The following is a 72,089-nucleotide window of genomic DNA, read 5'->3' on the forward strand; positions in this document are numbered from 1 at the left end:
GACTTTTTTTTTTTTTCCTCTTCTGTTTTGATTCCCCCTATTTCCTTCCCTGGAATTTATTAACTCAATTGTGTAGTTATGCACTGTAGGTGAGCTTTCCTGTCACAGAGGTCTTAACAATAATTCTCATCTGGTTATGAGCTTTGATGTCATAAGAAATGTGATCATTTTTTTTTTTTTTTTAGAAAACAAATGCAGCATTCACTAACCACCTAATTTGCTTTGCCATGAATTTTGGGCAGCACTAAACTTTTTACAAAAGTCACACTTGTTGAGCCTATTTAAAACATGACTAGGAGCAGCGAGATAGTTTCTGAAGATACCTGCCCATTATTTTTCAGGAAACACCCGCTACTTATTTTTTTTCAGTATGTTTAAGTGTTGGTAATTTTCCTACATGGCAGCTGGAAGAGCTACCATCTGCATTTCTGATGGTTGCCATTGGGTGGCGCCAGGCAATCGGTATATATAGCATGAAACAATGATCTGGTTTTGCACGTACCAGAAATCAGGAGAGCTTTAAAATCTGATCTCAAATAATTTGCAGTGCAAATAAATGAAGCAGCCAGTGCAAATAGTCACTTTGATGCCTTTTTTTTATACTTAACATAAAGGAAGGGTCTATGTGATACGTGCTGCTTTATGTGTGCCTGCTTGTGTGTGCGTATATATGTATACGCATACATATGCGTGTGTGTAAAGGTTGACCTAAAATATGGTTTTGCCCTAAGGATACTGATGCCTTGGTTTTGATCACGTTGTACTAATGTGGCTTAATTAATTGCCTTCTTAACGTCTCTGCTAATCTCTGGGCTTCTGTTACTTGCATATGTATATATTACAAACCTGATAAGTGTTAAAGCTGATTGGACACAAATGCTAGATTTTGAGCTTTAGAGAAACAATATCTACTTAATGCATGTTTAAGAAGACTAATTTACTGCCTTAGCTCACAATTGAGTGCCCAATGAGAGGAATGAAATATTAATATTTTAAAGTCATGTTTTAAATATCTCCTGTCTACCTGGATCAAAATCTATATTATATTAACTCTACAGATGTACCAATTATTCTTTGAGTTATCTAAATCAGTTTCTGAAGTATTTGGTTTCTAATAACCAAGACAAAAAAAAAAAAAAACCACAAAAGGAAATGTGGTTAATGAGAGGGAGACATAAATGTTTATTGAATGTCACAGTTAAATAGGTTACTGTCTGTGTAAGATAAAATCATAATAGTTGGGATTAAGAAAACCAGTAATTCTTCTGACAGAGTTTAGATGATGCTGTTTTCTCTCAGACAGTCATAATGTTAAAATAAAACCCAAACCTGAAAAAAAAAACCAATAAAAAAAACCCCAAACTGAGAATAACATCCCCCTTCCCCAATCCTTCTTTCTTTCTAATTTAAAAATAAAATTAACCTAAACATAGCCTAATAAATGAGTTAAGTAATTCCAAATTCACAAGGATAACTTAAATTCACAAGGATAACTTTGGGGGATTGGCATAAACAACCCACAACAACCAAACATGAACCTTCTTTGTAAGAATTAGACTTCTTACATACTAATTTTCACCTGCATGAATGGGAGTAAGACCCACGTATATCCAAGATGATGTCCTGCGTAACTTTTTGTGGCTAAAAGCCTCTAAAATATTTGTAATAATTTAGATAGTGATTATCCTGTCTAGACCTTTTACTCTGTGCTAGACTTTCATTTAAAGGTTGGACTTTTTTTCAGAACATAAATCAGTGGCAACTGTGCACATTTGGACTCTCCAAAGTTTTACTGAGAGTGTTTTCTTAAAGCATTCCAAAACACTGAAATCCTGGAATGGCAGGGGGGGGAAAAAAATCAAGCCAAAGGTAAAAGCAAAAACTATTTATGGACCATTTTGTCTCTAATCTTAAAACTGAGAGTGCTAATAGCACCAGCAATGAGCTTAGCTGATTCTTGTACTTAATGCTTTTCATGAAGTCAAATTTGATTGACATTTCATCATAAATTTCTATTCCTCATAACAAACATTTCTTTTCCTGTATTTGTAAGTGCCTTTTAAAGATGCTTCCTTTAAAACAATGTAACAGTCATTTGCAGCTTTTATGGCATCTAAATGTATGCCGTTCTGCTGGCTTGGTTCTACTGACATTTTAACATTGTTAATAATCACTGGCCATTTGTGTATGCTGTGTAAATGCATAATGTGCTTTTATATAAAACACTGTTATGAGGGCTCATTATCTTGTGAGGCAGCAGTTATAATGAAAATTAAACAACTGCAAACTTGCTTTGCAAGTGTTTTTTAAATAAATTTAACCAGGCTGATTCACAGCTCCTACCTGATTCTGAGGGGTTATATATCAAAGCTGTTGGAGAGTTGCATGCATAAATTCCTTCATGCAATCGTGAGAGCTATGTGTGGTATGCTTTCAGTGCTCTGCTAAAACTGATTAGGAAATGCTTGTTACACAGGCAAGATCCTAGCAGGGCATGAAATAACTGTAAATCTTTGAAACTAGTCTCCATGGTATCTACAGTTAAACAGACTTTACAAATGACCTTTTACCTACAGGTAGCCACAGAAATACTAGATCTGCAATCTATAAGCTACTCCCACTGTTTTATTAAACACACAAAACACTGTCTGTCTACAATTGCATAATTAGAAATTGCCAAAGTAGTTGCACTTCTCAAGCAAAGGTTGAGAAAGTAAATATGGGCTATTCAGGTTTTTGTTTATAGACTGCAAGGATTTACCAAGCACTTTATATAAGGATCATAATTTTTTGGAACTTCTTCATGAAATTATTTCAACAATAACTACTTTATTATTAAAGTAAATGATTTATGAGAAATCTGGGTAGAATTCTCCATGGTATGTGCATCTTAGCAGAGTTACTCTAGCAGAGTATCTGGCCACTTGAAACACACTTTTAAAATTACTGTTGCCAAGCACCCTTTCACAGCTGAGCTAGCCTGTGCAGTTTGTGTAATTCCTGACATGCTTCCTTCCTGCTAGGATGCCGGATTACCAGATTCGTGCCTGTAGGAGTGTATTTGACTGGTCCTCTGTCTTTTATTTTAACGCAGCATGTAGACACAGATTGTGCCAGTACTGCAGTAGTTAGGGAAACCAGATTTCCCTTTTCCTTTTTTTTTTCCTTTGCACATGTTTAATTTTGAAAGCTACCAAGGCATGAAACGATAATTCAGAGAGGCTCCATTTCAAATTGCCTTTCTTCGATAAAAAATTAAATAAAATAACCAGGAGGTCTAGCACACTATGTCACTAAGTCACACAGTAAAAGGGACCATCAAAGAATGGTGGAATTATCACAGCAGCTTGCTCCTTGTTAGAAGCATTTACCTCATGACCCTTTCATTTGCCTACTGCCACTTTAGTTTAAGAGTGACAACACTGTATAGCAATCTGCACTTTCTGCTGTGCCCCCCTCTTCCCTTTCCCTTAGCGCCAGATGCCTTTGTAGAGCAGGCTGGTGAAGAAGTGAACAAAACCTTGTGGGATAAGTCTGACACTGGAAGTTAATGATTATCAGTTGAAACAAAACACTTGTTTACATGTTGTAGTCATTAGAGGTTCCAGTCAGTTATACCTCGGCTGGGATTCCTGCCAAATGTTTTGAGGGTTCTTTCACAAGCTGTGCAGTTTTGTAAATACAAAAGCACTCTTATTAAGCCTTTTTAGTATTAGACTGTGCAATTAAGATTACGGGTAATTAGATTCCTTTATTTGGCATAGAATGGTCCAAGATACACACGCAACTTTCCTAGCTACAGGATACCATCGGATCTCTATATGGGTGTTCCATTACAGATCAATGACTAAGAGAAGCTCTTTTGTATTGTGCACATTTTTTCTTTATTAAAAATCGCACTCAAAACTTGGGGTGTTATGGATATTTCCTCACCATACTGTCAGCACTTCTGTTGCAGCCATAAAACTTTCTTTTTTGATTAGCATGTCTCAATTTGCTGGAAACACGTTGCTTACATCTCTTTTAGTATTGCCGGCTTCTCGTTTCAGCTTTATTACAACTAGGATTAAGGAGGTGATTTGACTATGAAGGAATTTAGGAAAATTTCCAGTAAGCTAAGGATGATTTTAAGTTAACTGCAGGATAACAGAGTTGTAGAAATGAATGTTTCTTTTAACACCTGTGAATTAGTCCATACCTGAATAAATGATTCTTTTGGTATTTGAAGCTGTTATAAATCAGCTCAGATCCCACCATTTTCTTGTAAATACTTTAATCATGCAAAGATGCATCTAATACAAATAATCGTGTGAGCTGGTGAACCTGTTTCACATACTCTTCTGCTTTGGCAGAATTCTCTGCTTTGAACATGATGGTAAATTATTTAAGGTTTGGGAGGCCATTTTTGTTACTGTGAATTGTAAGACAACTGAATCTTCCATACATATTTTATCTCTATTTTTTTTCTTTGCCAAAGAAGATATCCGTTTTAGTTGCTCCAATGCAGGACTGCTCGCTTTGACATTTCCCGGTTGTCTGTAGTGCTAGGCAATAATTAAATATCAGGTGCATAAGCTGCTCTTTAATTTGACATGTGTGCTCCAGGCAATAAACACATGCAGTGCAACGTGGGAGTGTAATTGCTAAGGAATAAAATCTTGTACCAAGTGAGATCATTGTATCAGGTACTGTGTGACAGCTCATTTGATCATTATGCCCAGGCTAAAGAGGTTGCCTAATTAGTTTCCATTAAAACTCACCCTTTAATCAGGAATTATTCTTGCATAAAGAATGTCACTTGGTCCAGATGAATGAACAATGGTTCTCCCTTGAGATTCAACTATCTGTTACACTTGGGATGCCATATGTCTTTTCAAACAATTCAGCTACAGCAGTACTCTGTGAATTTGGATCTTGTAGCATTACACAGTGTTCTATAGGAAAAAATCACAATGATATTTTGCGTATACTTCATCAAACCAGAGAATCTATGTTCCAGCAGCAGGAAGTGTGTTGTAAACGCACAAATGACTAATGTGTCTCTCTTAACTAATGTGTTTTAGTTGTATGTATTTTGTAAGTGACATACATGGCATGTATGCTATTACCTGGAGCTAGACTTTGGTCTTTCACCTAGACATGTCAAGGGTCATCTAAATTTAATATTTTGAAGTGAATCAACTTTCTAGTTTTTTTGTTTGTTTGTTTGTTTGCTTTTTTTGTCTTGTGGCAGTAGCTTTGTCAGCTGAAGCTGATCACAGAAGTAGCTGTGATACCTCCCTCCCCTACCATCTTGCAGCTTAAGTGTCTTCTCCATGCTCCCACAAGACACTTGAGGCTGAGCAGGTTACTGGGTTCATGCATATCACAGATGTGCAGCTCAGTTGTCGGGTATGTTTCAATCTGAGCCACGGCTACACTTCTGCAAGTTCCCAATTATCCACCTGAGTTGGCTCATCTGCCACATAGCAACTGCAGTTACTCATCTGAACTGACCAGAAGCTGTTCTCCAGGAGAGGCTTCTCTCTGGCACCACAGGCTACTGTACACCAGGTGGGGAGGAAGTCCCCCAGCACTTGTACTCAGTGGCCTCAGTTAATTCCCTTAATATATCTGTTCCTACAGATGCAAACTGGTTTTGCAATATTTGCAAAGTGCCATGGGCTGAACTGACAGTTTGAAATGCAGTGTGTAGGCAGAGCTGCTTCCCCCAGAGACATCCTGGCAGTTAGCTATAAACTAAATTTCCCTTCTGTTGTGGAGGGATGATCCCACAACGTGTCGATGTCTGCACTGACTGTATCTGCCAGTGCAGTGTCCATCCTTCTTTTACTTAAATGGTTTATGAGACACCCAGCAAAACAAGTCTAAAAAATGTTTCCTCAATCTAGGGCTGTTGCAGACCTCTATTGCATTTGGAGGAATAAATAAATGTTCTGTGGGCTTTGCATACCTGGAAATAATGCCTGTTACAGAAACAACTGCAATATAAGGTTGTGTGAAATATTGCCACAGACATTAAACCATTTGGCATGGAACAAATAGCCTGCTCAAAGTTCATTCTTGGTAAGTCTGAATGCTTTAACCTTCATAGTTAAACCATATGAGCTCTTGCACTGCAAGAGTATCCAAGGCAATGGAAGGACACGCATGCAAGGTGACATCCAAATCCTTAATATTTCTGATTGCTATTGCTCCAAATGCCCCCATTCTTCATACCAAATAGATGATATGTTATACCCAGAGTGAACGAAGTAGATGGAAAAAGTGGCTAAAGCATATAATTAACATGTAAAATCTGAGGAGAAGAGAAATGGTTTGATGATCTAACATTACTCCCTCCATAGCAGAGGCTTTTAACTTACCTGTTCTCACACCTTGATCTACGTGTTTAGGAAAATAGGTATTCTGCATTGTCTGAGAGCTGTCCACCTTTACCTAATACTTTCTTTGTAGTCATGGTCAATCTCTGATACATCAGAGGAAGATGGAGAAGAAGAATAAATGTTTTTGTGAGCACAGAAACTGAATTTCGATTTCGTCTGGCTTCCTGCACTTGATCCATACTATTTTGGCATTCTCAGATGTATTTTACACACCCTTCTAATATCTCCATCAAGCATGTCCTTAGTTCTCTTTCATGTTCTCAGTGCCACTCCTAGTTTCTTTCCATGTCCCCTACTTGTATTTGGCCAGGCTTCTGGAGAAATACGCTGTGGCTGCTTCAGAGTTGCAGACTGACAGTTGTCAGTTGCTGTCTCTTGAATATTAGTCAAAAAGGATTTGTTGCATCTTAGTTACTCCAGACCCAACAGATGTCTGGAGGGGCTCCATGATGATGATGATTTACGCAAATATTTTAGTGAAGCTCCTATAGATTTTATCCAGACTGCTCTGCTGTTATGCAGTGATAAAGATCAATTATTGCCAGAATGATGTAAATTATCTGGCTACTATCTTTATTTTTAAGGAGGTTATTGATAGCTCAAAACCAAGGAGATATGTTTAGTAATCATGAAGTGCCTTCCATTCCCTCTCTTAAAAGCCTGTGCACTGAAGAACACACAAAATCTTTGTCAATGGTCTCAGAGAAATTCTTTGGCAAAGAGACTAACAAAACTCTAAAAGAAAATTTTGAAATTCAATAGCATTTATGGGGGAAACAGTAATGCTGGTTTAATAATGGGTAAATTTAATAGCATTAATAATAGTAACGTTTGGTATGAAGGGCAACATGCCCAAAAGAGGAGATCCAATGTGTCTTGAATCAGGTCAATGTCTTTAACCAGCTGTTTTTTGTGCTAAACATTGTGTTTTGTATTCTTGCTTTTTTGGATGCAATCACTGCATTTTCCCTACCCAACTAATCTTTTTGATTATAACAACGAATTCTACAGGTTTTGATTGTTTGTTTAAAGAGAAACTTTAGTATTTTAAAAAGAGTGGGTTTGCAATCTAACTGAAAATTCCCTTTCTCTCACATAGTGGCAGAGGACGTGGGAACATCTAAACTTCTTCATACCATGCCTTCAACGCAGTAGCTCTAGCATGTTCCCTCCCTCTTTCCCCTGTGTTTCCTCTGCAATAAAAAATACCAAGTGTTTCAAGCTTTCCTTCTGTGGATGTATTTCTGTGACTGCAATTATGACTGTTGCCTGGTTTTGGATCCTGTCAGCTTCCCACTTCTTTCTTTGCGTTCTTTTCAACATAGGATAGACAGAACATACAAAATTATTCCATAGAAGAGTATACCATTGATTTATAATAATGAGGCTGTTTAATTTTTGAACTTTGTGAAGATAATAAAATACTTCTACTTCAAATGCAATGCCATAAATCAATCTGTGTTCATTCTAGACTTGACCCAGCTTTACTGAAATGTTCATGAACTTCTCAAACTTGGCTCAAATTCTGATGAAAATCTGCTCTGAGATGCATCACATTTGGATTGAAATCTTGCCTTATCCCTACAATTATTTAACATATATAATTATCTTCAGCATAAAGCATAAACCAAAAATGACTTAAGAAAATTACTTCTACTCTAAACAAATATAGGGGCTAAAAACAGTTCTGGGTGAGCATTCAGGGCTACTTTTACATTCTTCAAGCCCAATTGCCAGGATCTAAATTTTGTATCTTTTCCACAAAACACATTTTTTCGTTACAAATACATATGTTTATCTTTGTATTATAAAGTGGGAACTATTTTTATTACTCTTGCTGTTAATCCAAGTAATCTTTTGTGTTTCTGTAAGAAATTCACTAGAGTGGAATCAAAACATTGTTCAGTATAGAATTAACCTTTTCCACATGCAAAAAGCAAACTAAACTGCATTCAATGTAAACAGAGTAAGAGCCATCAGCATTACTCCATGTAATATCCTGATACTTTACAGTCCTTTTGGACCTGAACATATCAACTATACTTCAGAAGCCTTCATAAACTTATATAAATGTTTTCTTTTGCAATGATTTTTCAAAGTTTCCAGTAACAATCATTTATTGGCCTCTTGTGAGTTGTACTTCATAGATTGAATATTATCAAGGAAAATAAACTCGTTTTGTTTTATTTCTCTGAAGTGCTTTCTAAAAGAATTCTATTCAAAATTTACACATTGGATCATATTCTGCCCCTAGCTACAGTATCTGATAAAATGCCATTGACTTTATTAGAGTCCACTTTGACTCTGGCGTATTTCCATGTACTCCAGACTGCCAGTATAACTGAGGGAAAACTTGACCTGGGGTATGTTTTGCTTCAGAAAGAACTGCATTATTTATCCTCCGTGAGGAAAGTACAGCAATTCACACTTTACGCACACTAAGAACTAGTCCTAGAGTGCTGTTGTAAAGGTCCCCCCTTGCAGAGCTCTCCAATAACGTGCTTCCTGGAATAGTTAGCTGCAAGCACTTGCACATGAAGAACTGTGCTCAGCTTCAGCTCCTGGCCTCACTGGGAGTGTGAAACAAAAATTGAATTTAGACATTATGCAGGTCAGGGGCTAAGGGTGAGTTCTGAGAAAGAGGGACTGGGAAAGACAGCAAGGGCGCTGCAACATTGAACTTGCTGCTGCTATGATGGGAAGTTTGAGGGCAGGAAATGCTCTCGCTGCAGTGAGGAGGACTGTGTGCTGTAACCCACCCCAGTATCCCTGCTGTCACCAGCCTGATCTGCTGGGGCTCCTGTAGAAATGAAATAGGTTTGGGGACAATCAGTATTTTGAAACTGATTGCCAACCTAGGAAATGGCCAAAATTCCTTATACCTAGATCTGGCCATAACTGCCTTCCACCCCATAAACAGTCTTGGTGGGGCTGAATTGCGGATCCTAGATAGGCTTCTCCATAATTCCCAGGTGTAGCCTGGAAAGTCTAGGCCTGATCTACGTGACAAGAAGGAACTGAAGATGTTTTGCAAAAAACTGTGAAATGGCATGTCATATGCTAAAGACTATCCTTCTGTTACAAAACAAAAGCTGTTTTGCTTTGGAATAACTACTGTGAAAAAGAGAATTTATTTACACTGAAATATATTCTGGAAATTTATCTGTGTATTGAGTTGATGTTTGCCAGCTTTTATCTCCAGCCACGAAGCTAGCAATTTTGTCTTTTTATTACTTTTGAAGTTAATGTTACTTTCAAAACATCTCATTCTGGAAGACATACCAAATACACAAAATTCAAAATAACAGTGTTAGAATTAGGATCAATCAACACTTGGGATTTTGGTTTCTTAAATATACAATATTTACAGCAGGAAGGATCTACACATCATCCTTAAATATTAGATTAGTATAACCAAAAGGATAATGAAAAATATGATTTTAACAAGATTATGATGTATTCATCTTTGAATTTGCTCAAACGGTACAGAAATTTTGTGCTTTGCTTTCCTTTTTTCAAATGTTGTTATCCAACTTTTTAAAAGTCCAGCTTTCATGGGAGCTTGCATCTTAAGTTCAAAAGTAGTATGCATTTACAGCTGACTTCATTTTGAAAGCTTTTACTGTTCATTCTTTCACATAGAACATTGAGCAAGTAATATTCACAGCCCTCATGATAATAGGTTTGTTGGGACAGGGAAGGCATCTTTCCTTCTTGCTCCATTTGAGTTAATACATCTGGTTTAGCCCCTTGAGAAATAAAGTTGGCATCTACAACCTCTTGTTTAAAAGATGTCTAGAGCCCATCCTCTGTGGTCTGTCGAGAGTGGTTATGAAAGGGTCTCTTTTGAGCTTTGTAGAAAAAAGGATTTTTATTCATGTCTTAAACTTAGTTTAAAACTATGATTCTTATTTCTTTTGTGTTTGGTAAAGCTACCAACTGCTAAAACAGGACAGATGTACATGTTAAGTTGGATTGAGAACTGAAGCAGAAGCATGCAGATGTCACAAAGGGGGCATGGAAGATGTCTAATGCTTTTCCTTACAGAAAAAAAAGGCACTAGTGTGGGTCTTCAAAAGTGGAGTATAAGCTTTCAGTGGAAATGACTGGAAGCATATATTTGAGTTGGCTCAAAACACTGCAATAACTAATATCTGCAGGGAATAAAGGAAGGATCAATATGTGCAAGTGCTGTGGTTATTTAAGCATTTGCTAAAATGGTATAATTGTCAAGTCAGAAGAAGGCACTGCTGTTATTTTCGCTGGAAAATAACATAAATGAGAATTCGTATATCTTTATCCATGTTTAAAGAAAACCACAAAAACTTATGCACATCACAATTTTAATGTTTACTAATGCTGGCAAATTTTAAGAGCTTGTTTGACATGCATACAATTTGCACATTATAGCTGCAGACTGCTTGGCCGGAAAGTTGAACCAAGAATAGTATCAACACTGACTACAGTCACAGTACAACAAGCAGTTGTGTGGGCAGCAAAATGGATGTTCTGTTGCTCGTACATGGTCCTAGAAGACTTGGGCTGGCTGATGTTACTGGAGAGGTTAAGAACATGATGTGCTCTGTGGTTATTGCTGGCAGACGGCAGCTGCATCCGCTGCAGCAGATCTGGGACAAGTACAGGCTCTCCTGTGGGATCTTCCAGTCTTCCAATCTCTTGTCCCTGCTCCCTCTCCTCCTTGTCAGGAGTAGCTTGGTCCCTTCTCCTCAGCATGGCAAATCTGTTTCTGTCTATATGGTTTATAACCATTTAGTTAGGTTTATATGGGTTTATATTTAGTTCGGTTTTATATGGTTTATAAGCATTTCAAGGTTTTAACTGTTTTAACTGTTTATTATGTTTTATTGAGATACGGACTGACTGTGTGAGCTCTCAGGTGGGTGGAAAACTGGCTGCACCAACAAGCTAAAAGGATTATCAGTTCAGGGTCCAACTGGAGATTGGTTACTAGTGGCATTCCTCAATACTAGGGCCAATTTCCTTTAATGTCTTTGTTACGGAGCAGGACATGGGATGAAGTGTACCCTCAAGTGAGTTCACAAGTGACACTATGCCTGGGAGCAAGTCCAGGAATCCAGACCAACCTTGGCATGCTGGAGCAATGGGGCAACAGGAATCTTATGAATTTCAACATTGCCAAATGCAAAATCCTGCACCTGAGGTGGCAGACTGGCAAGGACGCACTTATGTGGAAAAGCACTTTGGGCTTGGCCAGTACCAAGTCAAACCTGAGTCAGCTGTGTGTACTTATGTCAAGAAAGGTCAGCAACCTACTGCTGTATCAGCAAGAGAGCAGCCAGCAGGCTGAGGGAGGTGATTGTTTCCCCTGTTTCTGGTGAAAGGGAGATGACATCTGAAATGCTGTCTCCAATTCAGGGCTTGCCAGTAGACATTGATAAAGAGAGGCATGTCCAGCAGACTCAAGCAAATGAGGTACAAAAAGCATCATGCAAGTTTATTCAGTCTGAGGAAGAGTAGGTAAATCATACTGCTGCCTTCAACTGCTTAATGAGTTATAAAGAAGACAAAGTCAGGCTCTTCCTTAAAAGAAGCCGCAGCTTCCTTAAAAGCCTAGGAAAAAAAACAAACCAAACCAAACCAATACCCCAAAAAACACATCCATCCCCCCCCCCAAAAAAAAACAACGAACAAACAAACAAACAAAAAAAACAGAAAACCCCAAGGCAATAGACACAGGTTAAAACATACAAAATCCCATTTTGATATTAGGGAAATTTCACACTGATGGTGCTCGAACAGGAGTCCAGAAAGGCTGTGAAATCTCCATCTGTGGAGATAATTAAAGCACAACTGAACGAGGCCCTGAGAAATCCAACGTATCTTTTGAAATTGTCTCTAACCTTGTCTTTGACCTTGCATTTAGTGGGGTATTTGGACCAAAATGACCTCCAGAGGCCTCTTCCAAGTTAAATTATTGTGTGCTTCTATTCTATATCCATTTTCATATGAGGGTATGACTACCTCCTGAGAGCAGTCTCTACAAATGGAGAATGCTACAGTAAGTTTTCAGTTTTAAAATGCAGATCTGATCTGAAAATTAATGCATTATTTTACATATTAATACAAGGCATACAGTATAAAAGGCTCCTGATGGATTATTTTTTGTTATAGATTTTTTTCGGTTTTTAGAAATTTGAACTATTTTGTCACTATCCTGTTGCATGAAAATCCTTTTCTCATAACATTTTTTTTTTGTGATGCAATTAACCATTTACTAGATGATAGGTCACAAACATCTAGGTAATCCTAGCTGCCTGTCAGTGAATCCTAGTTCTTAACTTGGATTCTGATCATTGCCTGAATTCTCTGGTCTTGATTAGTCTTGTCTGATGATCAGATCCTTTTCTGAAAAAGTATGCTGAATAATTTCTTTTTCTTCCTTTCCTGTGTGAAATTGCTCATTTCCTTCTATTTTTATCATGTGAAACTTTTAAAAATCCCTTTTTCTCATCTCTCTGCTTACCTTGTAGCTGGCTGTTTTTCATATTCCTCCAGAGTTGTTTTGCTCTTGTAGGCAAAACTGGGTGAATGGATGTACTGAGTCTTAGCTTCCAATTGCTCTTGTCTCAACAGCTACCTACTTCTGTTTACTGATTGACCTTTGTCTCTCTCCTAATGCATATGCAAAAGTGAATGCTATGAAGACATTTTTGACAAAGCATAATACCAACATAATAACATTAACCAAAGCATTAACGGGTCGGAAAGAGGAGAAGCACCCCAAACTCTGTTGTATTGAAGGCGGACCACTATCTTTGACAATGGTGCAGGGCAGTGTGTCTTTTCCTGATGTTGGAGCTAACAGAGAGGAAAACTAGGCAATTGTGTCCTTTGTTTTCCTTATGTTGTCTGGATGCTAGTAGCAGTGAGCAAGTTGAACTTTTCAAAACCTCCTCCCAGGAAAACGTTTTTCTCAGTCTCCACCCCTTATCCCACGTATTCTGTCTTTCCTTTTTTCATCTTGTGTCTCTTCATCCAGAGGCCTTTGTTTAGAGAAATAGAAGTGAAAAGAAGTGATATAGGGAAGGATAGATATTTTTCCCTATGGTCGTCTTTGAATCCTCAGATCTGCTGTCAGGACAGCTTGCACTTGCAGCTGTAAATTGCTATGCTAAGGTATGAGCTTGAGCCTGGCCTGGTGAAGGTCAGCAGCCTAATCCTTTCCATGTTGTTCTCACCCCATTTGGTGGTAAGGCAGTGAGGAACAAGTGAGAGAATGAAGGATCAGAGAAGCTACTGCATCTCAGTGGCCCTTTGCTGTGGAAAGGCAGTATTAAAACAAGTAATTACAGCTTTATGCAGAGACCATGTTGCTCCCCAAGGCTACAAAAGTCAAAAAATCAGAGTACCTGGAAAGTAAGGTTATCAGAGGAGCTGATTGCAGAGCTCCTAACAGGCCTCAGGATCTAAATTTATTTCTGTTTTTCTTTGCTAAGAAATTTTCTAAGGAAGCTCATTAGAATTAAAAAACCTTCAAATCTCCTCAATGACAAGAGCTGGCAGCTATTTAAGAGAAAGTTAAATTTTAGTATTTCAGGAATCATGCAAATAGCTGTTTCAGTGATAGGAGAGGGAATTAGTTTAGGTTTCTCCAAAGCACCTCCTGAAGTGAAGATCACTAATGAGTAATTTGGAATTGTTGTCAGATCACTGGCCAGATATGAACTTACAGTCAAGCATAGATATTGCTGCCTGTTAACAACTAATACTAATCACTATCAGTAGTTCTAAGCCTTATGTATGTCATTCCTCTATGAGAAGAAGTTTTCTTGAATTATCAGGTGCATAATCATTATTGCCAAACACTTCACGTATCTTTGAACCTGAAGTATTTTCTAAGTCTTTCCAAAAAATGACTTAAAAGAAAATTTGCTTCCCATCTGTACCTCTGTTAAAATTGACCAAGAAATGTGTGGCACCCTTTTTCATTGAGTTATGAAGCTACATTCTAGCTAATAACATGTAAGCGAGGGAACTAAAGTGCAAAGGAACGTGCATACTGAAATTATAATAGACACATACTCATGGAATTACAGCTTTCAATGGCTCTTTTACAAAAAACTCTAAACAAACCTACCAAAACAAAACAAATGCCCCTCCCCCCAAAAAAAAACAAAAAACCCACCAAGTTACGACCTGACCTATCTGTTTCTCACTGCTGTTAATAAAATAAGCGAACGCATGAGAGCCAGCTGAACACTCTGTAGTGAAATAGCTGTTTATAAACAGTATGAAATGCTTTTCATTTGACTTCCAGAGGGAGTAAAATGCACAGTTTGCAGGCTTTTATAAAAGAGCCTGGAGAATTGTTGAACAGCAGTTAAAATATTCAGCTAATACACATAGCTTTAATCTTCAGCAAGTTAATTTTTCTTGACTGAATAACAATGGACTTCTGGGCCAGGACCAGTACTGACTTTCATGTGTAGCATGCACATGCGTTTATGGAAGAAACCTGGCCTGAGAAACCCTAGGTGGTGAACTTGCCCTTTAGAAAGATAAACAGTCTATTCAATTTAGAATAAAATAATAGTAATTTAACATACCTGAGCCAAAGTAATTACCTTTCACTGCATGAAATTGCAGTCTACAATAATTTTGAAATATTGATTCTTTCAAGCATCTGATATTAGAAGTGCTTCTTGAACACATTGTGCATACTGGAAGAAAGTGAAGTTTTTACATGCTGATGTTGAGTAATTTGAATTCTTTTTAAATACAGTATCTACTGTGTAGTTTGAGTCACAAGACTACTGTGTAGTTTGAGACTGTCTAGCAGCTACAGAAGAGTTGCCACAGAAATTCCTCATACATGCACCTCAGGTGCCATCTGATTTTGTTTATATTTTACAAATTGCTAATATGCAAAAAATGCATGCCCCTGAGATGGGCTTTCTTCCTGTTTTTCCTTTGCATTTTCTCTTGGTTTTGTATCTTATTGAAAGAAAACAGTTTTGCATGGAGAACACCATTAATAATGAAATGCAGTCTGTGTGCTTCTTAAAAGTCTATTTCTTCCCTATAAATAAATGGTAATTTGTTTTAAAGCATCATTGCACACAGTGTTCAGCTGGTTCTCATGCATTCGATTATTTTAAATAAATGTACCATAAATGGAACAAGTTCTTTCTAATTTGCAAATGATGTGCAATATTTTTCAAAAAAAAAGAGAGAAAAAAGAAAAACTGTAAAATTTGTTCTTAACTACATCTCATTAATGTGAAGCTGTTCAATGACCTGTAAAGATTAAAGAATTAGTGAATTGGTAAAATTATCAGAATGAAAAATCTGTATAATTTTGATTTCAATTTAAAAATCTGCTAAACAGTCTAGCAGCTTTAGAAAAGTATATTACTTTTTAATATCAGTTCCGCGAATGTCCTAGTATCAGTGTTACAAATGAGCTGAAATAAAGGCAACAAATAGTATGTTTAAATGTATAGTGTTACAACACTCTGTTAAAGCTGTTTCTTTTTTTTTTTTTCATTAAAACAACTGAAGACATTTAATTAAGTGACCACTCTGCTAAGTGGAGCAAAAATTAATATACATAAATGAATTTATGTGTGGGCAATGATGCATAATTGAAAATATCCTTCAAATAAGGAGCCAAGGAGAAAGAAAACAGTCTAACAGAATCATAGAATAGTTAGGGTTGGAGAGGACCTTAAGATCATCTAGTTCCAACCCCCCTGCCATGGGCAGAGACACCTCACATGTGTTGCCACCAAAACCATGCCACCCAAGGCTCTGTCCAACCTGGCCTTGAACACTGCCAGGGATGGAGCACTCACAACTTCCTTGGGCAACCCATTCCAGTGCCTCACCACCCTTACAGTAAAGAACTTCTTCCTTATATCCAATCTAAACTTCCCCTGTGTAATTTCTAACCCGTTACCCCTTGTCCTATCACTACAGTCCCTAAGGAAGAGTCCCTCCCCAGCATCCCTCTAGGCCCCCTTCAGATACTGGAAGGCTGCTATGAGGTCTCCACACAGCCTTCTCTTCTCCAGGCTGAACAGCCCCAACTTTCTCAGCCTGTCTTCATATGGGAGGTACTCCAGTCCCCTGATCATCCTCGTGGCCCTCCTCTGGACTTATTCTAACAGTTCCATGTCCTTTTTATGTTGAGGACACCAGAACTGCACACAATACTCCAGGTGAGGTCTCACGAGAGCAGAGTAGAGCGGCAGGATCACCTCCTTCGACCTGCTGGTCACGAATCTTCACGACTGTTGCCTCCTGAGTTTTCAAAGTCAGACACACATAGGATTTACTTATTAGCATCATTTGAATTATGACAGAATTCTTTAAAATACTGGAGCTGTGGTATTACGGGACAATGATTTCCTGAAAGCTGGTCTTGACCAGGGAAATCACCTTACTGTCTTGTAACTATTGCATACTACTCACTTTCTGAAAATGCTGCCTCTAGGCGTACCTCATCTTTACCAGACTTCTATTCAGGAATTACTAATGCTTTCCTTATGGCAATATATGTCAAAACTGGAGTGCATGGAAAACATGCATATGAAAACTAAATAAACATGGAATATAAATGTAAATTTAAGGAATGTTTCTTTGACATGGAATGATAATGTTGATTGTGTTATCCTAGTTGTAGGCTTCCTGCTTGGGACAGAAGTTCATCTTTTACTGCTTAGCAGTTGGAATAAGTCAGCAAATAAAAGGAGCAAACTTCCTTTCTGTGAAAAATTGAGTTACCTGGTCTTTAAATCCTTGAATGCTTTGTGTCAATCTATATAATTATCCTTTTGGGGGCATAAGTTGTGTTTTTTTTTTTAATGGTGCAGACTTCATAAGCTATGTTGTATTCCATTCAACCTGAGATTTCAGGCAGTTTCTCCATATTTTCTCTGTCTAGTGAATGAATGTCAGAATGATGAATGTAAAGCTTTTACGTACTGCCCATCTCAGACTCCTGGTAAGGAATATAAATTGTGTAGTGATGAAAAATCAGGCCTGTTTTGTCTTTTCTAATAAATATGAGAAAGAAGTGGATTTGGATTTTGGTTTTGTGGTTCTTGTAATACTTGTGAGTTGCCTTAAAAAAGCTCCATGCTTTTCATGATATACATTTCTGATGTTTCATTTGAACAATTACTGATGACTTCAGCCCTGTTTACTATTGTTGAAGTGAAACAAAGCAGGAAGAAAATTACAGCAACCACCTACACACCTCTTGTGGTGATGTTGCAATGCAAAGGAGGAAAGTGAACAACACAGGCCCCTGCAAGGCTTGCCTCTCCAACTCCTAGAAATCAACAGCTGCCATTCTGATGATGTTCAGGTTCAGGTGAACTCCCACCCCACTAAAAAAAATAAACTCCTTTATCCACTGTGGGATTTTATTGGTAAGTTTAGTTCAGCAATGAGAGGGCACTTTGGGGAGTACAAAAGTTGGAGTCCCTAAGGCCATACATAAAGAACAGAACAGCAAGAGTTCTTTACTATTTTTCACTAATAAACACATGTAACAGTAACTGCCATTACTTAATTACTGCAAAGCAGTTTTAAACAACTGGCTTAGCACTGTATTAACACAACATAAAAACAACCGCACCAGGAGTATCACTCATCATTATTGGATATGGCCCTATTGAAGCCAATGGCATGAAATTAATAGGTGCAGGGTTTGGTCCCCTAGGCCCCGGTTGGTCTAGGAATTCATTGCCTCATGCTCAGGTTTTCCATTGCCTTACAGCCCCAACAGTCTTATTTTCATGAGCTTTCACGGTGTTTCTATTCCTCAATAAGTATGTGTAGATTTTTTTCATGATACCTATGGAGTAAGAGCTTAATTTCCTTAACTAGTATGTTTGTCTGCTTTAGCCACTAGTTAACCCTGAGAGTGGTAACTATGGAACAAGTTCTGCCTTCAACATGTAAATCTATTCCCAGAAGGATGATTAGATCTCATGATCAGATACACTTCAGTAGAACCCTTTTAACTCCTGAAACTGTATCTTTTCTGTGCAGTTCTGCATACTTCCAGGTGGTTTTAGTTTCTCTGTACGTGAGCTTTGTCCAGCTGTTTTCTTCTTCTATTAGCTCAGTTCTGGAAGCACACTGCCTTCCATGAAGGTTTATCAAGATACTTGGTTCCTGTGGGAGTAATGGAGATGCACTGAGCAGCCACCTTTCTGTTCCATCAGTGGCATACTTTTCTTTTATCCTCTATGTTGTTAATCACAGTGAAATGTAGAGTCCACAAAGAAAAGCAAAGGCCTAGAGGGTATTCTTTTTCAAGGTACTGCTTTCAGGGATGTATGCAGTGCAGGGTTGAAGAGGAAGAAAGAAGTGTTTGTAATAACTGGTAGCAGATTCTTTGAAGCAATCAAAAACTTGAGTAGCAAGTTATGTTATTTGTCCATTGTGTAGCATTTTAATTGTTAAGAGATTAAAAAATAATCGCAATTTGGTTTCTTTTATTCCCCCCCCCCCCCCTTCTGGCTGCCAAAACTTCATGCAGTTTAACCCAGCAGGAATTGCTTTATAATCTTTTGTCCTGCAATATTGTGAGCATTCAGTTGTTTTCATTTCTTTTCAGGATCTTTTGATATAATGCTGCACAGAAGGCTTTTCTAATTACATGAAAGTTTTGTAAGTATTCTGTAGGGGTCTACTTCATGAACTGATGATTTCTTTTAAAACTACTTTGATAGCAAATGAAAAAAGGCTTTTGTGAGTTAAGTTCATTCAGGGTAAAAAGAGGTGGAGAAAAATGAAGTGCCACAAGAATCAGTTTTAGGACTAATTCAATATATATCTTAATAATGAAGAGGAAAAAACACATGGAAAAAGGATTTAAGATAGCAAAGATACAAAGCAAAGGAAGTCAAAGACCTGGGGCAGTATATTAAGAATTATTTAGACAAGTTAGCTGCATAAATATAAAGTGACTTAGATTTCTGAATATTTTGCTGTGTAAAGCTAGCAACAGATATAAAAGGAATGTAGTAGTGAGAAGTTATACTTTGGGTTTGTGCTTTCAGTACAGAAAATACTATGAGAAGTATTTGGGAACATGCTAAATATTTCCATCAGAATAATACTTTGAAATAGGAAACTTGCTCCCTCACACTATTTTTCCTGCTTGATTTACAGATTAAAACTGTCTCTCTTCATGTGAGAGCACTCTCTTCACTTCTCACTGACTTGTCTTGTGATAGCTGCTAGAATCTGCATGGTGCAATTCTCCTTAAGATTTTGCAAGAGTGCACAAGGACCACAAGGGCTAAATTATTTGGGTTTTAATTTCTTCATACTTTTAGAAAATAACTTTTCTAATTCTAGTATATTTAGAAGAAAGATTCCAGCCTCTTGCCTGCCTTCCATACTTGCAAATTTTCCCATGCTCTTTACAGAAGGAAAAAGAACTAAAAGTCTTTTATACAGTGCTTCCGTTTGTCTAGTTTGGACAGTAGGTATTTTTTCAGGTGAAATTATGGACACAGTTATTACTGAGGAATACCAGCTTCTGAAATCCAACCAATGTCCCTCTTCATGAACGAGATTGTCATTAACAAATGTTCTCCTTTGAGTCCCTCTCATGGGCAATATCCTGACATAACAGGGTTAGACTCCTCTGACATAACATGAAGATTTTATCCACTGAGGAAATACTGGTCAGTCTTTTAAAAATGGTGTAGTAACAAAAGCAGATATGAATTAACAGAGTTATAAATACCAGTCATGAGAGTACCACATAGTGACACACTTTCAGAAGAGACCCCAGAGATTCTGTTCTCCTCTCACATTGAACTCAGGGTTTGGTGATAATGAGGGAGAGAGAAAGCACTGATGAAGGAATCAGTGCAATCACTAGATAAGTTGGTGTCCAGCTATGAGGGTGAGCTGATACAACCAAAATGGCTTCTGTTTAACTCCAGTTTCCTGTTGCAGCAAAGTGCTTTTCAGTCTGGTCAGAGGGTAAATTTGACTGCATTTGTGGTAATTGTGGGAGGTACACTGTGTTCCTCATCTGGCTGATGCAATAAATTACTGTTGAAAACAGGTTCTTAGGATAGTGGGAAGGAGAAAATTCAGAAAACGTTTCTTGATCTGGCTGTTCAGATGCGTATCTCAGTTTGGACATAGGCTACTCTTCTGCTTTTACCATGTCAACTCAGACACTTCAGGCACCCTGAAATGATTAAGATTTTCTTTGAAAAAGGCAATCTAATCTTTTTGTACAATGTTATTTATGTAGCTCTTGAGCAAAAACTCCTGTGAAAATTTTACATTGCTTTTTAATAAGGCTTCTTCTTTTTTTTTTTTAAATCAGAATTACTTGGTTGGGTACTTGCAAGACAAGATCTGTACAGATACCACTATATTTACCCATGCTCCTCTTGAACTTAAGTTTCTCAGTACCTTTCTGCATGTAAAGTATTATAATAGACTGGAAAAAAAAAAAAAGAAAAGTGGTGGTTTTTGGCCTTGGAATTTCATGGAAAGTCCCCAGAAGTTCTTCTGGTCTGACATTTGTCAGGGGCAGGAAAGGGAAATTGTATTTCCATAGAAAGATCAAACTCTGTGAAAAGAATTAGTTGGAATGTCTGTGGGAAATACTTTGGAAAATCACTCCCAACTAATCTAATGTAATTCCACCGAAGCTGGCTTTCAAGATGAGGGTTGTTGCAGGAAGATAAACTTTTAATCTGCCATAAAGATTTGCCATTGAATTACTGTCTAAATGTTAACATCACATTTCAGTAATGAAAATTTAAGAGATCTGAGTTCTGCAAGCCAGTTTGTATTGGAATTTCAGTATTGGTCTTCTAAAGCTCGTAAGTAGAAACACTCTTATGAGAAATATTTGTGAACTTTAGATTTAGAAGATAATTTTGCATATTTGCCCTAACTTTCCATTACAACAAAGCATCCAGAGAATACTTGATTGCTTCCATTTTGAGAGCTTTCACTTTACCCCACGTTCCTGCCCTGAACAATGCCTTTGGGAATGTGGCTGCTCCAAAGATAAAAGCTGAGAAGCAGGTAGCTGTTCAAGAGCTCTACAAAACAAAAAGGAAACAGTATGCAAAAGTTGGCTCTTCCTCTTTATTCAGAGAGAGGGGATTTCTCTTTCCACTCTTTAATCTTCCGCTTGCATGAAAGACAAGGGTGCTCACCTGTTACTGAACTTAAAATAGTCTATTTAATTCCATGGTAATTCCAATTTTTGCTAGTGGGTCTATATAATATATATGGTGTAAACATATTGGGTGTAAGAACAATGATTAATTTTAGTTCTATAATAGAGTAGGAGGAAATTGTTTTGGGGAATTCAGAACCAAAAGGAAAAAACTCACTTTGATTCTATCCCCTGATTTGCTTCAACTGTATCTGTTCCTCTCATAGTCACTTCCTTTGCAAGGGTGGAAATATCATACAATCATAGAATAGTCAGGGTTGGAAAGGACCTTAAGATCATTTAGTTCCAACCCCCCTGCCATGGGCAGAGACACCTCGCTCTAAACCATGTCATTCAAGGCTCTGTCCAACCTGGCCTTCAACACTGCCAGGGATGGAGCATTCACAACCTCCCTGGGCAACCCATTCCAGTGCCTCACCACCCTCACAGGAAAGAATTTCCTCCTTATATCCAATCTAAACTTCCCCTGTTTAAGTTTTAACCCATTACCCCTTGTCCTATCACTACAGTCCCTAATGAAGAGTCCCTCCCCAGCATCCCTCTAGGCCCCCTTCAGATACTGGAAGGCTGCTATGAGGTCTCCACACAGCCTTCTCTTCTCCAGGCTGAACAGCCCCAACTTTCTCAGCCTGTCTTCATATGGGAGGTGCACCAGTCCCCTGATCATCCTCGTGGCCCTTCTCTGGACTTGTTCCAACAGTTCCATGTCCTTTTTATATTGAGGACACCAGAACTGTACACAATACTTCAAGTGAGGTCTCATGAGAGCAGAATATGAGTGAGATCACAACCAATTCTAAACACAGTTTTTTAATTTACTAATATTTTCCTGTAGCACCTTATTGTTTCCTTTTCTTCAGAACAGCTCTACTGTGGGAAATAAGGTCACACAACACACTAGTACTTATTTCACAATACCTCCTGATGAGGAACATCTTGCTATTCTTACATCTCTACCCCTTTTTCTCCACCTCTCCCTGCCCTCCTCCCTCCTACTCAGCCCCTGCTAATAGCTGGTCTAAATTTCTCAGATTAATCCAGTGTGCAAGAAACTGATACAAACTTGAAAATTAAATATACACAAAAGCAGGGAGGCTACAGAATGGAAAATGCACATCCTACTTGATTTGCTCTGGGACAGACAGACTTAGATACACAGCTTTGCCCATAGCCACTATATTCCACAAACCCTTTGAAATATTTCAGTTTCATGTCTGTGATAATTAAAGAGCAATGACCTTCTCATTAGTGCCAAGAGGGCTGATGATGATTGTTCCCCATTTTTCTTAATGGATGCAAGCTACACACATGATCTTAGAATATCAAAGCAATTCTCCAAGATATTTATTAGAGTCAAAATTATGAAAACACATAGCAAACCTTTAGTTTGAATTACAAGTGTTAATATATGCAGAACCAAATGAATAGCTCATCTTTCTTCCTCTCTTGTATCTTAAATTTTTCATTACAAATTTCCAGGGCTTCAAAGTAGTATCTCACAGTCGGTCCCCTTTTTTCTCTCTTGCATGACAAAGAGCTGTCAAAAATTGTTCCTGTGTTTGTTAGTATATTTCTCTTTTTTCTCTCATCTAAATGTCAAACAACTTAGCTTAAATAAAGCACAGCATTCTTCATCTGGTGCTTCTCAAAAGAAAAACGCCACCACAGAAGGCGTATAAAAAGACCCTAATTAATGTTTCTTATTGATTTTGTTTTAGTGTGATGTATTTTATGAAAAAAATATGAATCCAGAAGGCACTCTCATTAAAATCATTAGTGGCTCAATGTTAGCTGAAAACAGCTCATTCTCTGGTGCACTGTAGTGCTTAGAAGCACGTTCACACACACAGCTTCTTATTTAACTTCACAAGCTACTGTTTGATGAAAACTAGCATTAGTTTTGTCAGGTACTATTGAACAATGATGAGCACAATGTACAAAAGCTGTATCAAGGTGAATAATAAAAGCGTACTGTTGCTGTAGCTCGTATATCTCTCTGGACCCTCTTTCCTGCCTAAAACCCAAGAATGTAACTTTTCTCTAATTGATTTCTGTGTTACCCTTTGAGAAATTGTAACAGCCAAAAGAAAAGAATAATGTGGTGCCAATTACAGCACTGAGACTTAGAGATGTTCTGTTTTTTAGGCAAATTCATGGAAGATTATTGCTGATATTAAGAGAGACATGTTGCTATTGCAGAACAGCTTCGGTTTTGGTGCAACCACACAGTGCCTGCAGTCATGTGCCCTCTTGAGTAGTACTTTGTAGTCAAAACTAGAAGAATTTATGTGTGCACTTTCCAGAAGACAAAAAAAGAAAACAAAATTAAAAAAGAAAAATTAAACGGGTAAGAAGGCATTTTCAAACAGTTAAAAAAAAACAAACAAGCAACAAGAAGAAAAAAAGGTGGGTTTATTTGGGCTTTCTTTTTCCCCTCTAATCTGCTGCATCATTATTACTTATGCAGGGAAAAAATTTACTTTCCAGAGTAAATATGCAAAAGTCCTTTCTAAAGAACTGTATGATGGGAAACCATTTTCAGAGCAACACTACTTTGTACTGAAATATGACTTTTGCAGACAGAATTATTTCTAATGTAAGAAAGCCATTTAATGATTTAAATCTGCTGTGTTGAAGTAAAACTAACTATCTTCATAAATCATGTGTTGTTTCTGAGAACATTTCAGTAAGTCGGTCAAATTCTGTGAAGTTCCAGTAGAATAATGCAGTAGAATAGTCTCAAAAGTGAGAACTGTTGCTGTTGCCATACTCTGGCTTGGGGTTTTTTATATTTAGGCTGTACAGAGCTGCAACTTAAGCAAAAACACATTTTAGTATCAAACATATGCATCTTATTTTAAAAAATAATGAAACAATAAGTAATGTTATTTTTTCTACTGTCTTTGGATTTTTATAAGAACCTTTATGAGCTGCAATAATACAGCTTGTAATAGTATCTCTGTATTATGGAACCACACTAACAAAGAGGACTAGTGAGAGCAGTGTATAAAGGGAATAGAAATATCTGGATTTAACAGTATAGCTTTTTCAGCTGTTTAAGCTTTGTAACACATAGAGAAATGACTGAATTTTCATTAATTTGAGCCTTATTTTTTATACATCATTCATTATAAAAATTTCACTGAAAACTGAATCGCTGATGGATGTGTACTAATATACGGCACACTCTGCCAGAGAAGTCACATTTTCAGTAGAAGTAACATTTATTCTGGTGTGATAACCATTAATGAGGCTGTCAACAATATTTTCATAGAAAAATAATTACTCTGCAAGTAGCACCATTTAGATCTAGAAATGAGGAGTAAGCCTGTGTTAATATAGGGTTCAGACTATGTTAATAGTTTAATATTTTTTCTTTATAGAGAACACAATAGTGAGGTCATCTGTAATAAAGATGAAAATATTGAACCTTGGTAGTTTTCATTCCTATGTCTATAGGACATTTATGGCTGAAATATGGTTGAGAGAGCCTTAAAATGTTGTTTTATGGCAACCTCTATGCAGTGCTATAAAGCACTTTCTGTTAATGATAAATAAACTGTGGAAGATCTATGTCTTAGTGAAGGGGTGTGTTCTTCCCCTTGAGAATAATCTGACTCTAGTAACATTTAACTTACCATGGTTGCATGAGCTCCGGTTTAACCCTGTTGCAGGGAGATGTAATTGCACTAGTGCTAGCGGATATATAGCCAGGCATGCTGCTGCTGAGTTTGCATAAGAAACACAGTATACGTAAAAGTTGCCGCAATAGTTCTTTGACTCTTAAATGGTTTACTATCCAAGGAACTGTCTTACTAAAAATTATATAAAATTGTCCAGTTTGCCTGCAAATAATTACTTCAGACACTTCTTACTAAAGCTGTATGAGGCTGTCATTGGTGCAGTACCAAGTTCCTTAAGAGATCATGAATAAGAAGCACAACTGGCTTTCATTCTTTGCTGAAATACTGATTGAATTTATTCATGCTAATGAAGTTGTAGACTAGAATAGACATGTTACTGTATTGAAACAGATAAGGGCAGGTTTTGCGTTAAAGCTTCTGCATATCACACTGATGTATGAGGATTTCAGGCTGAAAGCAAGTTCAGGAATATAGTTAGACTGAACTACAGTTCATTCTTGCTCTTGATCATGCAACTGTGAAGCTGAATTAATTCAATTAAATTCTGAGTGAATTTAGGTCTTAGATAAATGAGGATTTTTTGAAGTCTACAAAGTCTTCCTTTCCCTTTTTTCTTTCTATTTTTCCTCTCTCTTCTTCCTCACTTCCCCTTTCTTTTTTTTTCCTCACTTCCCCATTTTTCCTTTTTCTCTTTTTTCTTTCTTTTTTGTATATTTTTTCTTTTTTTCCTTTTTTTTTTTTTTTTCCCCCTGGAATATCTCAATTCCTGTAAGCTTATCCTGGGTGCTAGCTGAGATAGATGTCTGTAGGATGGAGAAATATTCTTTTGACTTTTTGTGATTCTTTGGGCAGAGAAGAGATTCAGAGCAGCCCTGCAGAGAAGGACTTGGGGGTGCTGGTCCATAAGAAAATGTACATGAGCCAGCAGTGTGTGCTCGAAGCCCAGAAAGCCAACCGTATCCTGAGCTGCATCAAAAGGAGCGTGACCAGCAGGTCGAAGAAGGTGATCCTGCCCCTCTACTCTGCTCTCGTGAGACCTCACCTGGAGTATTGTGTGCAGTTCTGGTGTCCTCTACATAAAAAGGACATGGAACTGTTGGAACAAGTCCAGAGGAGGGCCATGAGGATGATCAGGGGACTGGAGCACCTCTCGTATGAAGACAGGCTGAGAAAGTTGGGGCTGTTCAGCCTGGAGAAGAGAAGGCTGTGTGGAGACCTCAGCAGCCTTCCAGCATCTGAAGGGGGCCTATAGGGATGCTGGAGAGGGACTCTTCATTAGAGACTGTAGTGACAGGACAAGGGGTAATGGGCTAAAACTTAAATGGGAAGTTTAGATTGGATATAAGGAGGAAATTCTTTCCTGTGAGGGTGGTGAGGTACTGGAATGGGTTGCCCAGGGAGGTTGTGAATGCTCCATCGCTGGCAGTGTTGAAGGCCAGGTTGGAGGGAGCCTTGAGTGACATGGTTTAGAGTGAGGTGCCCCTGCCCATGGCAGGGGGGTTGGAACTAGATGATCTTAAGGTCCTTTCCAACCCCAACTATTCTACGATTCTATGATTGTATGACTTTATGGTCACAGATTGAAGAGTACTGTTCTTCTTTTACTGCTTGATTAATATCAATAAATGTTATTTGTTACTTATTTAATAGCTGAGCCTATGATTAGGTCCTCACATATGTAGGCTATCTTCAGAACACAAACCTATCCTCGATTACAAATAACTAATGCAGCATAGAAAAGAAGAGAAAAAGAGGGGGAAAGAAGGGTTAAGGACATTGCTAGAGATCACACAGGCAATCCAAGGAGAGCCAGGCCTCCTTCCAGTTATAACTATTATTAAGTTATTGCATTACCACCGTTTTGCTGGAATGTGAAGTATTACTTTTATCACTAATATTTGCCACAGAAGTAGAATACTGCTTGGTTGTAAAAGCTACTAGTTGCTAAAGAAAATGCATCAGGGGTATGGATTGTCACTGTTGATTGTCCCAGATGTTTTGGATGAGCCAAGAATTTGTTGCCTTTGGGAAGGTGAAAAATTGTACTATTAAGTAGTTCCTGCCTCGTATGAGTGTATCCCATTATATGTCTTCCCCTTGTGCACAATATATATGCATGTTATATGTGTTTACTGTCAAAGTGTACTTTGACAGTAGCCAGAATATGGTTTTTAATCTCTTTGGACTTAAAGAGCTTTACTGTGATGCGCAGTCATTAGGCATTCTTCAATAGCTGATAGATAATGCTTTTGCAGCTGTAATTTGCTGCAGCTGTGTAAGAAATCTGCCTGACGGACTGCGAGAAACCAGAATGGTGAAGTCTGGCTCCAGATCCATACTTAATCAATGCTTCGAATTTTGTTATACAGGAGCTTTATATGCTGACCACCTCTAGTGATAGTGTCTTGCACTTGTTGCAGTAGTAGCTATTAGCTCCTTTTAAATGTACTGGACTTCAGGAAAATGTTTTCCTGACTGTAAAACAAAGCAGTTTTCAATGCAACTAGCCCGTAACTAAAATAGCCGAGTGACACTGTGTCTACCTAAAATGGAAGAACATAGCCAGAATACTGTTTCTAGATTATCTCAAATCATAATTAAAACAAAAGATCTGCCATATATAAGAACCTGTTATGTGCCTTAATAAGTGATTTTAATTCGTCCTGGAATTGAGTTTGTATTTTTTATTTTAATTTTAAATGTTATATTTTGTCAATCTTCCAACACTGAAAATTTATTGTACTAAGTCTATCTTAGATGATAACCTGCATTTGTCTGACTTATATTTGGGTGTTATCCATTTAAAAATATCTTTCTTTACAAACCAAGCAATTTTCTGCATTTTTATGAAGCTCCTCTTCCCTTTAATCACAGCAATATATTTGATTTTTCTTAACTCTAAGAATTCTCTCAAACTAATATTTTCATTTCTTTTTCTGTTTCATTTGCAGCCATGAATGTGTGTTGTATTGTGCAATACTTTAGTGAGTGTATCAACAGTGAACAGTGAGTAGAGGGAATGTGTTAAGCAACATACTTCAAACTTGTGGTTTTAATTAGCTAGGGACAGGATTTAGCAAGTCACAGCTTTTATTTAAACAGTCTTGACATAGCTCAAGACAGCAACAGCAAATTTAACACTTAAGGCCATATTAACAAACACAGATGGTTTCAGATTCTCTCTTTAGAATGATAGTGTTGCTTTAGATGATGCAGAGCAGTTGGAAACTTTTCAAAATAATTGCTGGTTGCAAGTTTCAAGATTTAGCTGTGAGTTATGTCCACTATATTCTATCCATGCAAATGACTTGATTCGTTTTATATATCAGTGTAAGAGACTTGACACATCAATGATTATTTGGTGTTCAGATCTTTTACTGCAGGCCTGATTTGCCTTCATGTAGCAGCTTATACTGCCTCTAACAACTGTGCTATAATATTCTTCTTTTTTTTTGCACTCTGTGAAAATATCTGAAACGTGAACCTTTTTCCCTTTACATTTCAGAATGTGATTTTTATTTTTTTTTTCCTTACTTTAAAGCTATGGGCCAAGAATTACATTTTTAGCAGCATGTATAGCTGAATAAACATACAGCTCCCATTAGCGTTAATTGGAGTTGCATATTCTACTTTGCCTATCAAACAGTTGAATACTTATGCCTGGCTGTTTAAAATAGAGTAGGAACATGGCATTTGAAGCTACAGACTAGTGCCAGAAGAAAACCTAAATGTGGTTTCTTCTGGCACAGAAGAAAACCTAAATGTGGAATTAGTTTAATATAGGCTTATATCTAGAATAATCTTGCAGACTTATTTTTCTGTGCAAATACTGCTGTACTTGCATCCATTTCTGATGTTCACTGCTTGAACGTACTACAAACTTGGATTAGCCACCCATGAAGAGATATTCAGTGAGCTGGGCTTTGCTCTTAAGTCTTTCGCTTTATCGTTATCTGTACCTTAACCACGATTTTATTTCACCCCTGATGAAGTTGTGAGGGGATAAAAAGCTCTGAACATTATTGGTGGTAGAGATGTGACTATCTGCTAATTTAAGAATAACTCCTTAATTAAATGAGAACTCCTTATTGTTCAGAGCTGTCTTCTGTATCCCAGATACCATAAGCAACTTTTAAAGCTCCATATATTTATGAAATATAGCTGCTGAATCTCCATTGTACCCCTATAGTGACATCACTAAGTCTAAGTAATCACTGAGTAAAGAGGAAGAGACAATATCGGAAGCAGTTTACATTGAGTAAATACTGGGAGTTAAATACTTGAGTAAGAGGGGCTGTAGAAGTATCCCAAATCAAAACTCTAACAAGAGTTATCAAGAATCTAGTTTTGAAAGAATGTAAGTCTAGTAATAAGTAACTGCATAAGAAGTTAGGATACAGTCTTTCAAAAATATTAACATAATACAGCAATTGTAGAACATCAGGGCTAAGAAAACCCAACTGATGTAAGAAGCCTCTTTAGTGAATCCAGGGGAATATAAAAAATATATATCTGTCATCCCCGGATTAGTGGCTAAATAGGTTCTGTTTTTTTCAGTAAAAAATTTTTAATGACTGCATTTTCTCTCTTCGGTATATTAATGCTTTGTCTGCAAACAGATTGTCACTGCTGCTCCACTTGCCTTCAACCTCCCTTTGTGGGCAGTACCAGCAAGTCTGTCTGTTTTTCAAGGCTATGGCATAGGCAGAAAAAGGCCTGGTGTCTGTCCTTAGCAGTCAGCCTCCCTGTGCAATTGCCTGTGTAAAGCTGCCTCTATTTATGGAACATGAGCATGAGCTAGTGAAATATAGTTTTTTAAAATGTGAAAAATATTTTATAAAAATATTCATATTGCATCTTCAAGTCCAAGTCTGTGCAAACAGGAATTTTAGGATGGGACCAATGTCTATAGAAAAAACAATAAAACTATTATCTTTTTATAATTATTATTGGTTGTTTGTTTGGGTCTTTTCTGTTGTGAGTGTTGGTTTTTTTTTGTGGGGGTGGGGGGTTTGTTGTGTTTTTTTTATTTTCAGTACTGCCCAGGGTCCCTATGGACTGGTGGCCCACTGTAGTCAGAAAACACTTGCCATTGTTAACTTTTCACATAAAGCATCACTCCAACACTGGGAGGCTCAGGAAAGAAAAAAAATTGGTAGTCTAAAGCCACAACAGTTTTTTACTATAGATGATGTTTTCTTGCTTAATTTGGAACTTTAGTGTTACTAAATTATTAATGTCGGGGAAATGGAAACGTGTTTTTAACAATCACTCTAATTTAGTCTTTAATGATTTGCCTATGAGGTGCTTTGATACTCACATGGTGACTTTCTGGTAAGGCAATAGGGTAAATTAAAGTTTCTGAGGTACCTGAGCAATGTATTTTTAACTTCTTAAACTTGAAAGTATTTCAAATATTTTTTTTATACTTTGAATTTTTAGCCTTAATAATACATGTATATATAAATATGTACATACAGCCACATATATGGATAAAACTCTCCAAAAACTAATCTCCCTTAACATTCGTTTGGAATTACTTTTGTCTGAATATGCAGTTATAGCTGTAGTTGTTTTTATTCGTGTTGAGAAGTTTATTCCTGTCTCTTTGCAGATCCATTGATCTTTTCTTATTTTAGCACCAAACCAAGCATATTGAAAATACAAGTATCTAAAAGCAAAGACCCAATCTTCTCAAGGGTCCAGCATGATCAGCAAACAGAGGAGTTTGTGGGCAATAATGTGCACCTAGGGGGACAGTGTGGTTGAGGCTAGGGAGTGGAAGGGATGAGGAGGAAATGAACTATCAGCCAGAGCCCGCGACAGAGGAGATTGCCGAAAAAGAAAAATAAAAAATTAAAAGCTGTCACATGAAAAATAAGATAAATAAGATAAAAAGATGCTCCTGTTGGCATTGTGGTGTTCTGTTAAATGAACAGTGTGTGAACTGTAAACTTTTTGCTTATTTATTTATTTTTAATAATTTGCTCTCTGCTAGTTTTACCTAATGCTTGGTGAGATTTTGAGAGCTGGCCTACAATCTCAGTCTGATTTTTCCCTTTTCTTCTCCCCTCTTCCACCTGTGTAAGCCACCATTCATTCTCATTCGGAATCCTTCAGGAGGGAACCCACTCATTCTGCCCTCCCTGTGCTGTTCCTTCTTTCCCCTTTACTGTTTGTTTTTTTTAAATGCATAGTTTGCTACATAGAAACAAACAAAAAGCAAGCTTTACCTCAGAGACAATGTGATTGAAGATGCATTTATCATCCACTGAACCATTATGTAAAATGGAAAGAAGAAACCTGTCAGTTTTAGTTGCCTGTTGAAGACAGGCCTAAGAAATGATTTTGTTTTGTTTGCCACAGTTAGGGACCTATACTGTTATTAAGCATTGTATGGATTGTGTAAGTGCCAGTGCTGAAGTACATCTCAGCAGAATTCTCTGAAGTTTGATGGGCCCTTTAGTGCATGTTAGGTTGTTACTATTCTTCGGCTTCATGCCATCTTTTCTCTCGACGAAAATAAATGTAACTATTGGTGTTTCGTTTTAGGCTTTACTTGAGTTTTTCCCTTTTAATAGGGAAAGTTTGTCTTCCTATGCTCATTTGCTGTAATGGTTAAACAGAAAAATAATTGTGTTGCAAGCTAGACTGAAGGTACTGGCAATGCATACCTGATTAGTTTGAGACACTATGGAAAGAGATGCACTGTAATCAGTATCAAGCTAAGGCCCCAGGAATGGTCTACCCACAGTTATGTGTTACCTATTTGCATCCCATGAAACTATGCTTTGGGGTGAAGGAAAGGCACTTTGGGTCTGAACAGAAGACAAATTCAGAGGTCATGTTTGTTAGAGACCTAATAGAGGAAAACAAAGCATGAAGTGTAGAAGCAGCTGTGAAAACTAGCTTGAAATGGGTTGTTTAAAGAAATAATTTTTGTCACTCTGGTATATTAGATTACTCTCCTAAAGTAATAAATGCAGGGACACTGCACTTTTCTTCACAGATCTTACATTCTGCTGGTTTTTATTCATTAATCTCTGCCACTAAACTCTTCTGAAGAGAGCTGCTCAAGTCAGGTCAGGCACTTATTAGCCCTCATATTAGTATCTGAAATGCTTTTATCTTTTCCCATGGTTATGCTGCCGTGCCCCTGTGGTCACACCTGCCTTTTCTTATCACAGTCAATTTAGCCTCTGCTCAAAGGGAACTGAGTTATATGAGCTTTCTGTATGAAGCTACAAGACGACTCAATAGGTAAGGCAGATGTAACCACATGCTAATTTAAGTATCCTCTTTCCAAGGATTTAAATAGTGTGCACTAGCAATAGCTATTGTGTGGCAACACTCCACCTGCTTTGGTTAATTACTAAAAAGTCAGTTGTGAAGGAAAAAGATGGTGCTTTACCTTTAGCTTTAAAATGTGGGTGTTGCAAATATGGTAATATAAATGCCTCCATGATGATTTACTGTTTTACTTCTTTACAAAATCCAGCACCCACGTGTCCAACTCTGTTTTGAAATTGTAATCTGAAAGTAACAGAGTCTTAATGGTTCTGAAAACTTCTTCCAAATTATGACAAATCCAGCAACTGAGGCATTATTCTCCACTTGGCATTTCTTTCATGTAGGAGGTAACAATTTTTAAAAGTTAGGTGTACTCTGTCTTTTATTTTTCATTATGCACCTTGTCTGCATCTGTCTGAGGCTGGCAAAACTTCTTGACAAGACTCCCATGATACAGTAGAACTAAAAAGAGAAAAAATCAGAATGAGGATATTCAGCTACAAAATAACACCTTCTGTTATTATTCCAGTCTAAAAAAATTCTGCCTGTTAGCAAAGTTTTCCAAGTCAGACTGTACCTGTTCTGTCTTTACTGTACCAGGGCTCAATAATGGTCATGGTTGGTGATAAATATATCACACGTGGTGTAACAATTTTGGCCGTAGGAACTAAGGCCTGAACGCAGTTATTTTAGCACCAGGGCCCCACTGCTAGTGAGTAGAAGTTAATCTTGGCAAAATTTGGGGGAATTTGGCCCATCAGGACCATTACTTTGTTTCACATAAGCGATGTAAGGCTGTTTAATAACCTTTCACTGCTGCTTCTCCCTGAACTTTTTATAGAATTGTAGAATCATAGAATAGTTAGGGTTGGAAAGAACCTTAAGATAAGTTTGTAATTTACTCTCGACTGGGTCTGAACCATTTCCACTGCTGCAGGACCAGCATGGCATGGACAGGACTTCCATTTGAGTAAAGAGTACAGGATTTGATCGTCTAGAAATGCCTGACCCTCCAGAAAAGGGAAAAAAATGTCATTATTATCTTGGGGAAACATAGACTAGTACTGCTCAAGAACTTGTTAGATGCATAAGTTGTTGCTCACTTTTACACTCTGTTGTAAAAACAAAATGAAATAAAATAGCTGTGGTTATTGTAGGAAGAATTGGGAAAATAACAAATCATAATTAGAATGGCAGGAATGAGTTTATACTTGTTAGTCACTAAACCAAAGTAGATAAGTAGTTATTGATTAAAGGAATGCATGCTTAACAGCAATTTATAAATCCAGTACTCAAAAGATAATGTTTGTTTTACTGCTTTTAATTATTTAACATGCAGTGACATTTCTGTTTTGCCAACAGCAGCACAATGGGTCCCTAATGAGCTGCACTGAGTTACTAATAATTAAACCATCAGGAAGAAGTAAAGGGTGCAGCATGTTATTAGATTAAATTCTTAAAGAATCGTTATTTTGTTTTCTAAAGAAAACTACTTCCAAGAGTCTTCTCCTCTGCCCCAAACCAGCTGGACATCAGGTTACTTGAAACAGCAAAGTACATTCGTGGCTGAGACAGAATCCTTGAAATACTGATAAAAAGTATGAAGTTACTCATAGGACTATGCTGAAAGTTTAGTATCAGAACTTCAAACTCTAGCCCATGAAAAGAAATGGAAATTGATTGTTTGCCAAGGGTTTTGGTCAAGCTTTTTCCTTGCTCTAATTAGCTTCTTACTCAGTGATTATTTAATCATTTTAAGAGAAAAAGGCTTGGAGTGCAATAAAATTTGGTTTATATCTTTTCTTGAAGGGCAGTATCAGAAGGCAGCAGACTTGTTGAAGGATGCTGTTCACCAGGGAGCAGAATACATTAGCTTGTGTAAAGAATAGGTCGGTGATGAATAAAAAACCCCTAGTCTAATATCTTCAAGAAAAATCTGTTATTTTTTTCTAGGATAAATATTTAGTTCTACTTGCACAGTCACTTCAAAAGGATATGAAAGAAATAAACAGGGTGTCGGAAAACAAGAAAAATTGGGGTTATGGAACAAGAACAGTATGAAAAGAGATTGGAAATATGAAACCTTTTTATTTCAGAGTAGAATGAATAAGAAGAAATACTATAAAGGGATCAGAAGGAGTGACTGTTATAGAGAAGGTAGATCAGGAACACTATCGTTCTCTTAACACTAAAGAAAATATCCAACAGTATGAAAAGGAGGCAAACTCAAAGCTGATTAAAAAAAATATTTTCACTTGGTTCCTTGGCAGAACTCCTTGATAAAAGGTGCCACTGAATTACAGAATTTATCAAGTTTTGAGGGGTTTTGTTTAATGGTCTGCTAATGTTAAAAAATATTCAAAAACATGCTGGTTATATCACCTCCAAAGTTCTCATTTCCACTCAAAGTTCATCTAGCTATTAGCAAAAAATCATTTTGACTCAATAACCAGGTTCCAATGTAAAGTAGGTGGGTCTGGCCTGTGTCAGAGCCTGGTTATGTGAATAGATGGGATACTGTTTTTCTTGCATCCAAGGTGAGGCGGTTTTGGTGATTTCTGCCCTCTCCAGCAAGTTAGGAAATTCAGAGAAGCCTGAACTGAACAGTTAGTTATGTACCGTTCATCTACAAAAGGTGTGATGTGGAAATATTTAGAGAAAGGACTGTCCTTGTCCTTGTTCTACTTAAGTAGAAGGACGGAATGTAGCATAAAACTTCGGCAACGAAATTACCAACTACGTTTTTTACATGGGCTCCTATAAATTGTTGAGAAACTTTCACAGCTAAGCAGAATGATGCCTTTTTGCATTTAAAATTAATACAGATTTGGTAAAAGGTGTTGAAAAGAAAATGTAGCAGTGAAAATGAAACCAGAAAGTAAAATACTGGTTCTTTCTCTCTGGTGTTTGTCAGCAGCTGGTTCATGTTCCGAAGAGGCTTCATGTAGCAGCACTTCTCATCCATGTAGGTTCAATTAGTAGTAGTATAGATAGGGTTGGAAAGGACCTTAAGATCATCTAGTTCCAACCCCCCTGCCATGGGCAGGGACACCTCACTCTAAACCATGCCACCCAAGGCTCTGTCCAACCTGGCCTTGAACACTTCCAGGGATGAAGCATTCACAACTTCCCTGGGCAACTCATTCCAGTGCCTCACCACCCTCACAGGAAAGAATTTCTTCCTCATATCCAATCTAAACTTCCCCTGTTTAAGTTTTAGCCTGTTACCCCTTGTCCTGTCACTACAGTCCCTAATGAAGAGTCCCTCCCCAGCATCCTTATAGGCCCCCTTCAGATACTGAAAGGCTGCTATGAGGTCTCCACACAGCCTTCTCTTCTCCAGGCTGAACAGACCCAACTTCCTCAGCCTGCCTTCATATGGGAGGTGCTCCAGTCCCCTGATCATCCTCGTGGCCCTCCTCTGGACTTGTTCCAACAGTTCCATGTCTTTTTTATGTTGAGGACACCAGAACTGCACACAATACTCCAAGTGAGGTCTCACAAGAGCAGAGTAGAGGGGCAGGATCACCTCCTTCGACCTGCTGGTCACGCTCCTTTTGATGCAGCCCAGGATACGGTTGGCTTTCTGGGCTTCGAGCGCACACTGCTGGCTCGTGTTCCTTTTCTTATGGACCACACCCCCAAGTCCTTCTCTGCAGGGCTGCTCTGAATCTCTTCTCTGCCCAACCTGTAGCTGTGCCTGGCATTGCTCCAACCCAGGTGTAGGACCTTGCACTTGGCATGGTTAAACTTCATAAGGTTGGCGTCAGCCCACCTCACAAGCGTGTCAAGGTCCCTCTGGATGGCATTCCTTCCCTTCAGCGGATCAACTGAACCACACAGCTTGGTGTCATTGGCAAACTTGCTGAGGGTGGATCAATCCCACTGTCCATGTCAGTGACAAAGATGTTAAACAAGACCGGTCCCAACACATCCCTGAGGGACACCACTCATTACTGGTCTCCAGCTGGACAGTGAGCCATTGACCACAGCTCTTTGCGTGCGGCCATCCAGCCAGTTCTTTATCCACAGAGTGGTCCATCCATCAAATTGATGTCTCTCCAATTTAGAGACAAGGATGTCGTGTGGGACAGTGTCGAATGCTTTGCACAAGTCCAGATAGATGACATCAAGTGCTCTACCCCTGTCCATCAGTTCTGTAGCCCCCTCATAGAAGGCCACCAAATTGGTCAGGCAGGATTTCCCCTTAGTGAAGCCATGCTGCCTGTCACCAAGCACCTTGTTGTTTTTCATGTGCCTTAGCATGCCTTCCAGGAGAATCTGCTCCAAGATTTTGCCAGGCACAGAGGTGAGGCTGACTCGTCTGTAGTTTCCTGGCTTATCCATTTTCCCCTTCTTGAACATGGGGGTTATATTTCCCTTTTTCCAGTCATCAGGAACTTCACCTGACTGCCGTGATTTTTCAAATATGATGGCCAGTGTCTTAGAAACTTCATTTGCCAGCTCCTTCAGGACCCACGGATGGATTTCATCAGCTCCCATGGACTTAAGTACATTTAGGTTTTTAAGATGGTCTTGAACCAGATCCTCTCCTACTGTGTGCTCAAGGTCTTCATTCTCACAGTCTCTGCGTCTGCCTTCCAATACTTAGGTGGTGCGTTCAGAGCTTTTACCAGTGAAGACCGAGGCAAAGAAGTCATTCAGAACCTCAGCCTTCTCCAAATCCAGGGTAGCCAGTCCTCCTGATACTTCCAGAGGGGCCCTAGTCTGTCTTTTATTAGCTACGCAGCTATAGAATCCCTTCCTGTTATCTTTCGTATCCCTAGCCAAGTTTAATTCTAACTGGGCCTTAGCTTTCCTAACCTGGTCCCTAGCTTCCCAGACAACATCCCTGTATTCTTCCCAGGCCGCCTGTCCTTGTTTCCACCTTTTCAGTTTTCTCAGCAGCAACTTATCCATCCAAGGAGGTCTCCTGGCCCTCCTGCTGCACTTCCTTCTAGTTTGGATGCAGCACTCCTGAGCTTGCAGCAGGTGATCCTTGAATATCAACCAAGAGTCTTGGCCCCCCCTGTCCTCTAGGGCTATATATCCCATGGAACCTTTCTAAGCAGGCTCCTGAAGAGGCCAAAGTCTGCTCTCTTGAAGTCCAGGGCAGTGAGCTTGCTGCACACTCTTCTCACTGTCCTCAGGATCTCAAATTCGAGCATCTCGTGATCGCTGCATCCAAGGCTGCCCTGGAGTGTCACATTTCCAACCATCCCTTCCCTGTTGGTGATCACGAGGTCAAGCATGGCACCTCTCCTTGTCGGCTCCTCCATTACTTGCAGAGGAAGTTGTCTTCTACACAATCGAGGAACCTCCTGGATTGCTTGTACCGGGCCGTACTGTCCCCCCAGCAGATGTCAGGATGGTTGAAGTCAGCCATGAGAACAAGGGCCTGTGAGCATGAGGCTTTTCTTATCTGTCTGTAGAGTGCTTCATCCACAGAGTCCTCTTGATCAGGCGGTCTGTAACAGATCCCATCCCTGTTCTCCCTTTATCTGTGACCCACAAACTCTCTGTTAACTGCTCACCTGTCCCCAGACAGAGTTCCCTACTCTCCAGCCTATCCCTAACATAAACATCTTCTCCCCCTCCCCCTCTGCCGGGCCTGTCTTTTCTAAAGAGCCTGTAACCTTCCATTCCAACACTCCAGTCGTAGGAGCCATCCCACCATGTTTCTGTGATGCCTATTATATCATACCCCCGTAGACGTGCACACATCTCTAATTCTTTTTTGCTCCCCATGCTACGGGCATTTGTATAGAGGCATCTGAGCCAAGCTCCAACTGAAGCCGGCTCATTGGCTGGAGCAGCTGGGATATCTCTACATTGCTCCAAGCATTTATTATAGGTGCTGGCAACTGACTGGGTGTGTTGGGATGGAATGATGCCCCCCTCCCCCAACACATCTAGTTTAAATCTTCCTTGACCAGTCTGGCAAGCCTCCTACCAAAACAGTAGCTCCACCAGCCCCCAGTAGACCTGGCCTACAAACTTGGGTCCCTTGTTCAAGACACCCAAATCCCTGACTATCACACCACTCTTTTAACCATTTATTAATCTGGCCAATCCTCCTAGCTTTTTAAGGTCCTCCCCTGTATCCTGGAGAATTGACGAAAAGAGCCCCTAACCACCTCTCCTAGGGCTCTGTAGTCCTTTATGTTCCCCAGGCTGCTAGTTCATATACATTTCTTATAATGTTTTGCTAGTGAAAACTTTTGTTGTACTCCATTCCTATATCTGGGAAGATTTCGCCTTTCCCCTAAATACATTATGTTTGAATAGGTGCTCAGTTTTATGCTGCTCTGTTTTGCATCCATGATTTATCTTATTTCTAACATTACTGGGAAGCTCTAGCACTGGAGATGTTATCCCAGAGTTACTGTCCTTGCCCTGGCAAATGGGCTGAGAAGCTGTTTTCATAATAGTCATGTTACTGTAAATATCCAAAAAGACTGCGCTTGCATGAAAGGTAAAACAACTGAAGGGATCATAAGCTACATTTTAAACTTTAAAAATCCATACTCTATTATAAAAAACATAAGAATCAAACAGATTTTTATAATAGGAGATGATAACAATGCTGTTTGGAAATTTTCATTACACAGGGGTTATCGAGGGCTTAACTTTTTTCCCAATAAAGCAGATTTTGCTGAGCTCCAGTTTGCCTGGTCTGGGACATCAGAACAACCTGCTCTGAGATATTATCTTTAAATGGTCCTTTAGGCTTGGTCCAAATCATAGAGTATCAATTACCCTGCCCTTGAGCAGTGGCCTGCATCAGATGTTTCAAAAGATCTGACAGAATTTTACAATAGAGAGAATCAGGCTAAATCATTTCCAGTTTTCTGTCTGGTTTCCTGAAGCAATCACATTCCCTCCAAAGTGTTTGCTTTTACTCTTGAATGTTCTGGGTATTCTTAAAAGTGGTATCAGTGCCTCCACCTTTCTGGTGTTGGAAAGCATGCTGAGAGTATGTGTGTCATGGCTATGCTACTGTAAATCTGACCATTGTACATGCAGAGGTTTACATGTACTGTATGAAAAATACATTATATGAAAAGTACTATCTTTTGCATTTCTTTTAATTTTTTTTGTGAAACACAGGCAAAAATGAGGGGTATTACTTGATACTGCTAGCATCTGAGTGCCAGACACAAAATGAAGAATATTTACGTGATTGCTACATGCATGCGATTGCTGCCAATTTGCTACCAGCACTTTGGGAATGGGACAAATTCCCACATTTTATGCTTTATAACTGACTTAGACTGAACTGTTAAGAGGTATTTTTTAGTGTGCATATGACTCACTTCTCCCTGTTTGTCTGAGAAAGTCTGAGGAATCTGAATAAAAACAGTGCATGGGAGAACTTCAACCCACTTTTGCAAATTCATGAAACTCAGCTAGTACCTGGATTATTTAAACTGAATCTTAACACAGAATCTTTTGAAATTTGCTCATCTGTCAAGAAAATGCTATTTCATTTAAACTATAAAAAGACTAAATAGATTCCGTAATTTTGTAAATATTTTGGCATTTGACAAGTCTTCTTCTGCTCTTTATATCTTTCCTCCTTGATGCTATGTTCTGATGAGACTTACAGGTGGCAAAAGTAATTTGGGAAAAGAGTTAGGAGGAGTTTCTTAAAGTGACAAGTTGCCAATTCCTGCATTTGTTCATGTTTTTGTTTGTTTTAACGTAATATAGATAATTCATTTTTTAGATAATTTCATTTTAGGCAATTTATATCAGTATTTGGTAGTGACTAGTTGGATTTGGCCTCTTGAATTTGGGCACCTTCTGAGTATGAATGCAAAGCTGGAAAAAGTCATGTTGAATCTTTTTCTATGTGATACATCAAAAGGTTCAGAAAAAGTTCACTTTATTTTTACCTTGAAGAATCATGATTTGCCAGAAACTATGCTTTCAGAACCTGTAAGCAGGGCATTTATTTGCCAGCATCAGAATTCTAGTGAAAACATCTTTTTGTCTGCTAATGTAATGGGTGCTTATTTTCTGCGTCTTCGTGTCCCTTGGAAAAGCATCAGGGTTTCATTGTAAATCCATTATGTCTCCCTTGGTCAGAAATTATAAATGACAACTAGTCCCAAGGTAAAGAAAAGAAAGTATTATTTTGTAGAGTAAAAAGGGGTTAAATCACTTTTTATCATGACTGTCCTCCTGGTTATGACATATTCAATGTATTATTTAGTTTAAGTGCATGATTAAGATAGAGCAGGGGTACTTCTGGGGAGCATTTTCACAGACGTTATACTTACTGTACCTCATTCTGTGGTACAGAAGAAACAAAAATGACATGTCCTTTTGTGAACCTATCCTTTCAAAAATTAGGTTATAGATTATAGAGCGAAGTGAGATCTTCTATGAATTTCTGGGTCAGAGGTACTTTGTTTTCTTTCTTTCATACAGCAACCCCCTTGTATCTTTATTAAAAATTTATTTGCTGTCAATAATTAAATGCTTATTATTTGATATTTAATGGGGTCATGATTCCCATATTAATGAAATAATGCAAAAATAAAAAATGACTTTTAGTTGGAAAAAGTACTTATTATTCTTTCTTTGTTCTGAGTAAAATAGTTTATCTTAAATTAAATATTAAAAAAATAATTTTTCTTTAATCTTAGAATTAAATTAGTGTTAATTAGTTCTATTTTCTCTACAACATTCAAATGCTAAAGTCTTAGTCATTTCTACAGAGTATTAATAGTGCCCTTTGGCTGTAATCAAGATTATCTTCAATTAAAAGCAATACAGTTAACTGAGTTAAATTAACAGTTATTGTTCTCAAATCACAGGGTTAAGAACACAAATCCTGTGTGTTTTCAGCATGGGTCCATTCCAAGGTTGTGTCATGCATGAACATCTTATTTACATGTTAAAACTGAAAAGCACAAACCTACAGTGTTCACAGATGAAATCTGTTCATATATGCAGTACATTTCAAAGAATTTTTTACAAGTGGTGAAGTATACAGAATTCAAAGATATTGCAGTAAGCAAAAATATGTTTTGGATTTGGTCAGTGTCTGATTATTCTCTCCCCCTGCCCTGTACAACCCTCCCCCAGCACTTTTTACTGTAAACTCTTTAAATTATGGGGCATTTTCAATGAGTGAGTTCTGCTTGATATTCACAGCAGTTATTTCCCTTCGTGAACAGTTAAAGAGCACTTGTCAGTTTGTAATAATTTGTCTTATTTTATTAATGCTTTTTTTTTAGTTCAAAAAATTTTTTATATACATTAATAGTGGATTTCAGCTGAAAATAGAAGGATTTCTTTGAAATTTCTTAGTGTATCCCATATACATAAATGCTGCTCTCATAGAAACAGAAAAAAATGTTTTCATGCATGCTTGTAGAACAGTTCTTTCTGGCTTCAAAAACTAAGCACAGAAGATGGGAAAACTTCATTAATATTGCCGTGCTTATAAACAAAAAGGATAAACATCTTGAGAAAACAAAACTGATGAAGGGAGCCATGCTTGCTTGTTAGCAGATTACCACCCTAACAGCAAAAATAGTCTGTGATTCTGTCTCAGTAAAAAATAGAACAATTGGTGATGCAAAAAAAAGCTTAAGAGTTGCAAAAATATTCTTACAGCATTTCTACATTCACCTGCCAATATCAGTTCTATAATGTATTCCAGGCAGAAGAGAAAGCTACTTGGGCTCCAACACTTGGAAGTTTCCATCAGTTTTGTTTAAATTATTACACTTTAGGTGATTTACCAAATTAAAATTTATGTTATTTATGTTACTAATCTTCAGACCACAATGGTGTGTTTTCCATGTTGCTGCACTTCAGGAACTAATGAGATAAATGGTGTAACTGAACAGATATTGTCAGTAAACCATCTTGAAATTTAAATGGGTTTCAAAGATTTTAAAATCTGTTTTCTCAAAGCACAAATGCAACCAAAGGTTTTCTTTGAACTAACATTTGTATTCTGTGGAGCAAGAAGCCTTTTTGAATCTCAAAATGCTGGCACAGCCATCTTATTTTGACACTGAGGCAATAAATCAAAAAGGATGGATGACAATATAAAACTAAGCCCTTCAAAAAGAGCATATTGTCTGTACATGCAAAAATAATTGCTTTCTTGGAATGTGACAAAAGAAAATTGAATGTAAAATACAGGGTTAACAGACAACAAATCTAATTTTTATAGAATTCTTTTTCTACCTCGGTCAGGAGGATTTCCTGAGGAATCACATATCTTTGGTACAGCATGTATCTAGGTATGTAGGTAGAGTTTAATGATTTCCTTCTTGGAGGAAAATTGCAACTTGTTAAACTTTCCCAGTCTGTTACAGTGCTCGTATCAGAATGTGACTTTTAATAAAATGAAGAACCATAACGCCATCTAAAACAGAAAGTCCCAATGACCTGTTATATTCTCCTGTGATTTAGATGAAGCCAGACAATCCTTTGAAAACTGCTACAGTTTTTCTGTGACTTTACAACTCATGTATCAAACTGGGAATACAGAAGTGAAGAACCTTAATTTTACCCAGTGGTCAGTATGTTGCTTATCTCTTTCTTAGGCCCCTTTCTATTCTCTATTCTGTTTGTATGTAGGTAGAGATTTTAGCAGCCAGATTTCATGACTGTCCTCTGCACTTAGAGGAAAGGCAGAAACATTGACAGATTTTATACAAATTCTTGGGTTTTATATAAATTTGTATATTTTTTTTTTGTGTAGAAGAGTGTGCCTGTCCCCTGCAGAAAGTATTTGGGAAGGATGTATGAAGACAGAATGGCATATACAGACAGTCTGGGGCTGTGGAGTGCCTGCTTCTGTATTGTTCATATTCACAATTAGATTAGCTGGCCCAGAATTCTGGTAGGCTGTATTCTGACCACAGTCACTGAGAATTTGTCACAGTGCAATTAGGACTGGGACGTCTTTATGCTAGGTATTTTTCTGTTTACTCCAAGCTTTTTGTTTTTTTCCAGCAAGACCTACATTTATACTTATTTAAATGTGAAAATGTGCAGGAAAGATAATACTTCTCACCAGAGTACAGCAGCAATGTGTACTTGCGTGTAGCGGGTGTGCAGGTATACACTGATGTACCTCAGTGTACCTAAGATGATTTCCGTTTATGATATGTGAAACTGAATACAGTGCTACTTAGTCCTATCTCTTTTAATGTATTATTGTGTTGGGTAGAAGAAAGAATTACTGTTTATGATGTGTCTTCAGTTATAAGCTGATGCAACACTAGGGAATGAAAATGGCCTTTTGTATCTCAATTGATTTCAATAGACATTAGTTCTATCTATTGCCAGGATTCCTCTGAATCTTGATAGGAAACTGAAATCTAATTCAGTTTTGTTTTTTATCTTTCTTCAGTACTTTGGTTTTCAATCTTTCACAAAACTAGCTACTCAGATACACATTTTATATGTGTACTTGTTTCCCAATTTTATTTATTAGCCAGAAGGAATATTAAAATTTATTAAAATTAACATAACTGTCAGCCTGAAAGCCGTGTTGCTGTAAGAGTATTCAGACTGACTAGCTGATCTGAGTCATTATATGTAAAAAAAAAAAACCAAACCAGAAGGAGTAAGCTGCCAAAAAAAAGCCGTTTTGCCCTAATCACACTGTGGCAAGAATGGGGAAAAAATGTTTTGTCTCACAAATTTACAGGAGCTGAAAATAAGAAATTCAAACTTTGCTTTTTACAGGAAAAGGACCACAGAGCTCCATCAACCCCTGGAGCTTTACTTTTAATTAATAGAGCTGTACATTATCTCCTCTGATGTTATTACATTATGAAATTAACAGTAAATTAAAGCAAAACCTGCTCTTCATTGAATTTTCAGTCTAATTTGAAATCAGAAATGAATTAAAAATGTTTATGTATATGGAGAGAAAGTCAGCCACTTTGGTACCACACAAAGAATCACCTGAGAACCTGGCCCTGCCACCAGGTGTGGGCTTTTGTGACTCTGTCCAGCTGGTAAGGGGGTTCACCTTGAACTCAGGCTTCAGGGAAGGCACCTTAGAAAACTCAGCGCAGCATTGTAGCATCCTCTATTTTTCCTTTAAGTGAAGGATCACTCCCTATATTTTTAATATATTTTAATATTTTTTTTAACTTTTCAGAGTCCAGTTCAAGTGACAGTGAAACAATCATTTCTCAGCTATAGTTAGTGAGGTGCAAGAAATTGTCTCAAAAGGTCTCAGGAATTTGATTGACGTAATGATATAGGGTCCTGACGTCAATTTATTGAGATTACTTTTTAATGCATATGACTTTAAAAGCACATGCAAAATTAAGATCAGTCACAAAAAATGCATTTGGATACGGCATTTAAAGAATGATATACATAATGTATTGGAAATTAACTTCTATAATCTACAGAAAACGATTCTTGTTGCTGGCTCTTTCAATCTGTGAGAGCTTTGGCAATAAAGTATTAATTACAAGCAAAGGAAGACTGAATGATGGGGTGGGGTGTTTTTTTTTAATTAATATTGCCTGTGTGCCAGATAATGACCTCTTAAGATATTAGTGTATGTGATGAGGGAGTTCTTTTACAGTCAAATCCTGCTTGCCTCCCACATGCAACTTCTGTCTGAAGTTAAGGAACAGGTATGTCTTACAAAAAAGGATTTGGCCAGAATTTTTCCATGTGCTATTATTCATAATTATAGTTCTGTTTTCTCCCTTTAGATTAATGGCATTTCTTGTGAAGACAATGAAAAAGTTCACAGTGTCTTTAATGATGAAGGGTAAGTCTTCTGACAAAATGTACATATAACTTCATTAAGGATATATTAATTTATACCATATTTACTGGTTTTGAGTGTTTTGATAAAACACAGTCCAGTTTAAGAATATAGAGCTTAAGAAAATGGCTAAAATAATTGGATTTATTTTCTGTTGCTGAAAAGAGGAGGGATCTTGGCAGCAGCCTTTCAGTGTCTAAAGAGTTATTAGTTTGTAGAAAGAGGATGCCTCCATTCAGGGGTTAAAAAAAAAAAGAAAAAAAGAAAAGCAATCTCACAGTAAATAAGTAAACAGGTAAATAACAATTTCCCTGAAGGAAGAAATGCAACTGGAAATTTTAAAGAACTGTTAGCTTTCCCTGGTAAGTATTTATTTAAGCACAGATAGGCTGCATGGAGACCTCATAGCAGCCTTACAGTATCTGAAGGGGGCCTACAGGGCTGTTGGGGAGGGACTCTTCATCAGGGACTGTAGTGATAGAACAAGGGATAATGGGCTAAAACTTAAACAGGGGAAGTTCAGGTTAGATATAACGAAGAAGTTCTTTACTGTGAGGGTGGTGAGGCACTGGAATGGGTTGCCCAAGGAAGCTGTGAATGCTCCATCCCTGGCAGTGTTCAAGGCCAGGTTGGATAGAGTCTTGGGTGACATGGTTTAGTGTGAGTTGTCTTTGCCCATGGCAGGGGGGTTGGAACTAGATGATCTTAAGGTCCTGTCCAACCCTCACTATCTTATGATTCTATAACACTACCTCAAGTCATGGTACTACACAAAGTGATCTACTGAGGTCCTTTTCACCCTTATAATTATCTGATTTAGTGATTGTCAGAACTTACCCACAAAAAGGTTATGCAAAAACATGTTCTTCTGTTAATGAGTTTTGTGATTTTAAGGGAGAAATGCACTTCTTTCTCTTTTGATTTTTTTCTATTTGTATTTTAAACATGATGTCACAGTTTCCCACCTTTCTTTTTATGATGATTTGTCCTTTAATGAAATATCACAATATGGCTGACATTCTGATAATCCATCAGTGACTATGCTCAAGATGTCTCCTCCTTGTTGAACGCACAGCTACACACTCCTAGCAAAAAAATGTTTCTATCTATCTCATCTACTCCCTCTAATTGCATTTAAAGGGAAAAAATACCAAAAATGACTCATGTTTCATGAGCGAAGACATATGAAACACATATAGTTTTAATCTTCCCATTGACTGAAAAGAGGAGTAAATAGAGGTATGGTGACTTCAAGGAGAGGCTGGGTTATTGCAACCTGTTTCTCTTCAGAATAAAAATGAGGTGAAGTTTTTCCTACCTATCACCTTAAAATTGGGGGTATTATAAGCTTGATCCTCTTTCCACAAAGAAAGGGTGGGAGAATGATGAAAATACTATTTAGGACCAGATCTTGATTTTCTCCTCCACCACAGCAAACAAGAGGTTTGGTTCAAAACATGTATTGTTTTTTCCTAGAGATCAGATATTGTAGTAATTTTGTATTGTAAAGATCACAATTTATCATGTAATTGTAGTAGCATCTTTGATGTGACTAATTATGCTGTAAAATAATTATATAATTTAGTTATGATTCTCTTTAGATTGTCTACTTTTTGCAGTAAGCAAAAGAATACCCAAATTAACAGAAGTGCTCTACATAGCTCCATAATAGTGACTTCATCTAAGTGCATTTGAGAGCTCTGTATCTGCTACAGACATGTTGAATAAAAGTGAAAAATCTAATTTTGTATGTAAAAGTGGAATACTTTCTGAAGAAAAATAAGTGAGGGGGTGGTTGAATGAATAACCTTCACATAAAGCAATTCATGCATTATTAATCTAATTTCCCATAAAGTTGGAACAAAAAGCATGTTGAGACATTACTCTGCATTTCCTTGTTACACTGTGTTCATAATGCCCTCTACCATTTTATCCAAGATATTCTTCAGCCTAAATAAGATATTCTTGAAGCCTCAGCATTTTTATGCCTTCAAAGCTCTCTGTTTCATTTCTAAATATTATAGATTTTGAAGCACAAGAGGCTTTAAGTTTGGTACCTCAAAGAATGTTCACCCTTTTAGGTAACCCCCAATTTGGCTTTCATATTTGCTTATTACCCAAAATTCTTCACAAGAATCTTCAGCCTGTTTTACAATTAAAGGCTTTGATCATATTTACTGTAGCTATGTAAAATATTTCTGCATGAATGTTACATGAGTTCAGTTTCTGTATTAGGATAGGAGTTTACCTGATACTCAGCATCTACATAAATCCTTTTCTAACATAGTTATTAAACCTAACACTTCCATTCTCCTCACTAACCACAGTCAAGGAGAGCTGCTGCTCTGAGCTGTCACAGTATGCTCACTGTGAACAAGGTGCAATGCTGGAACCCAAGATTCTAGGGTCAACCATTGCAGTATTTCTGTTCCTAGATAATCAAGGCTCTATCTTGTCATAGTTTTTTTTACTTTAGGCATACCATGTGTCTGGAACTGTTTGGAAGCTCTGGTCCTGAGTAACAGAGCATACTTACCAACATACTTTGGAACAGCTTTGATTCAGTCGTGTTCAGTCATAGCAAAAAAGTATAAGAAAAGCTTTTATGTATTTGTTAAGAATTACTCCATGCTATATGCCAGTTTTCAATTCCTTTTTTATCATATTTTCCAAATTTTTGTTAAATTCTGTTTTAATTGCCTGTTCACAAGATAATTACCCTGAGAAATACTGGCGTGGTGAAGATAACATGCTTTTACTTCCTTTGCTTAAGAAAATTACTTAATGCATAATATACCACATAAAATATAGTTCTGGTATAGGCAACTTTTGATAGAACTCTACACTTCTTGTAAGACATACCTAAACAAAACTTCAATTGATTCCTGCCCTAAGAGTCAATAAACATTACTTCAATGAAAGCTCCTAAGAACCTGCCAATCATTTGTATTCTCAGAGCTGTTTTGCTCACTCCATCTTTTTGACTTGTAAGACATGGTTTTTTTGCATTGACCAGTGAGATACATCAGCTAAACTCTGTGTAGCTACAAAATATATGTGGGACAGGAGAGTAGTTCTTTCAGTTTAGTAACTAAACTTGAACTTTACTAAAGTTTAATCTTGGTAAAGTTTGTGAACATATTAAGCACAAAATCTGTACTTAGTATTGCAAGAATAGTGTGTTTTTGTATAATTCTTGTCTATTTTTGATGTATTAAAGATGACCAGGACTACTTTCTCTTAAAGTAGTAAAATTATTTCTTACTACTAATTTCAGATAGGACTGAAGCTTTCCAGAAAACTTTGCTTTTCAAATTTTGTTGTTGTATGCAATGGTGATACCACTGGCATTACCAGCAAAATCTGTTTTGAGTATATGATATTTTCATGACATTTCAGGTTTGGAACGTATGCACACGCCCCCTTCTGCCCCTAAAGAAGGAAAAAGCTAAGTATTCCGTGCAGAATGGAATACGTCAGTATACTTTTGCTTTACTACTTATAATTTTGATTTTTAAATATAAAAAACTGTAATATAGCATTTTCACTTGTTTGATACAAACAGAAAAGCCTTTGTACTAACTATTTCAACCAAAAATTAAAAACACAGAACAAAATAAGGCAAAACAAAACCCAACTGATTTGTAGGAAGTGTCATATTTTTTTTTTTATCTTGAGAAAATGAGCATATTCACAAAATTCTTTTTGTTTCTGTTGGGTTTCAGTGTGATACTGATGACTTTCAACCACTGAGAATAGGTCTCATTCCTTGTATTTAGAGTCCTGTACTGTGAGGATTATGAAGTTGTGAATTTCCCTTCCATTTGTAGCTTCAAAGACTCAAGAACTGTTCCTTTCTGTGCGGAAATGTCACCATAAAAGTTAGTTGGAGAAACTCTCTTAAGACTCAATTTGGAGTTTTAGAAAGCAGGCATTCTTTATTGCAGCCCTCATACATATTCATAGCTTTTCTGGGAAATAATTATAAAATTTCCATTCTAATTACACATGCACTTTCTTCTTGAGTGGGGGTCTTTGGTGGTCACTGATAGTCTTTCTCACTGTATTTACTGAATAACCTCAGTGCTTGTGCATGCTCACAAGGTCCTAGTGCTGGGTTAGCAGTTGGAATGCCCTTGCTTCTGTTCCAGTCTCACTCTACCCTGGGTGTCACTCTGCTGTCTTGAAGGCTGGCATTCTTGGTCTTTTTTACTGTCTTGTTAGTTGGTATCAGTCCCGTGATGTTCCTTCCCCCATAAGCCAAACATTCCTTTCTCTCTGTGTCTAAGTAAGTTAGAACAGTTTGGTCTATTCTCTTATGTTAAAGGCACATACACATGTTGTTAGTTTAAACCTATGATTTAAACCTTCAGAAGGAAGGCAGTGAGCTGATTCCTTCTACACCTTCCCTTGGACTGGGTCTAGAAACCGGGTCTAGAATAACAACTGTGCCTAAATCATGCAGGAAGCAAATTTCAATATGTCCCTCCACCCTTCCGATTATTTCTGGTTGTTCTGGTATAGGTATTTATGCGCATTCCTCAGTATTGTATTCTCCCATGAACGCTACTTCCCTCTCTGCTTTCCCTTGTGTTTCACACTTTGCTATTATTCACCAAAGCGTGCAATTCCTCTCCTGGAAGGACTATCGCATTTTAACCCAACAGAGAGCTAAACACCACACAGCTGTTTGCTATGGGAGAGGGAACTGGGAAAAAAGGTTAATTTCATGGGTTGAGATAAAGAGCTTAATAGCTTAGTAAAGTAAAGTAGTAATAATAATAATAATAATAATAGGATTAGAATTCACAAAACAAGCTTTACACGCTGCAATTGCTCACCACCTGCTGACCAGTGCCCAGCGAGTTCCTGAGAAGCAGCCCCTGACCAGCTTTCCCCCAGTTTATATGCTGAGCATGATGCCATATGATACGGAATATCTCTTTGCTCAGTGTGGGTCAGCTGTCCTACTGTGTCCTCTCCCAGCTTCTTGAATGCCCCAGCCTCTTTACTGGCAGGACACAAGGAGAAGCTGAAGAGTCTTTGATCACTGCTTAGCAACAACTAAAACATCAGCATATTATCAACATTATTCTCATTCTAAATTAAAAACACAGGACTGTACTTGTTACTGGGAATAAAAATTAACTCCATCCCAGTTGAAATCAGGATACACTACTGAGATTTGAATCTCAAAATGCAATAGATTTTCAACACTAACAAATTAGTGATCTGGATACAGAATCTTTCCCTCTTTCTCATTTTCATAGGATTTTCTGATATCAGTCCTTTCACTAACTTCACCAGTATGTTCTTGTCATGACTTAAAGAGTGAATAATTCTAGCCTTAAATAAATCTCACTTTCATTGTTAGGACTGATATTCTTATTTGGTTTTTTACCAATTAGTTTTGATAAGTGCAGATTTCCACAAAGCATTCCTTCTCATCTCCTCTTCTGTAACTTGTAACCAGATTCAATCTTTCAATTTGGAATTCTTCCAGAGGCAGATGACATTGGTCTTCTGTATCATATGATTCTTGCTCATGTTGCTGGTCGTATTTCTCCTATGAAAACTTTTGATTAATTCTTCTCATTAGTCAACTTGGTAAACAAATTACTGCAGGAAGCTTAAAAGCCTTGGTTGAAAGCCAGAACAGAAGCAAAAGATATCTTGTTTGCAACTCACTATTTTCCCTTGAAAATGTCTGCTCTTCTATCAGGTTGTCATTTGAGGCTGCTAGAAGTTTTTATTACTCAGGGTTAATTGCCTCTGGCACAATAATCTCAGATTTCTCCTGAGAGTTACCGATAGCACACTTTCCTTCTGCAATAAAATTGTATTACCGTCATGAGAAATGTGACAACATTTTAACATATCTTTAAAAAATAGACTAAATGGCATCAGGGCCCACAGTCCTCTGCCTCCTAGTTCTTTTTTTTTATCTCTCCTATGGATATTGTTTTTCTGTTACTAGGTAAACCTTCTCCAGTTTGACATGCTAGTTGAAACTGTGTGATTCACTAGCATGATAAATATTACCAGTTGCTTTCTTGAGAGACTAGTCTTTAGCTCTCATGCATGTGAATAGTATACTGCAGAAAGACTCTGGAGTGGTTCTAATTCATCTGTTTACACAGTTCAAGCAGATTGTCTTTCTGAATACTCACAAAATCAGAAACTATTTTTTGTTATATGTCTGTATCCTACAGTGCCTTTCTCACCGTATATTAGTTCACTAAAAGCCTCTGGGAAGTAGGCTGCTGAAAATCCACAGTCCTGTGTAACTGCTTGCAAGTCTTTCACATTCCCTGTGCTGGCAGTGTTTAGACTGATACGTGTTTTGATTGACCGTGGCTTCTGCCAGAGCCCTGTGTTCACAATTCCAGAGCATGGGGATGCCAGGATAGAGCTGTTACTGACATCCCCGTCACATTTGCAATTAGTAAACATGTTTCTCGTGCATTCCAATGATTTAAGAATGGGAAACCATATTTTGCCTTTGAACAAAAGCCACTGAAGATTTTCTGAAAAATACTTGATTGGAAGTGTGACAAATTGAAGACATTTGGAATTTTTCCAAAGAGATTTTCAGATGTTGGGCAGATGTTATTGTTTGCTGACCTAAGACTTTGCAGAATGACAGAAAATAATTTGATGCTCAAACAAAACATCGATTGCACACACTAAATAGCCCTGGTAAAGTATTTCCCTTATGGCTTACACTTCCAGGGTTATGGTTGAATGAGCACCCCATGTCATCAAACATACAGAAGGTACCTTTTTCCACTCTGAGGGGATGATCCCAGCATTTAAATAATGATTTACTGCTGCTTTTATTAGAACAATTATTGGTTATTTCAGACTTGAAATGGGCAGATTAAGCTCTGTGAACCTCACAGCTGAAACCTCACAACACTGGCAATTTTCAGTGATTAAAGTAATTTACTTTATCTATAAAATGTAAAGATATTTCATAATAGCCATACAGCAAGTACAGGGAGGTGTAGTTTTCCTGGAGATAATCAGACCTCTGGGGATAAAGGGTCCTGGCTCCACCTCATGCATTGCAAGACCCAGAGGGCTTTATTATCTGATGATTACCACACCCCCATTTCCATGTCTTTTTGCTTAATTAATCACAGTAACATTATTGCCCAACTTCAGACAACAAAAATAATGAGAGAGGCTTTAAAAGATTCAAAGACTAGAGGACAAACAAGAGATCCCATAGGAAAGTACCCATGGTGAAACTGAGGTTTACAAATCACCAAGATCTATTAAAAATGATGCTTACATTTTGTAAAGTGCCTTCTTTAATATAAATATAATTATGTTTTAAATATTGTAAATGTATATATAGAATGTAAAACATATACTTGTTTTGATCAGGGGAGATGGGGTTTTATTTTTAGGACAAAAAGCCCTTTAAAATATCACAATCATAACATTGAAGGTTATAGCCACTTGCTTTTTTATTTGAAAAACTTGTATCCTCTGTTGTTCCTTATCTGGTCCAAGTACAGTTCCATGCGCATTCTTTTTTTTTTTTTTTTTCCTGCTTTTCTAAATTATCAACCAGTTATCCAGTTTATGGGCACAGATCCAGAGTAAAGTCTTCAGGTATTACCTGCCAGAACTCACTACTTCAGAAATCTTCACAAGCACACACCTGCAGGGCTATGATTTTCTTGGCATTAGAGAGATGTGATGGGATGACTTCTGTGATTGGAGTGCTGACATGGAAGGATACAGGCTCTTTAGGAAGTATAAGCAAGGGAGACAAGGACAGGTCTTGCCCTCTATCAACTTCTTTCATCTCTGGGTGGTGTTAAAAGTGGCCTGTTATCCCATCAATGGAAGAATGCATAAGGAGATTAAAAATCTTTGTGTGTGCACTGCAACAATATCCCTTTCTTTAAAAGTCTATCATACATTGTCTTTAAAACTTCTGACCAACCTGTTTGAATTGCTCTTACTAATTTATCATCTTTGAAATAAAAGCCATACTTCATTAAGACAGTTGTCAGTAAGTATACCTACAGAGTCTGTGATTCCTCTGTTGACAGTCTCCTAACGGTTTTTGCTGCCAAGTAGCTCAGCAGTTGAAGCAAAAGATAAATAACATAGTAGGTATTTGACACCTAATTCAAGTTGAGATCACCTTTAGCCTTCCCTGTTCATTATTTGATAGGCTGTAAGGAGAAGATTTTGTGATGTTGTTAGCTCTAAAACCTGGTCATAGTAACTCTTTCCCAGGCTAATGTATTTGTGACTGTCTTAAACTCTGTAATCAGAAAGGCAAGTTTTTGGTTTTAAGTCAGTTATTGTTATGCTGGAGAGAAACATGAACCAGGTAAGCCAAAATAAATGTCTAGCCATGAAAATCTGCAAGTGGTCCATCAGATCCACTAACATCTATATACACTGTGTTCCATTTTTAAATTTAATCCCAAATCCTGATTTTGATGGGTTTCTAGAATGAAAGATCGATGGCAAAATGAATGAACTCAGAAGAATACTGCGCATCTGTTTGAACTAATAAATATTAATCTTGCAGAGAAAAGAAAAAACTCTAAATAGCATACAAATAAGGTTTTCAGAAGCTCCCCTGTGCTATAGAAAGCATGGAAAAGTTTGTAAGTTACTCACATTAGGAAATAAATGAATTCCAGTGAATAATACCGGAATAGAACAAAAAACCCCCAAACAATAGAACACCAACAAAAAGCAAACAGAAACAAAAATAATCAAACCAACTCAAAAAAAAAGAAAGAAAAGGGAGAAGTTCAGGTTAGTTTTGAATAATACATGTACTAGTATTTTCAATGCCAAGTTCTTATACCATCCCTGTCTCAGTAGATTTCACATGACTGATTTCTGATTTATACTTTCTAATGTCGTTAAGGTTTTTATTTTGAAATTTGCTACCATTCAACCTCAAAACACAAAATTTTATTTCTATTATTTAATTTATATTATTTCTGCAAGAAATGTGTTCATTTTGAAATGTGACTTTCAAAATTTAAATATTTATGTAAATTTTCATTGTGAAACATACCCCTCTAAGTCTTCAGTTTTTCCATAGGAAAAAGTATATAATTTTGCCCCAAGCAGCATTTTTGAATGAAAACAATTCCAATTAAATCTTTTTAAACTCCCTGATTTATGGGTTACAATCTACAGTTAATTTTCCAAGAGATAGCTGATTTATGAATCCTGCCATGTACAGTTGGTTCAGACACAAACTGTGTGGACATTTTTGTCTTCTTCCCTCCACAGATGTCATTATGTCTTAAAACCTTTTTCAGAAAGCTCAAAGCACAGCTGGTACAAATCCTTTTCCATTTCAGGGTCTTTCAGTGACAAGATGTACTGAAGTATCTGAAAAAGATCTGGGGTCCTAGGGAGAAGTTCTACAATGTTTTCTGTTTTCAGGCAGGAGAATTGTTGATCTTGCACCGTCAGCCAGTGTAATGGTCTGATAACGATATAATGCATTTGAAAAATTTAATAGCTTTTTTCTCAAGTGATTGCTGAGCTGAGGTTGAAAATACTAGGCTTATTCTAAAACTCCATCTGTACGGTCTCAAATGCTTGATTTTTTAGCTCCAAACTGCTCATTCACAAACACAGTCGAAGACGTCCCAGAGCTAAAGATCCTATAGTCTTTCCCAGTGACTAGACATAGCTTTTGGAATTTATTCTTGCAGGGAAAATGACCCACCCTGACAGTCGGCTACATTGAAAAATAGATCCAGGATGTTTTTGTGAATACAGGTTTTCCAGCAAACACAACAGAGTGGGTCAGAAGCCAGGAATCTGATAAGGCCACTGTGCTACCTGCCTACTTGTGTATGTAGTTCGGAGAGAGTTATGGCTTATTCAAGGGGTAATAATAATAACCAAGTTAATCTAGGGAGCAGGGCATGGTTTCAGAAGTGGGGAAATCTGTGGAATTTGGACAACAATGGGAAAAAAGCATTTTTGCCCATAAATTTACCAAAGTGGAACATTTGTGAATTAAGCTTTTTCAGAAATGTTAGAACCCAAGATCCCTGACACCACTTCCCCCCCCGCCTTTTATTTCTCTGAATATAACTGATAGACCCAAATGTCCACTTTCAATTTGATAATTTAAAACCTAGTATCAGAAAACAGAGATGGGAAATGTGTGCAAATTCATACAATCACTGTTGCTGCATCATTTTACAAAAGAGAGAACCGTGAAAGGTATGCAAATTGTCCATAATTATACTTTCAGACAGTTACTTCAATACCTGTCTTTTTCACACTACAGGCACAAAGTTAGTATACCTCAGACTTGCTAATAAAAAAAAATGTATATGACTTCTGGCAAAATAAAAGCTCCAGTAGTTTGATATGTGTACTATATATAAATCTCAGGCAATATCATGGTGCCTGCTGAGATGAGCTTGGTTAAAGCTTCTGCAGTATAAAGATTAAGGACATTTTATATTCTTTGATTTTTATTTTAATGCTCTTTGCATTTGAATTAGTGTATTGCTAATTTTAGCTTATATATTAATGCATGTGTCTCAGCTATTAATACATACAATACAAAACCCAAATAAAATACCAAGCACGGTGTATGATTCTATAACTTGGTAACGTATAATGTCTTTTCTATGTAATAAGTTTGTTCACAGGAATCATAGAATCATAGAATAGTTAGGGTTGGAAAGGACCTTAAGATCATCTAGTTCCAACCCCCCTGCCATGGGCAGGGACACCTCACTCTAAACCATGCCACCCAGGGCTCCATCCAACCTGGCCTTGAACACTGCCAGGGATGAAGCATTCACAACCTCCCTGGGCAACCCATTCCAGTGCCTCACCACCCTCACAGGAAAGAACTTCCTCCTTACATCCAATCTAAACTTCCCCTGTTTAAGTTTTAACCCATTACCCCTTGTCCTGTCACTGCAGTCCCTAATGAAGAGTCCCTCCCCAGCATCCCTATAGGCCCCTTCAGATACTGGAAGGCTGCTATGAGGTCTCCACACAGCCTTCTCTTCTCCAGGCTGAACAGCCCCAACTTCCTCAGCCTGCCTTCATACGGGAGGTGCTCCAGTCCCCTGATCATCCTCGTGGCCCTCCTCTGGACTTGTTCCAACAGTTCCATGTCCTTTTTATGTTGAGGACACCAGAACTGCACACAATACTCCAAGTGAGGTCTCACAAGAGCAGAGTAGAGGGGCAGGATCACCTCCTTCGACCTGCTGGTCACACTCCTTTTGATGCAGCCCAGGATACGGTTGGCTTTCTGGGCTTCGAGCGCACACTGCCGGCTCGTGTTCCTTTTCTTATGGACCACACCCCCAAGTCCTTCTGCGCAGGGCTGCTCTGAATCTCTTCTCTGCCCAACCTGTAGCTGTGCCTGGCATTGATCCCACCTAGGTGTAGCACCTTGCACTTGGCATTGTTAAACTTCATAAGATTCATAAACTTCATCAGCTCACCTCACAAGCGTGTCAAGGTCCTTCCAGATGGCATTCCTTCCCTCCAGCGTATCAACTGAACCACACAGCTTGGTGTCATCAGCAAACTTGCTGAGGGCGCACTCCATCCCACTGTCCATGCCACCAAAAAAGATGTTGAACAAGACCGGTCCCAACACCGATCCCGGAGGGACACCACTTGTTACTGCTCTCCAGCTGGACAGTGAGCCATTGACCACAACTCTTTGCGTGTGGCCATCCAGCCAGTTCTTTATCCACAGAGTGGTCCATCCATCAAATTGATGTCTCTCCAATTTAGAGACAAGGATGTCGTGTGGGACAATGTCAAACGCTTTGCACAAGTCTAGGTAGATGACGTCAACTGCTCTACCCCTGTCCATCAGTTCTGTAGCCCCCCCATAGAAGGCCACCAAATTGGTCAGGCAGGATTTCCCCTTAGTGAAGCCATGCTGCCTGTCACCAAGCACCTTGTTGTTTTTCATGTGCCTTAGCATGCCTTCCAGGAGAATCTGCTCCAAGATTTTGCCAGGCACAGAGGTGAGACTGACTGGTCTGTAATTCCCTGGGTCATCCATTTTCCCCTTCTTGAAAACGGGGGTTATATTTCCCTTTTTCCTGTCATTGGGAACTTCACCTGACTGCCGTGATTTTTCAAATATGATGGACAGTGTCTTAGCAACTTCATTCACCAGCTCCTTAAGGACCCACATATGCATTTCATCAGCTCCCATGGACTGATGGTGTTTGTAAATCAATGAGATTTGTAAAGTATTTAACTTCAGAACTGACCTTAGACATATCTTTACAGAATCTCCTTGATTATCGTTGGTGGTTAATTCAAGCTTATAATTCTCTCTTCTTTTAATTTCCAATTTTGTCACTTAAATCCAAAGTGAGTGCTGCCCCTTACACAGCCCTGCTACTTTTAATAGCATTACTGAGAAAACAGTTTCAACTCTCTATATTAATGGTGATATAATCTGACTCTCAGTAAATGAGAAATGAATTTTTATAAATATTCTCTGATGGTAAGGATGTGAGGATTTCTGCCTGTTTTACTAGCTAATTTCAGGGTGTTTCATCATCAATGTGCAACATAGTTGGGACAAGTAGTGGATTACAGAATTCAGGATAGTAGATTGAGTCTGAGCCTTGTCCTGGGTTCAGCAGTAGCAGTCATTTTTCTCCTTCTTAGTAGCTGGTGCAGTGCTGTGTTTTTGACTTTCAGCCTGGGAACAGCGCTGATAACACCGATGTTTTTAGTTGTTGCTCAGTAATGTTTACTCTGACCAAGGACTTTTTATGTCTCAGGCACTGCCAGGGAGCAGGGGAAGCTGGGAGGAAGCAGAGACAGGACACCTGACCCAAACTAACCAAAGAGGTATTCCATACCACAGCACGTCATGCCCACTATATAAACTGGGGGCAGTTACCCAGAAGGGCTAGATCACTGCTTGGGTCAGGCTGGGTATCTGTCGAGAGTTGGTGTGCGGCTGTATTCTCTTCCCTTGTTTTTTCCTTTATCATTATTATTATTGGTGGTAGCAGTAGTGGTTTGTGTTACACCTTAGTTACTGGACTGTCCTTATCTCAAACCATGGCAGTTACATTCTTTCGATTCTCCTCCCCATCCCTCCAGGAGCGGAGGGATGATGAATGAGGGAGGGGGGAGTGAGTGAGCGGCTGCATGGTTCTGAGTTACCGGCTGGGCTTAAACCACAACAGCCTGCTCTTGTACTCGCCGTAGACCTGAGAAGTTTAGATTTAAGCTGTCAGTTTTGAGGTAATTCATAATTGACCCTCCAGCACATATAACTTACTTTCAGCACAATATACCTATAGTCTCTCTTTAGTTATATTCTTATTCTTCTGAAAGTATTTTATTACATATTTTCGTCCAAATCAGGCTCTCATTTAGTGTATTTCATCTGTGTGTCTCAAATCTTCACCTTCCTCAAATTAATCACAGATCAGATTAATTGTACTTGGTAACCTGGCACTCTTTATCTTAATTATCTTACCATTAAACTTAGTGATCTGAGAGAAGGTTTACCACAAGGTTTTAAACCTTTTTTTGATAGTGCAGAATAATTCAATCATCAAGGCTATCGTTACACTTTTTTCTCAGTCTGTTCAACTGTTAGAGGAATATTATGTCTTTTACATCCAAGACCTGGTGACCATGGGTAAAGAATAAAAGGGATGGGGATAGTGGGTAAAACTGAGCTTTTTTACTGTTTTGATGTGCAACTGAGTTGCGTTCTTATTGCTATATAAGTATCTTGTGCTATTTGATTATATGTCTAGTACTGTTTACTTGAGTTTTCATATAGATATTTTTAATAGTTTAAAGGAAGAGGTCAATTAGTGATTATAATATTGAGGTTTGCTTAGTCTGGAAGGTTTCCCACTGGCTTTTTAAGCATGACGCCTATTTGATAATAAACACAAGTGGAAGTCCTGTTTAGATTCTCATATATAGCAGAAAAAGTCCCTGTTCTACATATAACTCTGGGTTTTTTCTTGCTTACGCGTTCTGGAAAGCAGGGAGAAGATCTAAAGAGGCCTGGGTAAAATTTATGCTGTAGGAATACAGGATATGGAGAAGGCTGAGGTTCTGAATGACTTCTTTGCCTTGGTCTTCACTGGCAAAGGCTCTGACCACACCACCCAAGTCTTGGAAGGCAGATGCAGGGACTGTGAGAATGAAGACCTAGGGCCCACTGTAGGAGAGAATATGGTTCGAGACCATCTTAAAAATCTGAACGTGCACAAGTCCATGGGTCCTGATGAGATCCATCTGCGGGTCCTCAAGGAGCTGGCGAATGAAGTTGCTGAGCCTCTGGCTATCATATTTGAGAAATCATGGCAGTCAGGTGAAGTTCCCAATGACTGGAAAAAGGGAAATATAACCCCCGTTTTCAAGAAGGGGAAAATGGATGAGCCAGGGAATTACAGACGAGTCAGCCTCACCTCTGTGCCTGGCAAAATCTTGGAGCAGATTCTCCTGGAAGGCATGCTAAGGCACATGAAAAACAACAAGGTGCTTGGTGACAGGCAGCATGGCTTCACTAAGGGGAAATCCTGCCTGACCAATTTGGTGGCCTTCTATGATGGGGCTACAGAACTGATGGACAGGGGTAGAGCAGTTGACGTCATCTACCTAGACTTGTGCAAAGCGTTTGACATTGTCCCACACGACATCCTTGTCTCTAAATTGGAGAGACATCAATTTGATGGATGGACCACTCTGTGGATAAAGAACTGGCTGGATGGCCACACGCAAAGAGTTGTGGTCAATGGCTCACTGTCCAGCTGGAGAGCAGTAACGAGTGGTGTCCCTCCAGGATCGGTGTTGGGACCGGTCTTGTTCAACATCTTTTTTGGTGACATGGACAGTGGGATGGAGTGCGCCCTCAGCAAGTTTGCTGATGACACCAAGCTGTGTGGTTCGGTTGTTACCCTGGAGGGAAGGAATGCCATCTGGAGGGACCTTGACATGCTTGTGAGGTGGGCTGACGCCAATCTCATAAAGTTTAACCATGCCAAGTGCAAGGTGCTACAGCTGGATCGGAGCAATCCCAGGCACAGCTACAGGTTGGGCAGAGGAGAGATTCAGAGCAGCTCTGTGGAGAATGAATTGGGGGTGTTGGTTCATGAGAAAATGAACATGAGCCGGCAGTGTGCGCTCGAAGCCCAGAAAGCCAACCGTATCCTGGGCTGCATCAAAAGGAGTGTGACCAGCAGGTCGAAGGAGGTGATCCTGCCCCTCTACTCTGCTCTTGTGAGACCTCACTTGGAGTATTGTGTGCAGTTCTGGTGTCCTCAACATAAAAAGGACATGGAACTGTTGGAACAAGTCCAGAGGAGGGCCACGAGGATGATCAGGGGACTGGAGCACCTCCCGTATGAAGACAGGCTGAGGAAGCTGGGGCTGTTCAGCCTGGAGAAGAGAAGGGTGCATGGAGACCTCACAGGAGCCTTTCAGTATCTGAAGGGGCCTATAGGGATGCTGGAGAGGGACTCTTCATTAGGGACTGTGGTAATAGGACAAGGGGTAGCGGGTTAAAACTTACACAGGGGAATTTTAGATTGGATGTAAGGAGGAAATTCTTTCCTGTGAGGGTGGTGAGGCACTGGAATAGGTTGCCCAGGGAGGTTGTGAATGCTCCATCCCTGGCAGTGTTCAAGACCAGGTTGGAGGGAGCCTTGAGTGACATGGTTTAGTGTGAAGTGTCCCTGCCCATGGCAGGGGGTTGGAACTAGATGATCTTAAGGTCCTTTCCAACCCTAATTACGATTCTATGATTCTATGATTTTATGATTCTATGAATAGATTCTTCTGGAGCCCAGAAGAGAGAGGGAGAGAAAAGTTGCTACCAGCAGTGCAACACTTTCTGGCCACCCAAATTAGTATTTCATTTTGTAAAAGAAAGAGAATGGAAAGGACTTTTCTTCATCTTATCAGTTAGAACTATATATACAAGTTTAAATTCTACTCGCTCTTAGAGATAAAACTGTGATCATGCTCTGCTCTTTTCATTGCAAGTAATTTTAGGACTCCTGCTCATATAAAATAATCAAGAAACACATTTTCTGTAGTAAGCACAAAAGAGTTCACATAATAGATGTGTTAGTTGCTGTCGTGGTGAAATTAGAGCATTAAATCCTTGGGACCACAACATAGGTATTTCCTTTCCCTGGCATTTCTGGGCTTGGGTGAGATTTCTGAACAGGTAGCTAGGTTTGTGTTTTTCAGTTGTTTTTCAGGCAAAGCTACAATAGGCAAGAAAAATAAAAAAAGGAATTCACAAAGCTCTGGACAATCTAAGAGTGCAATAGGGAAGGCAGTTTGACAGTCAAGGCACTCTTTTGTAAAAGCATAGAATGTTGAACTGCAATACTTAGATAGGTCTCTGTGGGCCATGGAGAACACATAAAGACTGTCAACTTCTCTTATAGATCTTTACATAGATCCTATTACGATTCACACTAAAGTTATCCTCTACCTGTCTTTACTGAGGGCTCCAATTAAGGTAAGGATTTATTCAAGACTCGTACTGACCTGGGGCTTTCACAGTGCAAGTCTGAGAGGAACATTGTGGTTTTCCCTTTTATCTCAAGAGCTCTCCCTATGCAGAGAGTTTCCTCTAGCAGATAATCTGAGAAAGGGTATTCTATTTGGGAATTCTCCCATTCACTGCTTTATAACTTGTTACACTTCACATAATTATAGCAAGAGGGAAATGAACTTACTTCTTTCATCTCCTAATGGCTATCCAGATAAGTGTCCTCAGAACCTGAAAAGATATTTGAACAAGGGTATTCTGCATGTCAGATTAATATTCCAAATGCTAATCTATCAGGAGGATGCGTTCTTTGTTAGCTCCTAAGAATAATTTATCCAGCTTTCCTTTCTGTATGCTGATAAGTCCACTTTCAGGCTGTGGATTTAATGAGATGTCAAAGAATGGAAAAATAACTATTTGAGCTTGTATTTATCCTTAAGTAATCTCGTGAGTGTGTTTATATCTCATGTTTACCTTAAACATGTCCCTCTTTCTTATACATTGCTTGTTTATGATTGTTCCATAATTTTCCTGTGGAACTGTTGAGCTTTGTGAGAAATTCCAGACAACAATCTAAACTGTAGGTCCATTATTTATGAATTTGAGTAAGACTGTCTACTTTGCACTTCTGCCTGAATCACTCTTGTCATTGCTGTCTGTAAATGTTTCACATCTCTTGTCACTCATTTGTAAAGATACACACGTACAAAATTGATATACTTGCATTGGTATCCCAATGACTACTCCTAGATTGTGCTTATTTGTAAATTGGATAATCAGTAAATCTCAGAAAGCCAACAGACTATACCTGACTGAGCTACACAAGAACAATTTACTGTGAGTAGTGCCTCAGTTTGTAGGATACATAAAATAGCAGTGCTGTATCTGTGAATCAAAGCACAGGTGGAAGTAGGTGTTTATATCAGAGCTGCTAGCATAATTTCCTGAGCTAAGAAAAAATGACATGGGTAACTCTGGTCATCCATTTGTAGGAGCAAAAAAGGCCCAGAGTCTATCCTCAATGAGATATCATCAAGGCTTTAGAAGCATTAGGGGATATATATTACATAGGTGGATGCTTGCTAGTAATGCAATACCATTTTATTAATAATAGAATAGTAACAGAAGAATGAGTAACATTGCAGTATAAACAAATACAGAGCATACCAGGAGAGATGGATAAACAAAGCAGAATTGTGATAAAAGGAATTTATTTCTCCCAATGAATATTCAACTAAAATGTAGAGTTTGCAGTTTTGGCTTATTTCTGTTGGTTAAATGCAGATTTATTTAACAATTCTTATAATGTTTTAGTATTCACATTCTAATTTTGACATTACTAGATTAAAGAATTAAGAGAGAACTTTGCAATTTGCAATTAATGGCACTTGGGTTTATTCAAAATAAGTAGAGCGCCATATCAATAAAGAATAGACATTAAGATTATGAAGAAAATCATTTGTCAAAATTCTTGCCTGTAAGCAGGCTGTGTTTGGAGATTTTATTGGCCATATTATCTTGGTTATTTAGGGAAAGACATATGAGCTGCTCAAGGTAAATAGCTTGAAAGCATTTCCACCTGCAACTAAATCTGTTTATGTGTATGTGTAGTTGGCACCTGCCTTGGGCTTTTTGGACTTGTTGCAGAGCCTGAGGCAGTGCTTTACATTGCACAATGTTACTGAACCAACTTATTAGTTACTACTGCAAGAACATTAAGGTAAACATGTACTAGTGAGGTAACTTTAATAAGGTAGCTACCTGTACCATGAATTTACCGAATATCAAGTTGTTCAGCTAGATTGAAAGACTTGAACATTGTTACACATTTTTTCATTCCTGGGAATAAAAATTTGGGAAAAATAAGGAATTGCAGAATGCAAATACATAAAGCCTATTAAATACCAGGTGACTGATCCTGGCAGCAGGTGATCGTTGGACTGAACTTTGTACATACGTGTGGGCACCTATGAATAAACAGAGGCCTGTTGGGGCATTGAGGGATGCCATTACATAGCTACAGAGAGATTGTCAGACATTGGATTTCACAGAATCCATTTTTCACTGGAGTTACTGGTCACAATAAACTTCCTTACTCTGCTTTGTAAAAATGATTTGAGACCACTGTGACACTGGGAATTGTTATTGAAAGTCCATGTCTGCTTTGCCAGCAGGTAGTATACCAAAGAAAAATTATCATGAAATCGATATTCTGGGTTTCTACCAGACTTCTGGTGGCAATTCAAACAAACAAGAAGATGTAGTTTATGCCCTACATCTGGTTATAGGTGTTAATGGTACCACTGAACTAAAAGAACATCTCTCATAACCAGAATTAGTCTTTAAAGTTTATCCTTTCAGAATGGTTTAATTCATGTAACAAAAATCCTCAAAGTCTATAGAAAAATAGAGCCAAAAGAAAAATTTATCTTCTTCCCCTCCATATACTCTGACTGTCAATCTATTGAGGCACTAATCTGAAAGAGCTTACAGCATGTCTGCATCAATTCTTCTTGACCCTGATTTTTCTTCCTAAAAGAATAAATATATACCCTACATACTTAAATAAATAAATATACACACTAACTACCCTGGCATGATGACTGATATCAGAAAGATGATTCATAAGAATAGCTATGCAACTAAGAACAAATATATTTTTCAGAGAGCCATAGAAGGATGGTACCATTTTAGATAAAGGCATGGACTCTTAAAAAACCTGATAGGGATTTTGAAATTCTGAAGTCATCTAAAAGACTCTTCTGAAGTCCTATAAAGTCTCATAGTAAGTGCAAAAGTAGTAAACACTTATAGTAGAAAATAGCAGAAATTTCAAGAGTGGGTATTGCAGAAGTACTACAGTTTTACTAAAGAAAAATAATTTTGAATATCCCCATGAAGGTTATATTTTAAAAAGAAAAATTGAAAAAAAAAAAGAAAAACAGAGGCTATTACAAGCAATAGAAATAGGTGCATAGATTCAGGGGCTCATTTTTTACCCTCATTTCATTCTTTGGGTCCTTTTTTAAAGCTGTCCTTTATCATGATGACAATAATGATAATAAAATATTAAAATACTGAGATTATACCCTTGTTTAGGCACATGCTTCTCATGCTCACTTATTTGTTTTCTAGAACAGCCTTCCTGTCTCTCTTTCAAATGTTCTGGGGGAACTTCCACTCTGATGGTGTGACAATAATAAATGAAATGAAATGAAATCCTTTTCTAAGCCTACAGTTCCTAAGCATTATGACAATTAGCATCTGCTAATGAAGTGTTAGAGCTTATTGGAAGTTCTAAAAAAATGCCACCTGCTACAATTTCTGCAGCTGAAAGTTATATTCAAGCAGAGGTAAATTTTGACATGCTCAGTCTAGTGCACAGAAATATATTTCTGGATTTAAAGGTTACCTAAACTATGCAAAATATTTTCTACATGTAGTTAATTTTGAAGGTCTAAGCTCAGATTTTAAATATGAGATTCATACTAGAAAGGAAGTTGATCTACATGTGCAAGTCCACTCTTAAAGTACTCTGTGGTTCAAGAAACTACTTCCTTTGCCCTTGAATGCTTAGGAACTGTCTCTAAATAAGCAAATTAAAGTAACTAAAGAACAACTTTATACTTTGCCTCCGACTCCTCAGTGAATCTGTGTTCCTCATTTGTAACAGGTAGAATTAATTCTTAAAAGCAGCACGGTTGCTAAAATCCACCTCCACTAAAAGTATTAAGGCTTTCAAGTAAGAGCAATGATAAAAAGCATCATAGTGTCATCATAAACAAAATCAGGTTGCAGGCTTTAATTTGCTTGTATTTAAATAAAATTTGTCAATAGACCTTTTAGATGCTTTTGAAAAGACCAACACAGTTAGTCTAATTTGTCAATAGAAACTAGAAATAAATTAGCTGTGCAGCTAATTTACTGAAAGAGAGAGACTTATCTATTATTTCTTTTTAATAAACTTTGACCACACTCAGTCTAGGGAGCTCCATACAAAAGATATACAGGACAGGAAAAAAATAACTGATTAAATTTTAACCAGCTGCTGGGCAGATAGTTTGCCTGAGGCATTTTTGTCAGTTTCAAAGGGTCCTTTTATTAATTTTGCATTTTGTATTTTGTTAGTGGAAAGAGCTAGCTCTGTTGAGACTGCCAAAAGCTATAGGCAGCGAATCTTACAGCAGCAAAGAGGAAGCTGTAGAGCATGCCAAGTAGATTTAGCACACCGAGCACTCTAAATTACGTTTGTTTTATCAGTCCTAAAAATATATTAACTTCAGGTGTAAGTTCTTTGAATAAAGCCTTAAAGCTAGTACATCCAGTTCCTCCTCTGTTTATATAAGGCTTTTACTTTGTCTGTAAAAATAAACCACTGCATTCTTTGCCAAATATCTACCAATGTAATTTAAATCTTTTCTTGTTATGATTGTTGGCACATTTTTTGTTGGTCTGTTTTCTTACATTGCTCTTATGTTCTTACTGAAAAGGTATTGGAAATATTATCTAGATCCTCTTCACTTTCCACAACATTTAGGTGCAGCTTTTATGGATGAAATTATTGATGCCTAAGTGGAAGCAATATTTAAATAAATACATTATGCTTTCATTTGAATGGAGCCCAACATCCATACCATCATGTGGAAAATGCTGCTTGTAGCATATTGCTCAGATAATTTGTGAGCAGAAGTTAGAACTCAGGGGTTAAATGGAAAACGCAAGCCTCTCTTGTGATGCTGGGAATTTCACAAGTTCCACTCAAGCAGCTTCAAACAGCATTAAACACAAAGGAAAAAAAGTATAACCTCAGGCTAGAATTTGCAGAAGACTTACCTGCAGTAGAATGGAACTAAAATTAAGCCTGAAGACAAAGCATTTGGTCTTACATTTAGAAAATTGAATGGCAAAGTACATATTTTTGGAATGCATATCATACTCCTTTTCCAGTTTCATTGCATCTTAAGGTAGCTTTTTTTTTCCCAAAGCAAGTTTCTTTATCCCAAATCAATATACAATAGTGTTACTACTGCATTATTTAATGTCTTCAACAGCTATTTTTGTCTGCAATCCTGTGTTGGCTAGCCTCATTGGTATCACTTATACATAAAGGAATGTGTTCTTGCTGCCACTGAAGTTAACCATAAAGCTGATAATAGCAAAATTGACTTCACGGGAGAAAACTGGGGTCAAGGTAATTAAAAAAAATCAATTATACCCATGTCTTTTTGCACCTAATGTTTAGTCAGGTTTTGTGTATCATTTTAACGAAATTGTGGTTTATGCCCTGGATTACCTCCTAACTTTATCTACCACCTGTAAGTACAATAAAATAATAATCAGAGAATCTTTAAATTATGTCAGTTCTTCAGTCTGTAGTTAAATGAAGTTCTACTCAGAAAAGTACCAAGTAGGAGAAAAAAAAAAAAAAAAAAAAAAAAAAAGAAAGAGGTTACTTGCTGGGACAACTGAGACTGTCAAATCAAACACACAGTGTGAAAACACTGAAATTCATAAGCTTCCAAGATTCAGTTTGAACGTCCAGCTGTGGTTTGGCAAGCTCATATATAGATGCTTAGCTTGTAAGATATAATACTTCTGTGAAGTTCTAAGCCCTTGCTCAAGTATTTCAAGGAATTAGGGGCAGACAACTGAGTATTTACACTGTGTTCATAATGCGGAGTGATACTAGAGTCTGCAGTGCTGGCTGGAGGCACCAAGGTGAGTTTGGATTCTGGAAGCTACATTAATGGAGAACTCAGTTCCTCCTACTCCTTAACAACTGGGGTCTCTGTTATGTAGATAATAGTGAAGTCTCCTATAAAATTGGTGGTGGAGTGGCTGCTAGCCATGCAAACACACTCTGTAATCAGAATAAGCTATTTGATGTTATCATAATTCCATATTTTAACAGACAATTTTATCAATGAGATCATCTGAAAAAACAGAAGTCAGTTCTTTTTTTCATAACGACATGTGCTCTGTATTGCTTACAAGTGACAGTTGTTGATGAGAAGAGCTAATTCTGTAGTCAATGTGGAGCACTGGAAATGCCAAGGAATACAATATGCTGGAATTTCAGTCAGTAGGGATTTATATACTGTGCTTAACGTTATTTTAGCTAAGTAATGCATACAACTTCAGATTCAGTATCATAATTTCTGCCATAGTGTAAACGCAATGGACCCTTTCAGTTCCATTGAGGTGGTACCATTTAAAATCATGAGGGGATCATTCCCAATTTGTAGCTGAACAAGTAGGTTAGTAGAATTCAAGGCTGCGGCAATGCTGGAAAGCAAGTTGTTATTTCCTGTCTTGTGTTTCCTGTCCTTCCTCTGTCTTGACTGCAGAGATGTAGCTGTTTGATATTAGAACAGATTTTGCCATTTAAGTGAAATTATTTCTTTCTATGTTGATTAATTCTTTAAGAGAATCATTATATTTTGGAGCAATATTAATAGAATCATAGAATGGTTTGGGTTGGAAAGGACCTTAAGATCATCTAGTAACAAACCCTCTGCCATGGGCAGGGACACCACACACTAGACCATGTCACCCAAGGTTCTGTCCAACCTGGCCTTGAACACTCCCAGGGATGGAGCATTTACCACTTCTTTGGACAACCTGTTCCAGTGCCTCACTGTCCTCACAGTAAAGAACATCTTCTTTATATCTATCCTGAACTTCCCCTATTTAACTTTCAAGCTATTACCCCTTGTCCTGTCACTACTGTCCCTGATGAAGAGTCCCTCTCTGGCATCCATTTAGTCCCCTTTCAGATACTGGAAGGCTGCTATGAGGTTTCCACACAGTCTTCTCTTCTCCAGGCTGAACAGCCCCAATTTTCTCAGCCTGTCTTCACATGGAGGTGCTCCAGCCCCTTGATCATCCTCGTGGCCCTTGTTATGCTATGGTTCTAAAAATTATTCCACAAATTTTCTAATGGATGCCAGGTCATGGGCAAACTAATGTCAATTAAAATTAATCACAAGTGGCCAGTTTTAATAAAATTGGAGCCAATATTAGTGAAAATGATTGGTGAATTTGGACCTCTCATTCTGTATCTCAGTTTACATGAGGCTGATGTATAACGTATCCTATGGCAACAACAGGACATACATTCAAGCATTCTCATAAAAGTGATGTTGCTGCTCAGCCATCCTCCTTACCTCTCTGAAAGTACCTGAAAGGATCCTGGACCATATTGCCAGTACTTTCTACTCTGCATTGCTTTGAGCTGCCCTATTATTTCTCACTGACTATCACAGCTGTCACTGAATCTGGCACTTATATTGAAAAGAACCTAAGTTACCCTGCATAAGATAATACTTCACAAACAGAAAGCAGTAATAGGAAAAAGTGAGATGCGATTTTAAAAATGAAAATGAAGACTAACATGAAACTCTCCCACTTGTGGCCCATGTATTTCTTGCCTTAGAAATGCTTCTAAATTTGCCTACCCTTCATGACATTAATTGGCTGCAGCAGAGTTCTTTCATTTTGTTCTCATAAAAAAGATGAGATGTATTGTCTTACTGCTGTGAAGTCAGATCTTGGCATGATTCTTTCAATTTACTGCTATGTCGGGTTATTAACAAGGATTTTTTCCTCCCTTAAATTTCCTTTCATGTAAAGTGACATGCAGGTACACAAGCATTCAAGACTCTTAACGTCTTTCTGTGATGACCCATTTAAATTACGGAAAATCACCCTAACGATTCAAGGAAAGGAACACAAAAGCAGCGTGAGCTTACTGAAATGAATTTTTCTTTAGGTTTCAGTGAATACCTGCTGAAAAGTTCTTAGAGTGTTTTATCTGACTCTACATGCAGAATAACATGTTTCATTGATATTTTATCACAGAAGAATTGCATGCCTCTTATTGTGCCTCAAGAATAAGCAGACTTGGTTATGCTTACTTTTTCACCCCTCTTTTGAACGTTAGCCATGCTGTAATACTATGAATGTTTTCACTGCACCACTGTGATAATGAAACAAGGTAGTTTTATGATTTTGGTTACATTGTCTTACAGTGTGTTAGCTGACATGAAGGAACCCAAAGTTTCAACAGAGACAAAAGCTAAGATTTTACTATTTTTGCATTATTCCCCTCAGTGTGGCCAATGCATAGGATTATGCAGTAGCCAGCTGATATATGGTGTTCATATTGTCCTTCAGTAGAACACTGTAATCAGAATCATAGACTCACTAGGGTTGGAAAGGACCTTAAGATCATCAGATTCCTGATGAAGGTCCTGAGCATACTGCATTATGTCAAATAACCTCTTTGTTGTCACACAATAGATGTGGGCTTCTAAAAGACTAACAAAGTACAGCATGATTTTTTTAGTACTAAAGCAATATTCTGAACTGTTTTGCAAGTTGTAATATCCATATATTTCATGCTGATAATTAAATAATGTTAAATTGAAAGCTAGAGGTTAAACTTTTAGAAAAGAAATAATTACCTTACACACACTAGGCACATCATTCCCTTCCTAATCCTGACTACTGGATTTACTTTGAACTAGGGATGGACAATTCATTATGGAAAATTTTGAACCCCATTTGTGGGTTTGAAAGTATCTCTAAAGTAGCCTGATAACTGAGATCATCAGCAGATAAGTATGTAAGAGACATTGATTTCTCTGTGATAATCTGCAGAACATAAGGAATATTCATAGCTCTCTGCTTTAGGAGGTAGAAAGGCTCAATCTGAAAATTTTGGTAAACACTTGTGGGAGGATGGTAACTGAACATCTTTGACCTCTATTTTTTTCAGATCTACAGTGATCGATTTAGTGGAAAGGTTTTCTATCATGTAACAGTAAAACCGTAAAAACTGTGGGGTTAATTTTAGTGGCACCTAGCAAAGTATGAGTGCTACTTACAGGTATGTTTTAATTTTCCTCCCCTCTTCTTTATGTCTAATACAGGATCAGGCCCTGGGTTTAGTACCATAACTTGCAGTACTGCTGCTCTTGAGTACAGATGGCTCGTTTGTTTTTAAATAAATACAGTTAGAATTCCAATGAACAATACAAAATCCCTGACTTAAATATATTTAACATATACCATAAAGATTAAAAAGTGATGTCGGTAGTTCCATTCTGTTGGTAGGCACAGGATGAGTTTCTTATAATTCTCACCTTTACGTTACAGTCAGTCTACCTTTTCAATATTTAAAGGATTTGTATAAATTTTGATAACTGGCATCTATGATACAGCTTTCAGGCAATTGCTTCAAATTCACTTCTGCTTCACAAAGTAATTACAATCACTCAGACAAGTTCTATACTTGTTTATAATCTGTCTACTCCTTATTAAATGGATCTTTTATTATAAATGTTGTGTAGGTATGTTTATAACAGAAGACACAGCATCTTCATAAGAAACCTAGTAACCATTCTTTAATAAGTATTTTAGTGTAAAATAGATTGTTTTTCTTTGATACTAGGGGCCAACTACAGCTAATCCATGTGAAATTCTACATGGGTATAGTATTTATGGTGCTTATATTTCCAGCATAGCTTGGAAATTTGTTTCAGATTTTCTTTTTTAATAGGGTATTTAATGGTACCAGTTTGAAAATTTTCCCTGCTGAGACTTTCCTTTGGCAGCTCAGCTTTCCAGTGTGTAAGATTTTGTCAATCTACATAATTTTTGTGTGGGCTGAACTGCTCCCTACTGGTGTCCTTTGCCTTTTTGTTTGTTGTTAGCTTTGTTTTCTATTTTTTTTTTTTTTTTTGTTATTAACTCTTTCGTTTGTTTGTTAGGAAAGAAATGAAAACTTGTCAGGGAGTGATCACAATAAAGGTTCAGAGCACAACACTGAAAAATTTTCCTTTCTTGAAGTTCTGAGACAGGGTTTTTTTGTTTGTTTGATTTGGTTTTTTTTAAGTAAGAATCTGTGGTAAAGTGGAAAATACTGGAAAGTACATTGTAGTCACATTGCCTCCTGGTATAATTATTACCCTTTCTTTCATTTCCTTAGGGGTATATTAAGGAATTTGTGTTAAACCCCTCCTCTCCCCCAAATTATAATAAAACCACAAGAGCAGCTATTACAATGCATTGTTACATGTCCTTTAAAATAGAAATTGCCTCCTAAATTGCTACACTGGTGTGTCAGTGGTCATACCACTGACAACAGTTGTAATGCAGACGGAAAAATTGTGTTAAGAACTGAGAAGTATAAAAATCTTTAGTTTGTGGATGATCTAGCATC

The sequence above is a fragment of the Pezoporus flaviventris genome, unplaced genomic scaffold (assembly GCF_033815535.1).
Source record: "Pezoporus flaviventris isolate CSIRO_AGI_PZ_B2104156 unplaced genomic scaffold, CSIRO_AGI_Pfla_v1 ptg000036l, whole genome shotgun sequence".
NCBI lineage: Eukaryota > Metazoa > Chordata > Aves > Psittaciformes > Psittacidae > Pezoporus > Pezoporus flaviventris.